We start from the raw sequence: 72,089 nt of genomic DNA on the forward strand, positions 1-72,089 counted from the left end.
AAGATGAAATAGACTCATTACTGCTTTCACCGAACAGCACTGACCACTGTAGAAAGTAATGGAGTACAATAGTATACCATTTGTTTGAAATTGGGTCTCTAGTTGGCAGAGGAATGCCCCCTGTCCAAGAAGGGACCACAATCATAGTCAGGATAACTCAAATACACAACCTAAATTAACCTGTGCTCACCCTCCGATAGCTTGGCACAGAGCAGCTAAGCTTAATTTAAGAGGCAAAAGTATTTGTTCTACACTTAAATTACAATAACACAGTGAAAACACCACATAAATCTTCTACAACAGTGTAAACAATAGAGAAGATTTATATGATTTAAAGAAGACCAAAACAACAAAAATATCACCTTTGCTCCTATCAGGCTCTTTACAGTAAATATTCAGTGCAAAAACAATGATGCAGGTGCTCCCTGTAAGGGAATTACAGTGATATCTCACTGGGGACTGCTTGACGAGCACTAGAGTCTGCGTTTTGGTGCAGTCTTCCATCCGATCAGTGAGTACCAACACAGCTGGGCAAATAAAAAAGGCAGACCAGAGCGGCCACATGACATGGGACTTTGCCGGGCCCAATCACACACAGCTGAGTAATACACAAAAGGTGACCCAGAGATGATGGGCAGGGCCTCACCAGTACCTCTCCCTGAGTGACAGTACCTGTCCTGGCTGGTGTCTCGAGGGGCCATGCTGACTTGTCGTCAGTCCCTTGCCATTGAGCAGTGCAGAGCAATGTTTCTTCTGGCTGCCTGGCCCCACTTACAACTACCATCGATGAAGTTCTCTCATTGATAGGCAACCCTCTGGCTTCTCAAGTCAGCGCATCCTCGGTGCTGGGGCTTTGCTGTCAGGGGGAGACACAGAAGCACTCCACAAGCACTGAAGTACAAAAGTGCTCAACACTCACTGGTCATGGGGGAATACAAAGCGCTCAACACACACTGCAGAAACACAAACTTCCCCACATATGCTGGCCTTTGCAAATATGGAATATGAAGTGCTTCACACTTGCTTATCTTGGCAATAATCAGAATGCACTGCTGCCAGACTCACGACTGGCAGAGTCCAACATCTTTGATGTCCCAGAGACCTCTAGAGAAGTGGGGGCAAGATAAAAAGCCCTTGGAATTTCCTTGAGAGTGTAGAAAATGCAGAAGGGAGTCTTTATTTTCCCCCTCACTGCAGAGGCAGCAGACCAATACAGCAGTGCAAGTTGCAAAGTGGTAGTCCTTCCTAGTAGCACAGCGTTCCGCAGGCAGCAGGCCAACACAACAAAGCAAACAGCAAAGTGGCAGTACATCCTGATAGAACAGCTCCTCTCAGTTGCAGAGTTTCCTCAAGACCCCAAAGGAAACTACTCCGGTGGAGTTTTAGGGTCCAGTACTTACACCCAAAAAGGTCTTTGATGTGTGGGAGACTTCAAAGGAGTCTACTGAAGTGCAAAAGGGTTCGTTTCATCCTAGTCTTGTCTGTTATGCTATCTGTTGGGGTAATCAGTCCTCTGTCTGGAGACTGTATACTGACTATTGAAGTGTAAGTGTCAAGCCCTCCCCTGCCCTCTGCCCAGAAAGACCCATTGTATGCTGATGAATGCAAATGCAGCTGGGTGTCCTATGTTTCTGGCTGTCTAGAGGGATTTCACAAAGAGTAACTGTCACCCAGTGCAACTCAGATATGTATTCAGAGAAAAGCACAGGCAAAGAATGGTTAAAGTAAGAAAATGCCAACTTTCTAAAAATGGCATTTCCAGACATACAATTTACAATTTGACTTCACCATAAGTTCTGATATTAAATTATGAGTCAAGGGACACCAAACTCTATAGGTCTATCTCTTCCCAATTGGAAATTACACTTAAAATATGTTTTAAGGTAATTCCAATGCTGTCCTATTGCAGAAATAGTCATTGCAGTAGTGAAACACACATTTAAGAGTTTTTTAGTACTTGGGCATGTTAACTAAAAGGTAGATGTTTAACTTTTTAAATACATTTCATTCTGCCCTTGGGGCTAACCAGGGCCTACCTTAGGAGTGGCTTATATGTAATAAAAAGGAAGGTTTGGGCTTGGCAAGTGGGTTCACTTGCCAGATTGAAATGGCAGTTTACAACTGCACACACAGAGACTCTACAGTGGCAGAACTGAGACATGTTTGGAGGACTATGTTAGTGGGGGCCACAACCAGTGCTACAGGCCCACTAGTAGTATTCAATTTACATGCCCTGGGCACATCTAGTGCACTTTACCAGGGACGTACAAGCATATTAAAAATCCCAATTGTGGATAAGCCAATGTTGCCATGTTTAAGAGTTCAGAGCACCTGCACATCAGTAGTGGTAAAGTACACAGAATTCTAAAAGCCAACAAAAATGAGCCTGAAAACCTAGGAGGGGTTAGGCAGAAAGTCTGGGGATGGCCCTACAGAAAGTGCCATGCCTAATACAAAAACCCCAGCCTAAAGCCAGGGTCGACTAATCAATACCTTGATGGGCTTCCCTGCATATGGTGATGGAACATGGACAATAGCCCACTATTGCAGGGGCACGTCTCAGTTCTATGCCTGTGTGAATCCAGTTGGATACATCTGTACTCTCGAGGCCCACTGAACTGACCCATGGGAACCCTTCTCCTCATCAGTGGACCCCATCTTTGCAGCACCCAACTTTAATCTGCTGAATGATGCATCCCAGTAGGGAGACAGTACCAACAATGCCAACAGAGTGGTGTGGCACATTCCACCCCTCGGGTCTGACTTTTGTCTCCAACCCAAGGAGAACTCTGTTCACAAGGACAGCAGCCAACAAAGGCCACTGACAGCTGTCAGTGTCAAGAGCTAGGTCACAGGCTAACCAGGGTTCTCGGATCTGGGATGTTCTTCAGAGTGGGGGGCAGTAACTTGCATCCTGTAGGAGGCAGGCCCTCTATGAAGTGTGAAAAACTAGGCATACTGTGCAGATGGTCGGGCATTGGTTTACAGAGGTAAAAACGAGATCACCTAATGCTCTGATTTTTAAGGTAGCTTGGTCGAGCACTTAGGCTAATCTTGGATAAGTTCAAACCATATGTTGTACTCACAGTATCAATAAATCAGACCACACACTCAAAAGAATAACTCAAGATCAATTTACAAAAATACTTCAGATTTTTAAATTAATTTTGAGACCTAGGTCATCAAAAACAGGTAAGTAATTTTTAGTTATGAATTTTTTATTTTTTTAATAAAAATAGTTTTTTGTGCATAGTTATGCGCCATAGAAATCAATGGGGAAAATACTTTGAAAATGACCATAAAACGAGGCACTGCATTTACCTATGTCTCCTTTTGCTGGTATGTGGAGTTCTGCAGCAGGCATTATGGACCAGCTGGAGAAGTTTGGGCAGCTCCCAGTTTCGGCGGGAACAGCTGTAGAAAGTAATTGGAGCTGGTGCCAGGCCACTGCAGGGGACCACTTGGAAAAGCACTCGACTCATGGACTTAAAGGTATGTCCGGTGGACCCCCTTGGAGATTCGAGGACGCCAGGGGTGGGAGACCCTAAGAGCACAGCTTCATCTTCAGTGCAGGGCACTGGTCAGCTGGGTGTAGAGCAAATTGGTGAGCCAGGAGCTGTGCGTGAAAGGTGCCCTTGGAAGCAAGAGGTAGGTCTTGATGAGGGTCGCTTGCAGGTCAGCAGTGGGCACCCTAGTAGGAGTGGTTTCTGAAGACCCTCAACTAGGGTTTCCTCCTGGTCCTTTTACAGTCCAGAATGGACTGTCCTTCTGGGTGCCCAATGTGAGTTGACCAGTACCTGAGGCTATTACACAGTCTGTTCACTGGAAGGTGCAGTGCCACCAAACTTGGCACACTCTCAGAGAATGTCATCACTGTCTGAAAGGTGAAGTTTGGTCCAGCTGCAGTGTCTGGTTCCTTGGTAATCAGCCAGTCAGTGAAGTGACCTTCACTGGGTCTTTGGTTCCTTGGTGTTATAGAGCAATTCCTTCACTCTGAGAGAGATCATTGGGAATTTCCGAAGAGTGGAGATCCTCTCTGAGTTTGTAGAGTCTGTCCAAGCAACCCTTCAGAAGCAATTGTCAAATCCTGGGAGCAACAGACAGAGTTTGGTGCCTTTTCTTGGTGCAGCAAGAGTTCAGTTCTTGAGCTTTGGGTCTTCTTTGTTGCTGGTCTTCTTTTGTTCTTGGAATCTGATTTCTTGGTCTAGGGATTCCCACTAAAAACTGTATTTAATAGGTGTTTTTTAGGGGGTTCCTTGTAGTGACCAATGGGTTATCTACCTTAGGGTGACTACACCCACTAAGTGACCGCTTCCTGTGGGTGGAGGTCACTTATCTACACCTGATTAGCTATTTTCCTTCCATGCAAGATGGAGGGAAATGAAATGGAGGGGTCATCTTGCATGCAACCCCTTGGGGGGTGGTGCAAGCCAGGACTTACCACTACTCTTGTCCTTTGTCTGGTTTCCCTCGCTGCTCCTGTCAGGAGTGGGGTTTGCGACAGGGGCAACCATCTGCTGCTAGCAGCAGGCCTGGGGGTTGAGGTTTAAGGGAGGTAAGCCCTTTGAAGCTTGCTAGCAGGGTAGTGCACATTCCTGAGGGAAGGGGTATTAGCACCTCCACCCAGCAAGGGCTTTGTTCTGAGTTTCAGAGAGCAGGATATCTCACCCCAGGGGCTCAAAATCTTGTCTGGTGCTGGCAGGCTAGTTGTGACTGGCCAGCAACCATGACAGGGTAGTTAGCATTTGCAGAGGCATCTCCAAGGTGACCCCTGGGTACATTTTGTAATAAATCCAATACTGGTACCACTTTGGATTTATCATTCTGAGTTGGTTGATACCAAACAACCCAGGGTTCAGGGTAAACATCATGTGGCTGTCAAACTCGTACTTGACCAGTGTCCACCACATGCAATTGAAATGACTGCACTACTTACTTACTATGTCCTAGGTTTGACAAGGACAAAGTAGGGGCATATGGCTCATGTATGTATGCCCACACATACAGAATAATGCATCCTGTCTTAGGGCTGAAAGGCCTGCCAGAGAGGTGACATATCTATAGTTCTTTCAGTGAGTAGTGGACAGGGCACAAAGGTTGTGTGTCAAGTCAAGTTTGTCTTTTAGGATTGCATCAGAACACTCAGCCTGCAATGGTAATGATGGGTGCTTCTGGATGCATGGCCCTAGAGGGTGTCACAATCCGTGTTGCTGCCCTCAGGGGCCTACCCTTAGTACCCCCATGCCCTGGGTATCTATATACCATTTACTAGGGACTTACAGTCACAGCTACAGGTGTTATCAATTGTGCCAATGTATCACAGCAGTTTTAGGGAAAGAGATCTGGCCCAGGGCACTCACAACTTGAGACTACATCATATACCAGACAAAAGGTAGGGGCTAACCATCACAAAAGAGGCTGTTATTCACACTACCCCCAAACGAAAGAGGATGAGACTACCCTTTCCCTAGTGAGTCTTCATCATCTAAGTGGAAGAACCTAGAAAGGTCATCTGCATTTGCATGTGCAGTCCCAGGTCCGTGTTCCACTTGAAAGTCTATTCCCTGAAGGGAGATGGACCACCTAAGCAGTTTGGGGTTTTCACCCTTCATTTGTTGAAGCCATCTGAGAGACCTGAGGTCAGTTCAAACTATGGCGTGAGAACCAAACAGATGTATCTTGAGCTTCTTCGGGGCCCAAACTACAGCAAAGGCTTCCCTCTCTATGGCACTACATTTTTGTTCCCTAGGGAGTAGTTTTCTGCTTATAAAAGCAACAGACTGGTCATGCCCATCATCATTTTTGTGGGCTAGTACCGCTCCTACCCCAGTTCAGAGTCATCTGTTTGAACTGCCTGGAGTAAACTGGAGTTGTAGGACTGGAGCAGAGCACATAGCATTATTCAGAGTCAAAGGCCCTTTGACAACTCACTGTCACTGACTGTTAATCTTTTTTTGGCATTTTCTTGGAGGTTAAGTCTGTGAGAGGAAAACAAAGGTGTCATAATCCTTCAAAAATCTCCTATAATACCCAGTCAAATCAAGGAATGCCCTGACCTGTGTCTGAGTTGTAGGAGCTTCACAAGCCAGAATGGTCTGAATCTTGGGTTGGAGGGGCTGCACTTGGCCTCCACCAATCAGGTGGCCCAAGTAAACAACTTTATCCGGTTCTATCTTGCACTTACTGGTCTTGATAGTGAGGCCTGCCTTTAGCAGAGCCTCAAGAACCTTCCCTTGGTGGATCAGATGATCCTGCCAGGTGGATCTATAGACAGCTATGTCATCTAGGCAAGATGCACTAAAGGATTCCAGCCCAGCAAGGATTTGGTTTACCAACCTTTAGAAGGGTGAAGGTGCATTCTTTGATCCATAGGGCATAACTGGGAACTGATAATGCCCACTAGGTGTGGAGAATGCTGACCTCTCTTTTGCTCCTGGGGTCAACCCAATCTGCCAGTACCATGATGTTAAATCAAAAGTACTCAGATATATGGCTGTCCCTAGTCTGTCAATTAGCTCATCAGCTTTTGGAATTGGGTGTGCATCCATGTTTGTTAAAGAATTGAGGCCCCTGTAACCCACACAAAACCTCATTTCCTTCTTCTCTCCTTTTGAGAAAGGTTTGAGGACTGAAACTATTGGGCAAGCCCAGGGACTCTCTGGGGGTTCAATGACACCCAAATCCAACATCGTTTTGACTTCAGCTTGTATGCTTTCCCTTACAAGGCCTGACTGTCTGGCAAGTTGTCAGCAGTGTCCACATCATGGTTACATCAGTCTTCCCAGGGGTCAGGGAGAATAACTCAGCATACGGGTTGAGGACCTGCCTGCAATCAGCCTGCTGTTGTTCTGTGAGGGTGTCTGACAGTACCACTCCATCCACTGCACCAACTTGTGGATTGCTAGAGAGGAGATCAGGGAGAGGTTCACTCTCCTCTTCCTGTCGCTCATCTGTAACCATGAGCCTGGTCACATCAGCTTTATCATAATGGGGTTTTAGGCAGTTGACATGGATGATTCTTCTAGGGTTTGTGCAACTGCCCAAGTCAACCAAGTAGGTGACTTTCCCTTTCTTTTCAAGTATGGGATAGGGCCCAGACCATTTGTCCTGGAGACCCCCACGGGGCAACAGGCTCTAACACCCAAACCCCAGTTTGAACTCAACAATAGCGTATTTTTGGTCATAACAGAGGTTTTGCAGATCCATGTTGGCCTGAAGATTTTTGCTTACTTTCTCCACGTACATTGCCATCTTTGAACATAGGCCAAGTACATAGTCCCCAATGTCTTGTTTGGGCTCTTTGAGATGTTTCTCCCAGCATTCCCTTACAAGATTTAGGCCCTCATCATGAACATGGCACAATCACCGCTCCGCCAGCGGTGGCGATAGTCCTGACCGCCAAATAATAAGGCACATGAGAAACAGTCAGCAGGCTATCCACACACCACCAGCATTGGAGTGCTGACTACGACAGAAGAGACCACCCATAGGCCGACGGAAAGGCCCCACCTGCCCAACAAATAATGAAGCACAAGACCGCCGTCAGTTCCGGGATGGGGCCTTTGCGTGGCAGAAACAAACCAAATAAAAGGGCACACTCATCGTAGGCACACACAACACGTCAAAGCAGACATGGAGAGAGAGTTGCAAATAATGCTGGTCTGGCTCCTTGCAATATACCTCCACAACCATGACCACTGTAGAAGATGATGATGTTAAGTACTGCAACCTAGTAAACAAGGGAAGAAAGGGCACAGTTACACACCCACCCACCCCACACACCCTGCAACGCACTCCCAACCCCTCGCACCATCACAAGCCATACGTACCAGAACAAGGGGTACTTACCAGACACAAGGCAAATAAAACCTGCTCAAAGTACACACATGTGCACACCACACCCCCACAATGAAACAATGAACCACGTCTCCATAGTGTGCCAACAGCACCACTGGGCACACAAACTTTATTACAAAATAAATAAAGGACTGTCGAAATAAGGCTATTGGCCAGTCCATGAGAAACAGCCTGAAGGGCCCAAATGGCCCAAACTTGACTCCCACATGTGCACATGGTACTCCACTGTAAAGGGACATCAATGGGGCAGCCAGGCACCTCAGAGAACAGGGACAGGGGGTGGCGGGGTGGGGACTTACGTGTGAGAGGGGGTGGCTTGGGATTACGTTTGGGAGGTGGAGGGGGTATGGGTTTGGAAGTGGGAGAGCAGGCTTGAACCGGGGGGTGTCAGATGGACCTTGGGCAGCACAGGGCTTCTTCCTCTCTGGGGAAGGGTCACAGGAATGGGAAGGGTGGACTGGGGCGGACTTAGACGAGGAAGGAGTGGACAGGGCGAGGAGATGGGCACGTTGAGGGACGAGACGGGGTAGGCCAGTGGGTTTAGACAGGAAAAGTTTTTTAGGGGCAGTTGGGGTGGACATAGAGGAAAGTGTGGCAGTGGAGGTAGAGGGAGTGCTTGTAACTGGTCTAGGTGTGCTGGATGTGGATGCAGGTGCCTGTACAGTATGCTGAGGTGTGGTGGATGTGTGTTGAGTGGGTGTCTGGGAACGTTTGAGTGTCTTGGGAGGAGGGGGGTGGACACAGTGGGACAAGACAGGCTACCAGTGCAAATGGATGTTGTCTGGGTGTCTGCAGGTCTGGTGAGTGTGCTGCGTGTGTCAGTCAATGTCATGGTGAGTGCAGGTGTGGTGTCTGGGGTGGATGAGTGGATGTCTGATGTTGTGGTGACTGCAAGAGTGGGGCCAGCAACAGTGACTGAGGGTGCAGTGTTAGTGGGTGTGCATGTTGAGGTGACAGACAGGGAGGCGGGATAGGTGGACACACTGGGGGAAGTGGATGTTATCATGTGTGCATTTGGATGTTGGCTGTGTGTATGCCTTTCGTGGGAAGTGTGGTGCTTGTGTTTCTCTGTGTGCTTCTTGTGTCTTGATTTGTGTGTATGGCTGTCTGAATATGTGCTTGGGATGGGTGAGGGGAGTGGGGTGCTGGAAGGGGTAGAGGTGGTTGGAGGGGAGACGCAAAAAAGACCAGGGACACTGGCTGCCATCAAAGAAGAGGCCAGAGCCTGAAAAGATCTCTGTAGGCCGGACATGGCACCGTGAATGCCTTCTAGGTATGCATTGCATTGTGGCATCTGGGATGCTAGCCCCTAGGTGGCATTCACGATGGTTGTCTGCCCTACAAAGATGGTCCTCAGGAGGTCAATAGACTCCTCCGTGAGGGCAGCAGGGCTGACTGGGGCAGGGGATGAGGTGCCTGGGACGAAGGAGATGCCCAACCTTCTGGGTGGCGGGCATGGGCAACTGGGTGGAGAGCAACTGGGAGGGCGGTGATGGTATGGAGGTAGTGAAAGATGACACAGAATGGGAGGGCCCACTAGGGTCCGCCACCACCCGGTAGCTCCCATCGTAGGAGGTATCAGGGTCACTACCTCAGTGGTAGTTGCCTCCCCCCGGTACTCCCCTCACCCTCCAACTCACTGGTCCCCTTGGCATCGGTCGACTCTGACTCCTTGGAACCATGGGCTGCTGCATCCCCACTCGCTGGAGCCACTGCTCCCTCTTCAGATGATGCTGATGTACACAAAGAACACAAGAGCACAGGGGTGGGGAGACAAAACATGAGAGAAATCTGTAAATACCTGAATGGATGTACATACTTGGTGCACACACACTCCCATCCAGCTTACACACCTACATGCAGCACCTACAACTATAGTCATAACTATGCCCCTGACTAGCGGCCACTACCTCAGCATAAAACTAATTTCCCACATGATACATGGACCTGATGTACTGTTAGAAGACACCTGTCAGAGTACCTGGCACTAGACAGCATACATACCACAGCACCCAAAACACATCCATCAAAGTGGTGTGAAACGGTATTGGTACTCACCCACTTGTGGCTGCTGTACTGCCTTCAAGCGCCCATCCAAATCCGGATATGCCACTGCCAGAATGCGGCACATTAGGGGGGTCAGGGTCCGAAGGGTACCCCTTCCTAGTTGGGAGGCCTTCCCCAGCTGGGCCTCGCAGGTCTTCCTGGCCCAGTGCCGCAGGTCCTCCCACTGTGGGTGCTCTGCCAGTTGTAGACCCCCAGGGTCCGCACCTCCCTGGTGATGGCCTGCCAGAGTCCCCTCTTCTGATGGGCGCTGACCTTATGGGACACACCGAAGGAAAACCGACGTCAGGATGTGCCCACTTGATACAGCTGACACATAGGCCCTCATTCTGACCTTGGCGGGCGGCGGAGGCCGCCCGCCAAAGTCCCGCCGTCAGGTTACCGTTCCGCGGTCGAAAGACCGCGGCGGTAATTCTGACTTTCCCGCTGGGCTGGCGGGCGGTCTCCTTCAGACCGCCAGCCAGCCCAGCGGGAAAGAGGCTTCCACGATGAAGCCGGCTCGGAATCGAGCCGGCGGAGTGGAAGCTGTGCGACGGGTGCAGTTGCACCCGTCGCGTATTTCACTGTCTGCGCAGCAGACAGTGAAATACATGTAGGGGCCCTCTTACGGGGGCCCCTGCAATGCCCATGCCAGTGGCATGGGCACTGCAGGGGCCCCCAGGGGCCCCGCGACCCCCCCTACCGCCATCCGGATCTCGGCGGTCCGACCGCCGGGATCTGGATGGCGGTAGTGGGGGTCGGAATCCCCGCGGCGGTGCAGCAAGCTGCGCCGCCGCGGAGGATTCAATGGGGCCGCGGTACACTGGCGAGACCCCGCCAGTGGTGCCGGTCCGACCGCGGCTTTACCGCCGCGGTCGGAATCCCCATTGGAGCACCGCCGGCCTGTCGGCGGTGCTCCCGCGGTCCTCCGCCCTGGCGGTCAAAGACCGCCAGGGTCAGAATGAGGGCCATAGTCCCCTATGGGATGGACACTTCACGGGATCATTTTACTACCTCACTCACAGTACTTGCCACAAAATCTATGCCTGTGCAGTTACAAATCAATCACACATGCATACAGGCATCCACCACCATCCCACCCATCCATGCAAGGCAACCGCCAACTCACCTGCTCTTCTGGTTGCCCATATTACTTGGCATACAGGGGTAGGACCCCATCCACCAGCTTCTCCAGCTCCTCCGTGGTGAAGGCCTGAGCCCTTTGCCCTGTGACTCGTGCCATTGGAGTAACCTGAGTCAGGAAACAGCAGAACACTCAGTGGAGTACTTTCATGCACGGGAACCTGGGAGTCAAGTGAAATTGGGGTGACGACATGGCGTACGCTCCGCGGTGGTGTGCACCGTCACTGCTGGCGGCGATCATGATAGGCTCAAGTTCCGCATTGACAACCATGTAAACCAATGAATGGGTGCACGCCATGGAACACCGCCTTCCGCCATGACAACTACCGCCAGCGGAATTATGTCACTTCCACTCCTTAATATCTGGATGGCAGGAGGCTGCCATTGTGCTAGCACCACGTGCATATTTCCTGGTCATGGGCCCCATTCAGGGCCTTCAGGTCCCAGCCCTTTCTCGCCTGCCCACATGAGTGTCTGTTCCTCACATTGGTCCAGAGGTATCACTGCATACATGTCCCGAAAGTTGTACATCATACATCGCTTGTGTGTGTAACCAACGTCTTGTACAGCAGTTATTCATAGACAACATGTTTTGAATGTGTATGTCTGTCCCTCATATGTTTTCTTTCCTCCTCATAGGTACAGACCCATGTGGTGAGGGAGGGCCCCATCTGAGGACAGACCTCTTGTTCATTTGGAAACCATGGTGGAACATCACATCATTGTCACCTACAGACTCAATAGTACAACAATCCATGGCCTATGTGTTTTACTGAATCCTGTACTGAGACCGGCTAATCAGAATCAGCATGCCTTCCCTACTGAAGTGCAAGTGCTCTCTGTACTCCATTTCTTGGCTACAGGCTCATTTCAGGTGACAGTGGGCATGGGTGCAGGGTTCTCACAGCCAATGTTTAGCCTCGTCCTGTCCAAATTCCTGGATGTATTTGTACAACACCTGCAGACATATGTCAAGTTTCCTCAAAGGCTGAATTCCATGCCATCAAGTCTGAATTATATGCCTTTGCTAACATTCCCCATATGATAGGTGCCATCGATGGCACCCACATAGCTATCATTCTCCCAAGAGTGAATTAACAGGTGTACAGGAACAGGAAGAACTTCCATTCAATGAATATGCAATTGGTGTGTACTGCTGACCAGTACATTTCACATGTAAATGCCATGTTTCCAGGATCAGTTTATGATCCCTTTATCCTGAGGAACAACAGTGTGCCACACATGATGGAACAACTACAAGGGGACAGAGGTTGGCTTATAGGTGAGGCTATCTGCAAGTAATGCCACTTTGTTACAGTCCTGTTTCAACCACTTTTGCAGGTGATTCTGGCTACCCCAACTTGCAATGGCTCCTGACACCTGAGAGAAATTCCAGGACAGATGCAGAGAGGAAATATAATGAGTCCCCTGGATGTACTAGGAGGGTGATTGAGTGCACTATGGGTCTCCTGAAGGCTAGATTTCGTTGCCTCCATCTCTCTGGGGGATCCCTGTGCTATGGCCCTGACAAGGTGTGTAGAATAGTGGTGGCCTGCTGCATGCTGCACAACGTGGCTGTGAGGAGAGCTATCCCCCTACTAGAGGAGGAGGGTGCTATATGTCCAGACCTGCTACCTCTGAGAGGGGATGAGAGTAATGGTGAGGATGAAGAGGGGGAAGCTGTCCACTCCAGGAACCAGCTGATCCAACTATACTTCCAGTGACTATGAGGTACTGTTCACTGATCATGTTGTATGCACTGCATAATGTTTGTCTGACTCATTGTTTGGGGATGTGGTGTCTTTAGCCATTGACAATGTTACCTGAAGAATAAGGTGGCATGTGCCATGAAAACAAACATGGTGTACATTTTGGTTTACTCCAGACGATGTTGTGTTTGGGGTACCATTCCTGCAATAAAGGTATGATTATGGAACTGACTGGCAAATGCATTCAACTTACAATTGAATTTTCATAATGACAGGGGACATACGGATTGGTGTAAATGGGTTTTATTTTGTGTCACAATTTCATTGGTGCGCTGTACGGTGATAGGGAGTGGGCTCATGGTGGATGTCCATACTAGGCATATGGGCTCAGCGATTGGTGGCAGTGGGTATTGGTCCATATGTCCCTTGCAAGTTGTTAAGTTGCTATTGAAGGGTGAGGATGGTAGCACAGTGGCACACTTGGGAGACAGTTCAGGTCAAAGTCACTTCTTATTGGGGGCCTTGGTCTTGGCAGGTGTTCCAGAGCCATATCTGGGTCTGAGGGCCCGTTTGAGTGTCTGGTGCTGGGCTGCATGGGTATGGGTGCTGGTCTCCTGTGTGTCCTCTGCCAGTGCTACAAGTCCAGTTGCTGCTGCTGATGTAGAGGGAAGGTCTGTGCCTGGGCCGTGGTAAGGGCTTCCAGGTTTGTGGGGGTCTCAGGCTGGGTTGGGTAGTGGTGCTGCAGAACCCCTGCAATAGTGGCCATGGCGGCATTGAGCTGTTTCCACTGCTCCATGGTCTCTTGATGTTGGGCTATCTGCAGCCTTTGACTCTGCTCATTGGTGGCCAGGATCTAGCCCATCCTGTCGCCTGTATAGTGATGTGCTCCCAGGACCTCAGAGATCACCTCTTGGGCTGCAGCATCAATCCTTTGGCCTCCCCCCTGGGCCATTGATGACCTCCCACTGGGCCTAGCCCCCTGTGTCTGTGTCCCCTGCACATATCTGGCAGTCCCACTTGCACTGGGGCCATCATCATCCTGCCTGTTAGTTGGTGGTGACTCTGGCCTCTGTACTTGTGGTCTGCCAGTCTGTGGCCTAGAGACACTGGTGTGAGGTCAGTTGGCCAGAGCTGATGTTGGTGGCTGGGTGGTAGGAGTGTCAGTGGTATCCTGAGTGGGGCTGCTGGAGGGTGACACTCCAGGACTGTATGACGAGCCAGGGTAATGCTCACTGTCCATACATCCCTCTCCAGTGTCCTGAATGGGGCCTCTGTCTCCATGTGGGGCGCTGGCACTCATTGGCCTTTCCGTCAGGTTGGCATGGGTGGTGGTCCCTGTGGGGGGAAATGGACATGTATGTTACATGTACTAATTTGAATAAGGATGCACATCTCTGCCCTATTTTGTGCTGTTTATTCCCCTGTTGGGCCATGCAGAGACCTATTGTGAGGTTGTCCTTACATTTTGCATGGGATGAGGAAGTGCATTGTGGGTGCAGTAGTGCCATTGTGATTCCTTGCAGGGGTAGGTGGCTGTGCACAGGGGAGGGATATGGGCGTGTTAGTGGGTTTGTGGGAATGCAGGGTGACTGGATGTAGTGATTGTGGCCTAGGTGGGGTAGTGGTCCTGGTGGTAGTTGGAGGGATGGTACATGCGTCACAGGCATGGTTGATATGAAGTATTTATAGATGACTTACCTAGGTCCAGTCCTCCAGTGAGTCCAGTGAGGCCCTCAGGGTGCAGGATAGCCAGTACCTTCTCCTCCCAGTCGGTGTAGTTGGGGGGTGTAGGTGGGGGCCTTCCCCCAGTCTTCTGGACCGCAATGATGTGCCTGGATGCCATAGACCTCACATTCCTACGCAGGTCATTCCATCTCTTGCGGAAGTCGTTCCTTGTGCATGGATGGTTTCCCACTGCGTTGACCTTGTTTACTATAGTCTGCCATAACTCCATCTTCCTGGCCATGAGTGTGTGCTGGACCTGTGCTCCGAAGATTTGAGCTTGACCTTCAGTATTTCGTCCACCATTGTCCTTAGCTCCCTATATGTGAAGCGAGGGTGCTTAGGGGGTGCCATGGTGTGTGTTGCGGGTGGTGTGTTGTAGGATTATTGGTGAGGGTGCTGTTGTGTGGTTGGGTGTGTGACGTGTGATGTTGCATTCAGTGTCCGCGTGTTGTGTTGTCAATCTCAGTTGTCCTTTTGGCGATGCAAAGGATTGTGGGGTGTGTATGTGAGTGTTTTATAGTGCTGTGGATGTGTGTCAGGTGTCTGGGTTTCAAACTTGCCAATGTGTGCATTTCTGGCTGTTGGGTCCAATTGCTGGCCGTGGCGGTCTGTACTGTCAATGGTCGTTCGACGTCCACTAACCGCCAGGGTGATTTGTGCATCATTATTTGGAGGGCAGAGGATTTGTCTGCTTGACGGTGGCAGGGTGGGGTGTGCAACATTTCGGCCATCAAGAGCCCTGGCGGTAGCTAGAGGTTGCAGAATGGAGGTTTCTGGTTTTGGCATCATTATATGGCAGTGTGCTGTTCACCGCCAATGGCGGTCTTCTGTTCACCGTCACCACGGCGGTTGGCGGTTTTTCCCTCCGTATTCATAATGACCACCTTAGTCCCAGATTTAAGAGGGACGAGTGTCATTCTAATGACACATTAGCATAATTTTTCTTACGCTAATATGGCATTAGATGGCCAAAAACGCTGTGCCATATAACAAAGTAGTGCAATGCATGCATTGCACTACTTTGTAACCCTTTGTGCTACATTATGCCTGCTCCAGGCACAATGTATACAAAGGGGGTGTAACCCATTGGAGGGGGGTCACAAAAATGGTGCAAAGAAATCTAATAGGTTTGATTGCGTCATTTATTTCAGCACTTTTAATGCCTGCTCAAGGCTCCCATTGGTTACAATGGGGCTCTGGGTGCTTTGCAGGATAAGTGTCAACATTTTTTATGCTAATACTACAAAGTGCCGAACTAGCATCAAAAATTCTGATGATAGTTCCCTAACTACCCCCATGGTGCACCATATATTAAATACGGCACACACATGGTGGTATTAGGGAGGCGCTAAGGAATGGAAGAAAAGTGGCTCTGCACTAAGTGCAGCACCACTTTTCAGAAATATGCCTCTTAGTGGTCACCTAACAGTTCACATGGAGAGAATCCTACTCTCTTTTGTGGTACTTCCCTATAGGCAAAAAGCAGACATGGAAGCAAGACATCCCATCTCCATCTGAGTTTTTCAGGGAGTCCTGCAATCATGCCTTTTAGGGTCTGGTTGAACTGTTAAACTAACCCATCTGTTTGAGGATGGTATGGGGTGGTGAACTTATATGTCACACCACATTCATTCCACATGTGTGTAAGGTCTGCAGAAATGAAGTTTGAACCTCGGTCTGATACTTCCTCCTTTGGGGGCCCTACTCTGGTAGAAATACCCAGGAGGGCTTTTGCAACTGCAGGAGCAGTAGTAGTCTTAAGGGTTATAGCCTCAGGATATCTAGTGGCATGGTCCATTACCGCCAGAATTTATCTATGCCCAGATACTGTTAGGGTGGTCAAGGGGGCCAACAATATCAACCCATACCCTCTCAAAGGGAACCCCAACCACAGGTTATGGCATTAAGGCGGGCCTCCGGCCTTTCCACTGTCTTGGCAGGTGGTGTAGGACTGACAAAAGTTCTTTACTTTTTGTGACATTCCTTGCCAGTACAAGTGGTTAACAAACCTACTCGAATATTTATTTGAGCCCAAATGCCCAGCTAGGGGAATGTCATGTGCTAGAGTGGGAAGAAACTTTCTGAACTACTGAGGTACTACCATCTTCCTGGTTGCACCAGGCCTGAGGTCTTTGGCGTCAATGAGCAGAAGTCCATGCTCCCATAAACCCTGTAGGTACCACTGACATTTCCGTGCTTGTCCTGTGCAGCTTGCTGCCTCAGGCCTTCAAGAGTGGGACATGTTCTCTGCCCCTGATACAGACCTTCCCTGGAGGGTCTTCCTGGGCCCAAAAGCTCTGGTTGGTAAGGTCCCAGCTCTGCAGGCTCAGTTCCCTCCAGATGGGATAGTTCTCTTCCTGAGAAGAGGGGTACTGATTTTGGATCTGATTTGAAGCTTGTTACACGTCATCTTGCCCTTTCTCTGGGGAGGCTGGTCCACTATTTCAGGATCAACTTTCCTTTTGCTCTCTGAAGTTTACTTTGTGCTCTAGTCTTGACACAGGCCCATTCTTGGATTGCAAGCATGGCTGCATGGGTCTTAAGTTCTACTTCAGACCAGGGGGAATGCTCCAGGTAATTTCCAAGCAGGCAATCTACTGGGATGGATGAGGACACAATCACTTCTTTTCCCCCTACTACTCCCCCCCAATCAAAGGTTGCCATAGCCATGGGATGAGACTTTGTTTCATTGTCAGCACTGGTAACAGGATCATACTTCCCTACCAGATACTGATTTGAGTGGACCAAGTGCTGAGTTACCGTGGTAACACTAGCTCCTGTGTGCCTTACTGCTTCCACTTTCTCCCCTTTAATCAAAGGGTGCTGCCTGTATTTTTGCATATTACTTGGCCACGCATCACAGGATAATTCTACCCCTCCCTCAGTGACTAATGTTGCCTCTGTGGGATCACTGACAAAGTCAGACCACACCTCTGATCCCATCTGGAGATTAGCAACTGCATTTACTTCAGATTGACTAGTGGCATTCCTTTTGTTTTTACAGCTACGATCTCTAGTTTGGTGCTCTCTGTTTTTTCAATCATTGCACAAAGCTTTGCTGGGATCAAAGTTATTTCCTTTGTACCCACCCCTAGACTGTGAAGAGTCTCTGGGCTCACCATTCTGTGCAGGTTTTTGGTAACCTTGAGAAGACATTTTATTTTTGTTTTGGCTACCATCTTTCCCCTTGGGGGTTCCATTGGCCTCTCATTTGATCTCACCCACCAGTGGAAGTTTTGGTAACCCATATTTTAACCCAGTGATCTGCATTTATCCATAACTCCTGAGGCGAATGTGTCCCTTGGTTTACCAGGTATTAAAGTAGCCTCTCATTGTAATAATTATTCAGCAGATACTCGTTCTTAAGTAGGTTATACAGCCCATCATAATCTTGTATCTTGTTACCAGCTAACCAACCACCTGGCATTTTTACTGAATAGTCTACAAACTCCACCCACGTTTGGCTCTGGTTTTTTTTTAGCTTCCCTGAACTTTATGCAGTACACTTCAGTTGTAAATCCAAAGCCCTTAATCAGGGCACCCTTCATGAGGCCATAGGATTTAGAATCTGCCTCAGTGTCAGGAGCCTATCCCTGCACTTCCCTGAGAATAACTCCAATAACAATGTGCCCCAGTGTTTTTTTTCTAAATTTCCCATCAAATACAGGCTATTTCAAAGGATGAAAACCATTTCACTATATTAACCCCTTCTGTAAAGGTAGGGACAACTCCTTTTAGGAACTTAACAGTGAAAGTTTTCTTTCATTACTTGGATGTTTCCACCAGAGATGGGTCCTAGGTCCAACTCTTTTCTCTGTTTCTCAGTTTCCAAAGGCTTACTCTCTAATGTCAGGCTTTTGATCAGCCTGGCTAAGGCTAGGTCTTCTTCTGTGGGTGCTCTAGTGTTTTAGGTCAAGGAGCTACCCTCATCCCCATTTCCCACAGGGTCTTCTTTTCCTCCAGATACTTCATCTGTGGGGTTATCTTTTTCATGCAGGGCCACAGAAGTCTAGGCTTATCTGCACTGGGGCTTTTTCCAGTATGAATTTGGTATAGTCTGCTGAGCCTCTTTAACTGGTCATAGCTGTATGCCTGGTAAATGACGAGGTCGAGCTCCTGGCTTTGGCTCTCAGCATCAGGCAAGTTTTAAATTACTAAAGCTGGGATCTTTTCACAGATGTAGAACCCCTTTTTGGAATAGTCCATCTAAAGAAAGGACGTTTTGCTATTGTTATAGGGACCTAACCAGGGCCCTAACAATTATTAAAAAAAATTCAAAACAATTCTGGCCAATTGAAAAACAAAAGCAATTAGGCTAAAGACAATTTAGAGAGTTATTTGTGTTTTCCCAAAAATGACAAAGTGGTGTCCACAAATGTAAAGTATTTATCCCACCGCTGATACACCAAATGTAGGAGGCTGACCCTCTATGTAGTGTGCAAAACTAGGCACACTGTGCAGAGGGTCCGGACAACCACACATTGGTTTACAGAGGTAAAAACTAGACCACCTAATGCTCTAATTCTTATGGCAGCTTGGATGAGTAGTTAGGCAAATCTTGGAAAAGTGCAAAGCATTTAAATTACTCACAGTATCAGTAAATGAGACCACACAAAAGAAAAACTCATAGCCGATTTACAAAAATACTTCATATTTTTATATACGTTGTAAGACCAAGATCATCAAAATAGGATAAGTACTTTTTTTGTTATAATTTTTGAAGTTTTCTAAAAAATAGTCTTTTTGTGCATAATTATGAACCATAGAAATCAATGGAGAAAATACTTTATAAAGGCATATAAAAACAGGAGGTGCATCTACCAAAGTCTCCTTTGCAAATATGTCAAGGTCATTGGTGGGCACTATGGACCAGATGGAGAAGTTCAGGTGGCTCCCAGTTTCAGCAGGAGCAGCAGCAGAAAGTCTTTGGAGCTGGTGCCAGGCCACTGCGGGGGAAAACTTGGAAAAGCGCAGTACAGGTGGACTTAAAGAGAAGACCAGTAGGACCCCTTGGAGTGTCGAGGGGGACTGTCAGGGCACAGCTGGATCTTCAGTGCAAGACACAGGGCGGCCGGGTGCAGAGTGAATTGGTGAGCCAGTAGATGAGCACAAAGGTGCTCTTGGAAGCAGGAGGTAGGTCACTTTAAGGGTCACTTGCAGGTCAGCACCGGCACGCTGGTGGGAGGTCCTGGTGGTTTATGAAGTCCCTTGACTGGGGCTTCCTTCTGGTCCTTTTACAGTCCATAATGGACTGTCCTTCTGGGTGTTCTACGTGATGTGACCAGTACATGGGACTAATGCATGGTCTGAACATGGAGGGTGCATGGAGGGTGCACAACTACAAACTTGGCCAACTTGCAGGGTTTGGCCTTACGGTCTGATGAGTGAAATTTGGTCTGGCTATGGTGTCCGGTTCCTTGGTCAGCAGCCGGTAAGTGAACTGGCCTTGACTGGGTCTTTGGTTCCTTGGTGTTGTAGAGTGATGTCTTCAGTCTGGAGGGAGATCTTTGGCAATTTGTGAAGAGTGGAGGTCCTCTGAGGATTTTAGAGCCCATCCAATGTCCAAGCAACCCCTCAATGGCAATTGTCAAGTCCTTGGTGCAGCTGGTAGGGTTTGACGTTTTTTCTTGATGCAGCAGGACTTCAGTTCTTGAAACCTGAGACTTCTTTGTTGCTGGTCTTCTTCTGCCCTTGGAATCTGATTTCTTGGTCTAGGGATGCCCACTAAATATTGTACTTAGTGGGCATTTTAGGGTGTACCTTGTAGTGACCAATGGGTCATCTACCTTAGGGTGGCTACACCCACTAAGTGACCACTTCCTGAGGGCAGAGGTCACTTCCCTACACCTGATTGGCTATTTTACTTCCATGCAAGATGGAGGGAAATGAAATGGAGGAGGCACCTCACATGCAACATCTTGGGGTGGTTCTGACAAGGACTGTCCACTCATCCTGTCCTCTGTCTGGTTTCCCACTGCTGCTCCAACCAAAAGTGGAGTTTGCAACACGGGCGGCCAACTGCTGCTAACAGCAGGCCTGGGGTTTGAGCTTCAAGGGTGATGAGCCCTTTAAAATCTTGTTAGCAAGACAGTGCACATTATTGACAGAGGAGATGCCAGCACCTCAACGCAGGAAGGGCTTTGTTCTGAGCCCCAGAGAGCAGAGATTTCTCACCCCAGGGGCTCAGAATCTTGTCTGGTGGTGGTAGGCTGGTTGACACCAGCCAGCAACCAAGCCAGGGTAGTTAGCTTTTTCCAGGGGCACATTTAAGGTGACCCCTGGGCAAATTTTGTAATAAATCCAATACTATTACCAGTTTGAAATTATCATTCTGAGTTGTTTGATACCAAACAACCCATGGTTCAGAGTAGGCATCATGTAGCTGTGAAACTCATACTTCCCAGTGTTCAGCACATGCATTAAAATGACTATTTTCTATGTCCCAGGTTTGGCAAGAACACTGTAGGGGCATATTGCTCATGCATTTATGCCCACATATACAGTACAGTGCACCCTGCTTTAGCGCTGGAAGGCCTGCCAGAGGGGTGACTTATCTTTAGTGCAGGCAGTGAGTAGTGGACAAGGCACATAGTTGGTAGCGCTGGGTGCTTCTGGATGCATGGCTCTAGAGGGTGGCACAATCTGAGGTGCTGCCCTCAGAGGCCTACCCTTAGTACCCCATGCCCTGGGTACCTAGGTACCAGTTACTAGGGACTTATAGTGGCAGCTAAAGGTTTTGCCATTGTGGCTATCTGTAGGAAGGTAGCCTCTTTGTAGCATTGTTACACCCACTTTTGGCATGTTTGTGAGTATGTCAGTGTGTTTTTTCTGTCTCACTGGGATCCTGCTAGCCAGGACCCCAGTGCTTATAGTGAAAACCCTAGTTGTCAGTGTGTTTTATGTGTCTCTCTGGGACCCTGCTAGCCAGGACCCCAGTGCTCATAGTTTGTGGCCTGTATGTGTATCCCTGTGTAGTGCCTAACTGTCACTGAGGCTCTGCTAACCAGAACCCCTGTGCTTATGCTCTCTCTGCCTTTAAAATTGTCACTATAGGCTAGAGACCATTTTCACCAATTCTAATTGGCACACTGGAACACCCTTATAATTCCCTTGTATATAGTACCTAAGTACCCAGGGTATTGGGGTTCCAGGAGATCCCTATGGGCTGCATCATTTCTTTTGCCACCCATAGGGAGTGTAGGAGGCTGGCCTGGCTTATAGTGGGTACCTGACGGTACTTACACCTTGTGCCAGGTCCAGTTATGCCTTATTAGTAGATTAGTAGTGTTCTAGCAGCTTAGGCTGATAGAGGTAGCTACAGCAGGGCAGCATATGCTGAACTAGGAGACATGCAAAGCTCCTACTATACCACTTATATCATATAGCACTATATCACAAGAATCACAATACTCAGAGTTACTAAAAATAAAGGTACTTTATTTTAGTAACAATGTGTCAGAAATATCTCATAGGATATACTCCCTTAGGAGGTAAGTAAAATACACAAAATATACACAAAAACCAAAATCAGGTAAGTTAACAGTTAGAAAAGTAGTGCAAACACTGTAGAATACAATAGGATGCAATAGGCCGAGGGGCACCACAAACCATATACTAAGAAAGTGAAATGCAAACCACTTAGGGACCCTAGGCCTAGTGTAGTGTGTAGAGGGTCGCTAGGAGTGTAAGAAAACACTAAGGGTGTCCAAGATACCCCACCCCAAGACCCTGAAAAGTAGGAGTAAAATAACCCTCCTTCCCCAGAAACCCACTAAAGTCGTGATAGGAGATTCTGGAAAGACCACAACTGACTGCAAAGCACTGAAGACGGATTCCTGGACCTGAGGACCTGTAAAGGAAGGGGACCAAGTCCAAGAGTCACAAAAGTGTCCAAGGGGGCAGGAGCCCACTACACCCCGGATTAAGGTGCAAAATGGCTGCCTCCAGGTGGAAGAAGCTGAAGATTCTGCAACAACTGAAGATGCCAGGAACTTTTCCTTTGCACAGAAGATGTCCCACAGCATGCTAGAGGATGCAGGGTTGTTTCCACGCAGAAAGACTGCAAACAAGCCTTGCTAGCTGCAAAGGTCATGGTTTAAGAAAATGGATGCTGCCTGGGCCCAGGAAGGACCTGGAGGTCACTCTTTGGAGGAGGAGACAGTGCTGGTGCTCAGCAAGACAAAGAGCCCATGCAAAAACAGGCAGCACCTGCAGAAGTACTTGAACATGGGTTCAAGAATACTGAGCATGGTGGTCATCTCAACACTACAAAAGAGGGTCCCATGAAGCCGGTGGTCAACTCAGCGAGTTGCGCAATGCAAGACAGAGTGCTGAGGACCTGGGCTATGCTGTGCATGAAGGATTCCTTGCAAAAGTGCACAGAAGCCCTAGCAGCTGCATTTCACGCAGTACACAGGATTACTGTCTGGCGTGGGGAGGCAAGGACTTACCTCCACAAAATTTGGACAGATGGACCAATGGACTGTCCGAGTCACTTGGATCCAGCTCCTGTGTTACAGGGACCATGCTCGTCACGATAAGAGAGGACCCAGAGGGCCGGTGAAGCAGAAGTTTGGTGCCTGCGTTAGCAGGGGGAAGATTCCGTCGACCCACTAGAGATTTCTTCTTGGTTTCCAGTGCAGGGTGAAGGCAGACAGCCCCCAGATCATGCACCACCAGGAAACAGTTGAGAAAGCCAGCAGAATTAGGCGCTACAATGTCGCCGGTAGCCTTCTTGCTACTTTGTTGCTGTTTTCGAGCAGTCAGTGGTCGATCCTTGGCAAAAGTCGAAGACGGAGATGCAGAGGAACTCTGGTGAGCTCTTGCATTCGTTATCTGAAGAGAAGCCCACAGGAGAGGCCCTAAATAGCCCTCATAGGAGGATTGGCCACCTAGTCAGGAAAGCACCTATCAGGAGGGGTCTCTGACGTCATCTGCTGGCACTGGCCACTCACAGGTCTCCAGAGGGTCCACACACCTTGAAATCCAAGATGGCTAATGCCAGGGACACTCTGGAGGATCTCTGGGCCCCACTCCTGGGGTGGTGATGGACAGGGGAGTGGTCACTTCCCTTTCCTTTGTCCAGTTTCGCGCCAGAGCAGGGACTGGGGGTCCCTGAACCACTGTAGACTGGATTATGCAAGGAGGGCACTGCTTGTGCCCTTCAAAGCATTTCCAGAGGCTCTAAGCTGCTCAGTCCCCACGAGGGCAGAAACCTGTCTGTGAGGTGGCAGTAGCTGGGACTGCAGTGGAAACCTCAGAGAGCTTGTTTGGCAGTACTGGGGGGTCCATGGTGAAGCCCCCTGGGTACATGGGATTGGCCCCCCAATACCAAATTTGGATTGGGGGACAATTCTATCATCTTAGACACCTCACATGACCATATTCGGAGTTACCATTAGGAAGCTACATATATGTATTGACATATATATAGTGCACGCGTATTATGGTATCCCCGCACTCACGAAGTCCAGGAAATTGGCTCTTGACAATGTGGGGGCATCTTTGCTAGTGCAAGGGTGCCCTCACACACAGTAACTGTGCACCTAGCCTTACGTAAATGAAGGTTAGACATATAGGTGACTTATAAATTACTTAGTGCAGTGTAAAATGGCTGTGAAATACTGTGTGCACTATTTCACTTAGGCTGCAATGGCAGTCCTGATGAAAGCTTTGTATGAGCTCCTTATGGGTGTCAATAGAAATGCTGCAGCCCATAAGGATGTCTTGGAACGCCAATGCCCTGGGTACCTAGGTACCACATACTAGGGACTTACAAGGGGGCCCAATGTGTCAATCAGAATCAGAAAGTATAGTGACAAATTTGGTAAGTAGAGAGAGCATAAGCACTGGAGTTCCGGTTAGCAGAACTTCAGTGACACAGTTAAGCATACTGACAATACACACATAGGCCACAAACTATAAGCACTTCACCCTGCCCTTGGGGCTAATCGGGGCCTTCCTTAGGTGTGGCTTACATGTAATAAAAGGGAAGGTTTGGGCCTGGCAAGCAGGTACACTTGCCAGATAGAATGGCAGTTTAAAACTGCTCACACCGAGGCTCTGCAGTGGCAGAACTGACATGTTGGAGGGCTGTTTTAGTAGGTGGCACAATCAGTGCTGCAGGCCCACTAGTAGCATTTAATTTACATGCCCTGGCACATCTAATACACTGTATTAGGAAGTTACAATCAAATTAAATAGGCCAGTTGTGGATAAGCCAATGTTACCATGTTTTGGCATCTTTTCTAAAGCAGCAGTCTTAATGTATCACTTGTCACACTTTGGCAGGCAAAATCAGAGTGCAACTACTATAACTTAGTGGACGCTTTAGGGTGTGGCAGGTGGAGGGAACTCCGTTAAAATGATGGAGGACATTGCCCCGCTATCGTGAGGGACCTTGGCCCACAAAATATATGGCTGTCCACAAGTCCAGCAGACACCTCTAGACGTTGGCAGGAACCACTCTGATAGTGGTCAATGTTGTAAAAGTTTGACGATCAGCCCCATCAGACATGACGGTCACCCGTCAAAGGTTTATAAAGTTTTTCATTTTTGAAAAACAAACTACCAAAGCAGGTTTTCTTAAAAACAAAAATCCCCCTCCCCCGTGGAAGTTTTCTGCAATGGTGTGAGGGGTTATTATAATTTTTTCTATTCCTCACATAAACAGCAGAAAGAAACACAAAATATGTCAGCCTGTGTTATGTGCTATCCACGGACGGCCTCTACTACGCCAAGCCATCAGAGGAGTATGTCAGTGATGGAGGTGGAGTAAGCTCCATCGTTGACATACTTAAGGTCCACCCGCCTCCAAATCGGGCAGGGGAGGGAGGGTACATTGTTTTAGTAGCAACAGAGTACTCTCTCTGCCAAACTCATAATCAGACCCTGGTGGCCTTCTATTGTTTGGAACATTCTTATAGACAAGAATATTTACGGTAATAACAAACAAGAATTAGCAGCCCTTCCTAGAGAGTCTAAGCATTTTATTGACCGAAGTATGTGTGCTCTATAAAAGAAGGGTCAAATAAAGAAGAAACATTCGCTCTGCTGGGCGCTGTTCCTCATTGCAGGTCTGCCGTGGACTTTTAATGCAGATATAGACTCTGTTTTGTTTGCAGTGTGTCTTATTACAATGGAAGAACAACAACAACGTTTATGGGAGAAATTACACCTAAAGTCTTCAGGTGTTACTATATTTTCCACTGCACAGCTAAGCTCTAATAATGCACTAAGGACCATATTTATACTTTTCGACACACAACTGCGCCAACGCAGTTGTGCGTCAAAAAATCTAACGCCGGCTAACGCCATTCTGAAGCACCATGCGGGCGCCGTATTTATTCAATGACGTTAGCCGCCGTTAGCCGGCGGAGCTGCCTGGTGTGCGTCAAAAAAAATGACGTACACCAGGCAGCGCCGGCGTAGGGGAATATGGAGCTTGGGCGTCAAAAAATGGCGCAAGTCAGGCGGAGGCAAAATTTTCGCCTCAACCCGATTTGCGCCATTTTTTTTTACTCCCAACCCCCATTGAAATGACTCCCGTCTTAGCAAAGACAGGAGTCATGCCCCCTTGCCCAATGGCCATGCCCAGGGGACTTCTGTCCCCTGGGCATGGTCATTGGGCATAGTGGCATGTAGGGGGGCACAAATCAGGCCCCCCTATGCCACAAAAAAAATAAATAATACTTACCTGAACTTACCTTCAGTTCCCTGGGATGGGTCCCTCCATCCTTGGGCGTCCTCCTGGGGTGGGCAAGGGTGACAGGGGGGGTCCCTGGGGGCATGGGAGGGCACCTCTGGGCTCCTTCCGAGCCCACAGGTCCCTTAACGCCTGCCCTGACCAGGCGCTAAAAAACGACGCAAAAGCGGCTGGACGTCATTTTTTTTGACCCGCCCACTCCCGGGCGTCATTTTTGCCCGGGAGTGTAAATACGGCGCACATGCCTCGGAGTCATTTTTTAGACGGGAACACCTACCTTGCATATCATTAACGCAAAGTAGGTGTCCACGCTAAAAAATGACGCAAACTCCATGAACTTTGGCGCTAGACGCGTCTAACGCCAGAGTATAAATATGGAGTTCGTTTTGCGTCGAATTTGCGTCAAACAAAACGACGCAATTCCGGCGCAAACAGAGTATAAATATGCCCCTAAAGGTTTTAGGCCAGAAGGATAACTTATTTCATTTGGAAACCTATTTGGTTCGTTTGTCATTGGAATCATTGCATTTGCCTCGCCAAACCACGCTCCACACTCGCACAGCTGTACCGTATCTCCAATATCCGCTTTCGTCTTTTGTTAATACATATTCTTTCATGAATTCCCTGTAACTTGAAAGAGGCCCATCTACTATACTGGGCGCTTAACAGTGAGCATTGACTAGAAATTGGGCCAACCAATGACACTAATTTCACAGTTCATTGGCTCCTGTGATGTACACTTATTGAAAATGCTAATTATCATAAATGTACAGCATAGCAAGCATAGCAAGAAAAACAGCAACGACTCTAAACTTGGTACTACGTTATAATCTTTTTCACATGCTTGCTTTTTAAATTGTATCTTCCTTTAGAAGCCTGCAGCATGCCTTCTGGCTCATTTCATTGGCCTACTTTGGAAGCCCGAATGTTCTATTAATAAGGAGTTATGGATTATTTATACGCTCTTTTATTTTGAAACATATTTGAAGTGTAAACGTTTGCGCTTACGTTGTGCAAGGCAGAAATAGTGGTCTACATCTCAGTTACTTGTCTGTATCTTAAATTTGCAACCGTGAAGCTGTAATTTCTGCAGGGTAGCACACAAATATTTTTAACTGTTTGTAAACCAATGAAGTGATTCTGAAAACAACACTTGACTAAAAAGAGACTAATGTGATGTACATTTCTCTTTTAAATATTACAAATGCAGGCAGTTCAATTGCTAGTAGGGGTGATTAAGGATTCTCTTTTTCACCCACGTGAGTTTCAGAAAAGGTCAATGCAGGTGCGTGGCGCAAAGATCATTTCTGAGTTATTGTTTTGATCCTGGGATATTCTATTTCCTTCTCCACCTCCCCAAACGAATAGCCAGAAAGTTAACATACCCCATTTGACCATTCCTCTAATTCTCTGACTGTGTGAAGAGAGTGAACCCTGGGGAGTCTGTACGAGTTTCCGGGACGGGTGTTGGTGCTGACTGTGTATTCGGAATTTATTTATCGAATCTGCCAAAAGGTGTATTCTAAGTGGTCCTGAAAGAGCACTCAGAAATAATCCAAAAAATACATTTCTAAGTATGTATTGAAGGTGTTAGGGGTTTCATCATCCTCTTCTCTACCTTTTGTTTTTTCTTCCCTAGTTTTTTCGCCTTTTCTCCCCTATATACCTTTTATTTCATTCTCCCTGCCTCTCTCTCATTCTCCCACGTTCTTTCCTTTCATCCTAGTTTTGATTATTTTTCCTTCCCTGAATCCATGGCTGTACTCCTCTGTCAGCCTTCGACCCCCCCACCTTTTAGATCTGTCATGGCGTTCTAGTGAAATGCTATTTCTGGGTTTCTTCATAAGTAACAGGCTTTAGGTGGGGCCACAATACAGTAATTATGCTTTCACACTAACTAAGCCTCTTGGGCCATCGGGGCAAACGATATACCCCACTGGTAGCTGCGTATGGGGAGATGCTGCCACTCCACCTGTTTGGCGGGCCCTACTTTGCATGTGAAGATCAAAAGGAAATCCTGCTCATTCCGGTGAAGGAAGTGGGGGGGTTCTTACATTTCAATGAAAATCTAAGGGTTCATTCTGTAAACAATCCCCATGTTCCCCAAAACACTATGGCCCGGATTTAAGCAGGCCTAGCTCCATTCTAACAAACAATAGCATCATTTTTTTTACGCTAATGTGGCATTAAATGGTTAAAAACGCAGCACAATATTTGTAAAGTGGGACAATGGATGCATTGTACCACTTTGTAACCCTTTGCATTACATTATGCCTGCACCTGGCATAATGTATGCAAAGGGGGCATTTTCCCATGGGGGGGGGACAGAACAAATGGCACAAAGACATCTAAGAGATTTCTTTACATCATTTTTTTTGACACTTTTAACGTCTGCCTTGAGCAGGCGTTAAAAGGAGGCTCCCATTGGTTACAAAGGGCCTCTGGGTGCTTTGCAGGATTAGCATCTACATTTTTAATGCTAATCCTGCAAAGTGCCGAACTAGCGTAAAAAATTCTGATGCTAGTTCCATAATTAGCGCCGGCCCTATAGGACATATTTACAAGAAAGTGGTGTATCATCCATGATGCAACATTTTTCTTACCCCCCCTGGCGGCATCTAACAACACCATGGTTGAGTCAGATTTGCAAAACGGCGTGTCTTGGCGGTTGTTAGCACAATAGCATCAACATTTTTTATGCTACTGTGGTGCTTTGCTACACTAGTGTCACAAATGTTGAAGCTAGTATAGCAAAGCACAGGGAGGCCCACTGAATATAATGGGTTTGTCATTTTGACACCTGCTCTGAGCAAGCGTTAAAAATGACGGGAATGTGGTGCAGTGAAATGTTGTAAATTTCACTGCACCATTTGTTTGGTCTCCCTCCTCCAGAACGCCCTTCTTGCATACATTATGCCTGATGCAGACATAATGTGGTGCAACGATTTACAAAGTGGCGCAATGCAAGAATTGTGTGACTTTGTAAATATGGTGCAGCAGAAAAGCCACATTAGCGCCACCTTAGCATAAAAAATTATGCTATAGCGGTGCTAAGGTGGCTCAAGGGCCTTGAATATATGCTCCCATTATATAACGAAGGCATTTTATGTGTATTTCCCCGTTGCAGTCTACATTTATTATCATTGTGCCGTATCACATTTGTGATAACCGGTGTCTTTCCAGCACTCCACTTCGATTGCCAGGATACACTCTCAGGTGAGGTGTGCACAATACATATACCATAACATAACTTCCAGTTCTCCTCTGAAAAGGAGGCCAGCATTCTGGTTGCCCTTTTCATTTTTTTTCTTTGTTTCCTTGGGGTCCAAAACACTACGCATTATTGTCCTCACTACCAGGTGCAAGGGTAACTGGGAGGTTAGGGGTTAGAAGCGATGTTCTAATGCCTGCTTTCATTGTATTGGAAGCTGACAGGTGATCTGTTAGGGTTGTCATGGTTGGACAGCTAACGTGTGAGAGGTTACTCAGTAGTGTCGGAGTGCTAGTCTGTGAGTGCTCTCAGTTCCGTATAACCCTCTAATAGGTGAGAGATCTGAGGGTGATTCTGGCGGTTTGTGAACGCTGTCAGAGTACTGTAGTAAAAGACTGCTATCATGCCAGGAGTGACAATTCCTACTGCCAGTGTTACTGCCACTCTTTTAGGGGAGCGAGGGTGCTTCTGAGAATGTGTGACTGCTAGTCTGTGACAAATGTGCGAGTCCAACTCTGTTAGTTTATAGGGAGTTTGCTTTTCCACAATAGGGACGTTAACAGTTCCCTTTTTAGGCGATGGCTGAAGACATACTGGATACTTATTTACTCTTGAAAGAATGCTGCATGAATTGTTCTTCTATGGAAGCCTCTTTCTCTACATGGGAGCCTTGATGGTCTGCTTTAGTAATGAATCTGACCAAGAATTGGACGTGGTATTAATGACCCAGGCTGCCCATCTATTCTCTTCTGACCACTGTCAGATTGCTCTCACCCACCTAACACCAGCATGGGTCACTGACCCCAACAACATGACTACACCTGGGTGTGATTCCTGCTGTCATCAAGCACCAATTACATTAGTGAACAGAGTCCCATCTCCATACCCCGGACACTTTAGTGCTCACAGAGTCGCAACCTTTGTTCTGCAACCCTGTCTCTCGTCTCACATGAACAGCTGTACAGTTCCTAACAGATGACCTCATCAGCTAATGCAGATATCGATGTACAAACCCAGAGCTCACTACAGCGTTATGCGCATGCTCAGGGTGCAGCAAAGTGTGTTTCACAAGCAGGGTACGTGAGGCACAGGAGCTTAAAGGGAGCAGCTGGTTCAGCACTAGACAGCATCAGTACACTGTCCTGAAGAACTAGTGTTTTCACAGAATCGATCCACATTTTTCTGTTATGGATGAGAGGGGCAACTCTGCAAAAAACACATCAGCTGCCAAACAATACATAACACAGTCAATGCTGGGATGAAGGGGAGAGCACAACCCTATTTGGGACATGTATTTATTTATTTCATCATGAACCAATAAGTAGTCCAATCCATATGCCAGTGGGTCGTTATGTTGAATGCGGCAGCCATGTTAGAAAGTAAGAAATCTGCACAGCATTCCAAATTGTTGTTGTCCTGCTGCTCCCCGTATTTACTACATTACGGCTGTTGCTGTTTTTTCTGTAGTGACCAGCATTGTAGCTGATGGAGCTTATGGTGTAGCAGCAGGTGGTGCTGGGGGAGATGGACAGTAACAGGGAGGATTTCTCAAGGGGTGTCTGACAATAGAAACATACTGCCATTGCAGATGGCCATATTAATGGAAAAAGTGGCGCAACATTAATGATGCACCACTTTTCTAGCGCCTCATTGTGTCCCCCTAAAGACACCATGTGTGTGCTGTATATTTAATGCGCGCACCAAGGCAGTCGTGTCCACATTAGTGTCATAATTAATGCCCTAATGTGGTGCTTTGCTGGATGGGCGCCAAAAATTATGGCACTAATGCAGCAAAGCACAGGGAGGCCTATTGTTTTCAATGGGAGCGTCTTCTTACCACCTGTCTTAGGTAGGCTTTAATAATGACAATACAAATGGCGCAGTGAAATCTATTAAATTTTACTGCGCCATTTTTCTGGACTTTCCCTACGTGGGAACACCCATCTTGCATTTATTATGCTTGGCACAGGCATAATGTGGCACAGGCATTTCCCAAGTGGCACAATGCTTGCATTGTACCACTTTGAAACTATGGTGCATGGGAAATGCCACCTTAATGCCACATGTGTGTTAAAAAAATGACAAAAAAGTTGCACAGGGTGGCACCAGGGGCATCATAAATAAGCCCCTAAGTTTGAATGCTGAGTGTTTTATGGAGTTCCAGAGCACTCAGGGGATACTGGACTCCAAATATGACAAATTGAGGACCAGATTTACAAGGCCCTTGTGCTCCTTAGCACCACATTTGCGGCAACATTTTTGCCCCAAATGTGACGCTAATGGGCCACTATCATAGCACCATATTTACAAGGTAGTGCAAACTAAGTTGCCCTTATCATGCGCCCTAGTGCTCCATGTTGTAAATATGGCACTACCATGGTGGCATTAGGGAACGCAAGGGGGCTTCAAGAAATTGTAAATATGCCCCCAAGTCTTTTGACTCTGGTGTACTGGGATAGCCTTACAATTGAACCCAAACTGAGCTGCAGATACACCCCGTTAGCACTTGAGAGAGTGAGTTCAAGTCATTCCTGAATTGCTGACTGAAAAACACCTGACACGAAAGAACGGGCACTCTACAGAACCAGACAATTATTATTGTTCTAAACAAAATGTACTAGTCAACGTAGTTTTCAATATAGTCAAAAATATGTAGCTCACATTTTGTATCAGTATTAATTACTAATGCAGTATTCAGGAAATGCATTGTGCCTAACTCTTCTCAGTTTTAAAATAAAACTTTGGCTATTAAAACTGTGATGTTTGTGGAGGTATCATGCCCGTGAACAAAGGAACAGCAAGCAACGAACTGCACTTTTAATGTTATAGACAATCTCCCCTCCTAGCTCAGATAGAATCAGATCTTGTAGCAAAAAGCAGCATCTTTGTCAAATGTTCTGCTTCGCACAGCCCCATCATATTTTGAGGGACACTTGCGGGTCAGGAGTGCTGGTGATTTCCAGAGGGTGAAACTGGTATTGATTGCTTGTATTCCAGGTCTGGGAGGATCTGGACTGGCATTTGAGGCCGGACTGCTCCTATTGAAGCAGGGTCAATTTTGTATTTGCATATGTCTGGTTCCAAAATGAGGAGGCATAGTACGCGAAATAACAATCAACTGGAATTCGACCCAGGTAATTACCAGTACCAGAGATTAATTAAACCATTCCACCAATCACCTTTTTATATACTTCAGAGTGATGCCCTATAAGCTGCTGGTATGCCCAAATGTGGATCCTGTGCTCACCATGTCATAGGAACCAAGCTACACCTGACTTAAGAGCACCAGTCAGTGAGAAACCAGTATTAGGTTGCTTGTGTTCAGGAGGACTTAGCTTGGCAGTTTTGGCTGGACTGTTTCTATTAGAACAGAGTCATGACTAGTTGGAACATGGCTCAGTCCAAACTATGGGGGCACAGTATGCAAAATAATGAAGAACTAGGATGCACCCCCGAGTGGCTATCAGCGGCTGAGATTAATTCACAAATTCCACCCGTCACTTTTTGGCATACCTCAGTCCTGACTTCCACTTGGTCAGTATAACAAACCGTAGTAACATTTTCAAGTCTACAAAAGGGTGAAAATTAAGTGTAAAGCGTAAGCAGGTGAAATAATATATTACAAGAAATATGATAATGTGAATAATCACGATTAACAGAAGATTACAACAATGTTGCAGAGCTGGACTTAGCGTATCCCATCATCTGTCCTCTCTGAAGTATTTGGTGACGACTGCAAAATATGTGTTAACTCTGTCCAGATGCTTGCTTTGAAGCTACCATGAAGGTGTCTCAAATGCAGGTTCTGATGCTGCAAGAAGATTTACTTAAACTCTAACTGATCTACTTGGACCAAAGTTTTGTGGTCATCCATGTATGCACCACTGATAGGGACATCAACCATCATGTCTCCTCAACTGCCTTAGTACTTTCACAACAAAAGGAGCAGAAGAAATCCTGAATAGGGTAATCCTTCTGGGGATCTAATATGTCATGCACTAATATCTCAGCCATACCTGGAACTAAAATGATATGAGGAATAAGGATCGACTCACTGAATACACAGTGTGCACATGTGTTACACTGCTGGTTAACTCACACATCCTTCACCTTTGTCATGGCATTCCTTTACAGTGGTATTTATGTGTATTTGGCAGCAGACAGGTAGATGCTTTAGTGCACCCCATGTTTTCAGTGCATTGGCCGAGTGGCAGTCCATTACTATAGCTGCTAGAGTGGAGGGTTCATGAAACTACTGCAAGAAAACAGGTAAGTAGGTTCTTCCTAGGAATATGGAACATTGCAACGATTCCTTATGTGCTAGAAAACACTGGATGTGAAAACTCAGTGATATCTCATGCAGAATATAGACAAAATATGTCCAGAAAGCCAAGATGGGCTACATAATGTCATGGCAACTGGATGTGCTGTGAGCTCTAATGCCATCTGCCAACAGGATCTTGGAGCTTCATTTAGCCCAGAGTTGATATTACTAAGCAACTGGATAGGCTACCACCACCTTACACTCATAATACCTGGCATTGACTTGATCAATTAAAGGTGGACTGTTAGATATGACAGAGTTGACTACTCTTCATTTTGCAATGGACTCTCGTTTTGTTTTATGTTGTGTTCAATGAGTTTGGGAAACCATATCGCATCTATTCAGCAGCTAGGGTTTCTCATGCACAGCTGTGAAAATCCTAAAGCTAAAACATTCAGATAGGTTTCTTGGTTGGGGCCCGGCAGAATGGTTCAGTGAGTATAATATTCACTGCTGATAAAGTGAATATCCAGAGGAAATACATTCAAGTTATTCGTTTTTGCGGTGATCAGTGTCACTAAGGATATTCAGATACTGGCATAACAAAGGCCCCCGCAGGGCCCGCAGTGTGAGGGGGCCGCAAGCTCCAAGGGGCCCCTCAACACAGTACCCGGGTCTGAGAGATTCTGCGTGAGCCTGGAGAGGGGTGGGGGCTCCTTGTGCTGTACAAGGGGGGCCCTAAAGTTATGTTATGCCACTGTATTCAGAGAATGACATTCATCGTAAAAAACGCTTTGTGGTCCTGTCTTTGCATCATTTGCGAAGAAGTGTGCACCTATTGTTTTGGGAGAGTGGATGCTGGTGATAATTCAGGGCTCCAGACAGGGGAGACTTGGGTGAAGGTATTTAAAGGGTTGCGTGAGCTGAATGCTATACACAGTGTGCCACTGAAATTTTCAAAGGAAGTAGAATGAAGAGGTGGTTCCAGGATGCTACATATTTGGTTAGAGGATGAAGGCATTGCTCTAGCCGGAAGATCTCATTTGTGATAACGGTGTTTTTGAAGGGAAAGGATTAGCAAGGATGGCGACTGACAGCATGGTCTGAGGCAGAATGATGGAAATGGGCTGTGTCTTTCAGTAGATGTTTAGTAGTGGAATTTCTAAGAGAACTGGTAAGAGAACTGGTAGAATAGGATTGATTCCAAGTTATTGCTTAGGTCAAGAATGAAAGGTCTAAGTGTGATCAGAGGGCTGTTGACAGGAGAGCTTATTAATGGTGTTTAGATCTTCAAAGAAGAGCCAAAGGCTCAAGTGGGAAGTAGATAATGATAATGATGTGAACATGCAACCCGGCAATCAGAGCAATAAAGTTGTGGTTTAAAAGTGGAAAGAGAGGGGTCAAATGGTGGTATAGAACTTATATGAAGCCTAGACTTGTGCCTCGTTGGGTGCTGCAAGTTTTAGGAAAGAACATGGTTCACATTACTGTATCTGTGAAATGTAATGCAAATGTGATGAGAGCTAAAGTAGTTGGTGACCTAAGTAGTTGTATTGTAAATTGAATGGGCATTCTGTAAACAGAACGAAATGAGGAAGTGCTCAAGAATGTTTTCGTACTCTCAGGCTTGCTTACCTTTGACTCAAGAATGGAATATGGGTGGTAGTGGGTTCACTTAATCTAAGACAACGTATGATGGAGGTGGTAGGCAAGGGAGATGGCAGACGTGTGGTGATTATGAGGAGAGAGTAGCAATAACATCCTTAGGCAGAGGGAGAGATAGGAAGAGGAGGAGGCAGTTCGTGAAGGAGTACAGCTGTATATTACACAAATATCTTACAAATACCTGAAAGTATTCAAAAAGATGCATATTCATAATGTATGTGAACTTTGAATTGCATATGCAGGCAGAAAAGGTATGCAGATCAGTAGTACAGCTGGTAACAAATTCACCAATGGAAGATAATTCGCAAGTAGGAACAGTGTCGCATCTGGAAGCAAATTCACCAATGGGAGTTAATTCATAGAGTGGAGAAAACTAAAGAGGGTTTTTCTCTATCAAAGCTGTATGAATGATGGTTGGTACTTTCAATATTAATTTAGGCCTGACTGGCAAGCAATGAAAAAGTGCTATGCCCGGGAAGACCCAGGTTTATATGCTTCTGCATTCTCTAATGAATGGGCACACTGTACTCTCCATAAAACAGCTCAGTACTTGGTATTCCTGTGAAGTAGTGCAATTTAGACTCCGTATTTTAGACATTGTCATAGCACAATTATGCATTTATTTTTGACATTAAATAAGAATGTGCACAAATGTTTATTTAAATTGTTTTCATGTGTTCACTGTTTACATTTTACATTTATACTTTAAGTTGTATTTCCAGAAGTAAAACGTCTTCTCTTATTCATGTTTTGCATCTATTTTGAAAGTCATATGTATGCATGTATAACAGTGATTTCAAAATGCACATTTAAGCCAGATTTACTAAAACGTGGTGCAGCGCGGTGCTGCACCAAAATTTCGTCGGGATGCTGCATCACTTTAGAAACTTAGGGATGTTCTGCATTTACTAAATTACGGTGCACCCCTGTGCTTCCCCCTGTGCCAGCGCTAGATTTAGCTGCCAGCGCCAATGCAGGCACCCTTGCACTATGGTGCAAGGGTGCCTACATTGAGAGGATTCTTTGTTTATGTGCAGGGAGGTGTCCCTTCTTGCACATAAACAATCTACAATGGCGATTTGGCACTTCTAAGTGTGCTGCAGAATGAAGCACACATAGAAGTAGACACTCGTCATGGCCTTCTGCTTTTCGAATGGTGCTGCAGAATGCAACACACATGAAAAAAGCAAAACCGAGGAGGAATAAAAGTATTCCTCCTCATTGTGCCATGGTAACACCAATCCTGGATCTGCCACAGATTTCACCTTTTTGTAAATCTGGGGCAGAGTCAAAAGCAATGGGTGTTGCTTTGGAACACCCACAGCAACACCCATTGCATGCCCCTCTGACGCAGAAAACTGCCTCGGATAGGCCCATATTTACAAGCTGGTATAAGCCACAAAAAGTGGCTAAGCAACGGTTTGTAAATATGGCGCACTGCAAAGTGTCCCCTGAGTGTCACAAAAAGTGATGTTCCGCTGGCTCTAGGGCCTTGTAAATCTGGCCCTTAATGTTTAGTTAAAGTTAGTTTGACTCCAGGCCTTGATTCAGAATTGGGTTTTTGCTTGACCAGCATGTTCTTTCTTTTGCAGGTGCGTTCTCATGATTTCATTAGCTAGAGAAAAGGAGTATTTTTTTTTCATTAGCTTACTCATAGTAAGACCTGAGGAGTGAAATCTTGGCATGAAATGTGGAGACCTACTGAGTAGAAAAAGCCTTCTATTCATCATGGATCAGGAACAAGAGATGCTCAAGGTTGCAGCTGCTGTACAAGTTCTGTAGGATGGGAAATTCAGATGTAGTTGCAAATGCGTATGATGAGAAGGGAGATGATTGCGTCCTGGTGTGGTAGGAAGAGATATGATTGTTTTTGAAGATTTCACTTGTTTTAATTAATGCTATTCTGTTAGAAGTTATGGCAGATTTCCTTGGCTTTTTAAGGGGTACAGACCTCTCTGCTTCTTTTAGCTTTGCAAGTGTGAAGATTTATGCTAAACACTTAAGGCCTTAATTACGAAATTCTGGATTTGCAATTTCCAAATTACAAATCCATAGAAATCGCTATTTTATAAATCACAAAATGGTATGTACGTACCAGACGATTCCCCTAAAAGTAGTTTCTATGGATTCACATTCAGAATTAGGAAATCACAATTTTGGAAATCGCAAAACTGCGATTTCCTAACTGGAAATCACAAATTAGGAAAAGTTGCATTTTTGATGCTGAAAGATGATGTAAGACCAGGACGTTTACAAATACAGGGTGTAGCCACAACCCAGAAGCCTAGCAAGCAGATGGGAGTGCAGAGTGCACCTGGCTTGCCACCTGCAATAGTTTGGGCAATTCCAGGCTAACTGTATGTCAAAAGAAGATTGGGACAAGTATTTAGGGAGCAGGAAGAAAAAAGTTAAATTCTTAATGCATGCATTTCTCCACTTTGTAACCCCTTGCGCCATCACCAGGCATAATGTATGCAGGGAGGAAGTTCCCCCACTAGAGGGACCACAAAAATGGTGCAGTGGAATCTAAGAAATTCCACTGTGCCATTTTTAGTGGCTATTTTTCATGCTTGCAAAGAGCAGATATGAAAAGGGGTCAAATCATTGTTTTCAGTGGGACCCTATGTACTCTGCAGGATTAGCGCCAAAATGTTGGTGCTAATCCTACACAGTACATCAATTGCGTAAACATTTTTTACACTATTGCTCCTACCATGCACCATGGTGCGCCATCTATTAAATAAGGCATGCACATAGTAGCAGTAGGGGGTGCTAAGGGGCGCAAGAAAAGTGGCGCCTAGATGTAGCTTGTGCTTGGCTAAGGAGGGCCTGTAGTTGTCAAGTTGTTCCTTCTTTGTGTAAATAGTTGCTATCTTTGTCTCCCAGACGATGTTGACAGACTATTGGGCTCACTTTATCCTGTGTACCATGCAGAGCCTCCCATCGGCATCAATCAGCATGTGCTAGGAGGAGGGTAAGGTTTTTTTGGGCAAGGTCATCATTATTTTCTGTCACTTTTTTCTCTCTTCTCTTTTTACTTCCATTGTGGTTTTAAATTGATGCATTGTTGATGTTGTGGTGCTGATAAACTATTGCAACTATATTTCATTTTGAACTGCTATGTCTCGTAAAATGATTTAATGTGCGCATGAAGAAGTCGCTATCTTTCACAAATCGTTTTTCCATATTTGCTATTCTGCTGCAAAAAGAAAGATTCACAATGTTTTGAATTAGCCATTGCACTTTTTTCAGGTTGTGACCCTTCATATGTGCTACTTTATGTATTGTGAAAAGTCTGTATGATGCATCTCTGTCTAAGTTGAGTTTGTAGCTAACAGTTATTTCCGGCATATTCCAATGTACAAATTTACCCACAATCAGAGTTGAATTTAGGATTATTTAAAACACAAGAAAGTTAGAACTCTACCAGTCTCTTAAAAGCAGTTCCCAACCAATCATGGTGTCTCTGTTATGCCACATACAAACCAGATCAAACATACAGGCTAAAATACCTCATACATTATAGCGTGAATGCCACTCACATACTAAGGAACACACGCCCCTGGCCAGAGGGATGAACCTTTGACACCAACATAAAGAACACACAATAACACACATTCTCACCACATTTGTAGGGCAAAAAAGGCTAAAACGGAGGAATTGTTAGAACTATGGGCCATATTTGAGTTGGCCCAACCGGTAACCACCCAGAACCCGCAAGCAAGGTTTCTGCACCTCCCCTACATACTTTAGTATGGAGGTGCTCTCTCTGATGCCAGCCATCACAGGCGTTTCTGCACTAGGTTGCACCAATCCACTGGTTAGGAGGCCAATAAGGCCCCCTGCCGGGCAGGAAGCTCCTAGTTCCAGGCCTGGGTGGTCACCAGACCGGTAGGCCCAGATGATTCCAGCCCCATCCCAGGTTGGTGCTAGTGTTCCTCCAAGCTAGTTCCCCCATTCATTGCAGTCAGTTATTCGAACCCAAGCAGGGTGGGGATCATATACTAAAGCTGTAGGAAAGTACCATCTTCCTTGGCATGTTACCCCCATTTTTACCTATATGTCAGTATGTTTTTGCCTGTCTCACTGGGATCCTGCTGGTCAGGACCCCAGTGCTCATAATTTGTGGTCTAATGTGTGTGCTGTCAGTAATGCTTAACGGTGTCACTGAGGCTCTGCTAACCAGAACCTCAGTGTTTATGCTCTCTCTGCTTTTAAATTTGTCACTGTAGGCTAGTGACTTCATTTACCAATTTCAATTGGCACACTGGACCCCCCCCCCCTTATAAGTCCCTAGTATAAGGTACCTAGGTACCCAGGGCATTGGGGTTCCAGGAGATCCTTATGGGCTGCTGCATTTCTTTTGCCACCCATAAGGAGCTCAGACAAACCCTTTCACAGGACTGCCACTGCAGCCTGCATGAAATAACGCACACGTTATTTCACAGCCATTTTCTGTGCACTTAAGTAACTTATAAGTCATCTATATGTCTAACCTTCACTTGCTGAAGGTTGAGTGCAATGTTACTAAGTGTGAGGGCACCCTTACACTAGCAAAGGTGCCACCACATAGTTCAGGGCCATTTCCCTTGAATTTGTGAGTGCGGGGACACCATTACACACGTGCACTACATGTAGGTCGATACCTATATGTAGCTTCACAATGGTAACTCCGAATATGGCCATGTAACATGTCTAAGATCATGGAATTGTCCCCCCATTCCAAATCTGGTATTGGGGAGCCAATTCCATGAATCCTGGGGGCTCCACCATTAACCCCCAGTACCGCCAAACCAACTCTCTGAGGCTTGCACTGCAGCTACAGCTGCTGCCACTGCACAGACAGGGTTCTGCCCTCCTGAGGTCTCAGCAGCTCAGTCCCAGGAAGGCAGAACAAAGCATTTCCTCTGAGAGCAGGGTGTTACACCCTCTCCCTTTGGAAATAGGTGTCAAAGGCTTGGGCGGGGTAGCCTTCCCCAGCCTCTGGAAATGCTTTGAAGGGCTCTTGCATAAGCCAGTCTACACCGCTTCAGGGACCTTTTCCCCTGCTCTGGCGCGATACTGGACAAAGGAAGGGGGAGTGACCACTCCCCTGTCCATCACTACCCTAGGGGTGGTGCCCAGAGCTCCTCCAGTGTATCCCAGACTTCAGCCATCTTGCTTTGGAAGGTGTGGGGGCAGTCTGGAGGGCTCTGAGTGGCCAGTGCCAGCAGGTGATGTCAGAGACTCCTCCTGATAGTTCCTTACCTGATAAGGTAGCCAATCCCCCTCTCAGGACTATATAGGGTCTCTCCTGTGGGTTCTCTTCAGATTCTGCTTGCAAGTTTCCTTCAGGAATCCTCTGCAACTGATACTTCATCCTCTTACCTCGGATCAACCGTAGCCTGCTCCAGGAACCGCTGTAACAGAAACAAAGTATCCACAAGGGACACTTTTCCTCTGCAACTTCAGCTCCAGCCAGCAACTGCAACAGTTTCCATGGTGTGCACACTCGGAGGACTCCCTGTCTTCATCCTGCACCAGAAGGACCAAAGAAATCTCCCGTGGGGTTACAGAGTCACTCCCCTGCTCATGCAGGCATCTTCTACGATGACGACTGGTACCTTTGGACTCCTCTCACAGCAATGAGCGTGCTCCTAAGGACACAGAGGGTGGGCCTCTTCGACATAGACTGTCCTGAGGTTCTGCTGACGCAATTTGGAGGAGGTAAGACCTTGCCTTCCCTGAGAGCGATGGTACTCCTGTGTACTGCATCTTCTTCACCTTCTGAGGCCTCTGTGCACTATTTTCAAAATTCCTTCATGCACAGCCTGGCCCAGGTCCCCAGCACTCCATCCTGTGACGCTCAACTCACTGAGTTGTTTTCCGGCGGCGTGGGACCTTCCTTTGTTGTGCTGCACCAACTGCATTTTGCACCTCCTTTGTCCACATGTCCCGGGACTCCCGTGGGAGCTGCCTGGCATCCTGAGGGCTCTCTATAGTGCTGAGTGCCTCCTCTTCCTCCTCACACAGGGTTGAGGTCCCCAGGTCCCTCCTGGGTCCAGCCAGTGCCATTTTGATGCAAAATGCATATTTGTTGTAACCAAGGTTTGTTGGTGACTTCCAACACAAAATCACGTCTGTATCCATCTTCACGCCGTGGGACGTCCGTTGCATTTTGCGGAAACCAGTTGGCATCTTTTTAGGGTGCATTCCTGCAGTCTTTGTCCAACTGGGGACTCTTCTTTGGCACCCTCTTCTGAGTTTATGGGTTGGCAGGGGCTCCTGCCCTTCCTGGAAGTTCTTTCGACTTCTGGACTTGGTTCCCTTCTTTTGCAGGTCTTCAGGTCCAGGAATCCAGCAATTGTTGTTTGCAGACTTGGTTGGTTACTGCAAAATTATAATCACGGCTTGTAGTGTGTCCTAAGGAAACTTTAAGTACTTTACTCCTGCTTTTCTGGGCTCTGGGGTGGGGTTATTTACTTACCTTTACTGTATTCTTACTCTCCTAGTGATTCTGCACACACTACACTTGTCTAGGGGGGAATTTGTGATTCGCATTCCACTTTCTTAGTATATGGTTTGTGTTGCCCCTAGACCTATTTTATCCCATTGCATTATATAGCATTTCCTATTGTTTGCACTATCCTATGTCTAATTACTTACCTTATTTTGGTGTCTACTATATATATTGTGCATATTACTTACTTCCAGAAGAAGTATTCCCTCTGAGATATTTTTGGTACTTTGTCACCCAAATAAACTACCTTTATTTTTGGTGACACTGAGTATTGTCTTTACATGTGTATAAGTACTGTGTAACTATAAGCGGTATTGCATGAGCTTTGCATGTCTCCTACTTCAGCCTAAGCTGCTCTGCTATAGCTATCAGCCTAAGCTGCTAGAACACTACTACTTCACTAATAAGGGATAACTGACCTTGTATAAGGTGTAGGTACCCAAGGTACCCACTACAAACCAGGCCAGCCTCCCACAAAAGCCCATCCAGTAGATCACTCTCAGGTGACTGGGAGGTTCACAGAAGTCCTGGACAGTGACTCCACTTGTGAAGACAGGAAAGGGGCTTCCAAACTTCTGAGATCTAATGGCAAGGTTGGCTGCTGCCAGACGCAAGCACCTGGTGACTACCAACTGACGATGGGAGAGATATTAGCGGAGACGATGGGAAAGCCTTTGCCCATCCATTTTGCAACCTTCTAGCAGATTGGATTAAGGAGGGGAACCGGTTTAGTTGGTCCTGGTCTGGGTGGGGTCCTTTGAGCCAGAGGACATAGCAATGGCAGAGGATTGCATTAGATATGGGAGAGGGAATCCCGATAAGGATTTCCCCCTACATGCAGCAATGATTCGTAAGGTGGGAGAGGAGACAAGTCGAGGGAAGAAGGGAAGTGAGAGTAAGTAGGAAGAAGCCTAAACAGGACCAAGATTCAGCTGCAGAATTCCTGAACAGGGAGCAGGCATCCAACGAGGGTTCCTCCACAAATGTTAGGGAAGGATTTCACATGTAGTGACAGGATTTGAGGAAGTTACACAGAGTACCCCAAAGGCCAGGACATGAGTTGCATTCCACTCTCCGCTCACAGAACTATATAAGCAGCTGGGCTGACACGAGTCAACCCAATGCCTGATGGGTGCGAGCCCCACCCCCACACCCCTATGGTCACATGTCCTGTACTATCTGTAACCCGAAGATTCGATGAGGAGCCCACCATAACATTATTGATAAATAACATACCCTACAGCTTCCTAATGAACACAAGGGCAACACATTCTTCCTGCTTAAACAAAGGGTTTGTGCCCCTGGACTCCATGGACACACAGGGGTTCTCAGGCACGGTCATGAGGATTCCCTTTATGAAACCCCTAGATTTGGACATGGGAGGCAGCAGCGTGAAGGGAAAATTGCTATATCACCCCTTATCCCTGACTAATCTTCTAGGAAGAGACTTGATGACCAAACTAAACATGACCATTCATTTCGCAGAGGATGGGACAACGGCGTGCTGGACCTCGGGGTCACCCGGCAAGACTCATGTCTTGATTCACCCAAATTGCACAGACAGACCAGCAAGTGTGACACCCGTCTGTTAGACCTGACAACCTTAGGGTGGTCATCCCCAATTGTTTGCCTGCCTCCCTCCACTTTTTGATGCTGGTTTTAGGACTCTGCGCACTTTTACCACTGCCAACCAGTGCTAAAGTGCATATGTTCTCTCCTTAAAACATGGTGACATTGGCTCACACCCAATTGGCTTATTTAATTTACTTGTAAGTCCCAACTCAAGTACACTACATGTGCCAAGGCCTGTAAATTAAATGCTACTAGTGGGCTGCAGCACTGGTTGTGCCACCCACATAAGTAGCCCTCTAACGATGTCTCAGGCCTGCCATTGCAGGGCATGTGTGCGAGTTTCACTGCCAATTTGACTTGGAAACAAAAAAGTACTTGCCAAGCCTTAAACTCCCCTTTTCCTATATATAAGTCACCCCTTAGGTAGGCCCTAGGTAGCCCATAGGGTAGGGTGCTATGTAAGTAAAAGGCAGGCCATGAACATGTGTGTATTCTATATGTCTTGGTAGTGTAAAACTACTACATTAATTTTATACTGCTGTGAGACCTGCTCCTTTCATAGGCTAGCATTGGGGATACCCTCAAATACTGTTTGAGTGGTAGATTCTGAACTGAAAGGAATAGTAGTAAGTTCATATTTATTGTGGCCAGAATGGTAATACAAAATCCTGCTGACTGTTGAAGTTGGATTTAATATTACTATTTTAGAAATGCCACTTTTAGAAAATGAGCATTTCTTCTGCACTTAAATCCTTCTGTGCCTTTCAATCCACGTCTGGCTGGGTTAGTTGACAGCTCCCTTGTGCATTTCACTCAGACAACCCCAAACACAGGATGCTCAGTCACACCTGTGCATATCTGCAAACTGAATGGGTCTTCCTGGGCTGGGAGGGTGGAGGGCCTGACTCTTATTTGTCAAACGACAATGGCCTGCCCTCACACAATGGACTGCCAAACCCCCTACTGGGACCCTGGCAGACAGGATGGAACTGAAAGGGGACCTTGTGCACTTCTAAGCCACTCTTTGAAGTCTACCCCACTTCAAAGGCACATTTGAGTATTTAAGCAGGGTCCCTGACCCCACCAACTCAGACACTTCTTGACAAGATACCTACTGGGAAAGGAACTCTGAACCAGAACCTACAGCCTGCTAAGAGAAGCTGACTGGCTGCCCAAAGGACTCACCTGACGGCTTTGCTGAAAAGGACTGCTGCTTTGCTGTTGCCCTGCTGCCTTGATGCCCTCTGGTTCTGCTGAGAAGTGCTTTCCAAGGGCTTGGATTGAGCTTGCCTCCTGTTCTTCTGAAGTCTCAGGGCCAAAAAGACTTCATCTCTGCAAAGAATTCCTTGTGTGGCAAAAATGTACGCACAGCCGGCTGAACCGGAACAATGCAGCCCGGCTCCCTGAGTGGAGATCGACGCAGCACCAGAATTTCTCCACATCACCCCGAGGTGTCGAAATACCCTGCAACCCGAAGAGGTTCCAAGCCTGCGTGCCAGAAATCGACGCAAAGTCCTTGCTGCATGGAAAAACATGGATGCATCGTCTGTGTGCCCCCGAAGAAACCAATATATACCTCCCCATTTTCCACTCATCTCCTCCTCTGCAGTCCTGTGCTGATAATTTAGACGCAAACCAGGTACTTTGTGCTTGCAAGAGACAAATTGCTTTTTAAGAACTAAAGACTTTATTGATCTTTTTAAAAGCGATATTTCAACTTGTGTTTATCAAAACTTGATAGTTTTGATCTTACTTTAACCAGATAAATATTTATATTTTTCTAAACCTGTGTGATGTCATTTTGTGGTGTTTATACTGCGTTATTGCCTGATTTATTGCACATATACTTTACACATAGCCTTCTAAGTTAAGCCTGACTGTTCAGTGTCAAGCTACCAGAGGGTGGGCACAGGATAATTTAGATTGTGTGTGACATACCCTGACTAGAGTGAGGATCCTTGCTTGGACAGGGGATAACCTGACTCCCAACCATAGACCCAATTTCTAACACCGTCAATCTACCAGCCTTCACTAATTCCGTCCTCACTCTCATTGTTAAAACACAAGAGCTGTCAGGCAGGAAGCTGCAATTGCCCCATGAATTTGTGCTCCACTGGGAAGGTCATCACGATGTGGGGCCACAAGGGGAAGCACTGCTATTCCTGGAGGCTGTCGAAATATGGCCTAGATATGGGATCATGAGGGCAACCGACCAAGTGGATGCAATGTTGGCATGTGCCATCTTCGTCCCATCTGGCCTCAGCATACTGGAGATAACTTATGACCAGTAGTTCAGTATGTGCCCGTTAGCCTCAGAAATTATCTTCGCCGATTTCATCCTGGTTAGGGTGGGGTTACGGAATGGGGCTCCATCACCTATGGCAGGAACAAGGTTTGGCCACAATTCCACCTACGATGTAGGGCTCATCAACCCTGCCGAACCCATAAGGATAACACTGCGAGAAGGGGCTATCCTATCTCGGTTGAGCCTGTACCCACTCCCTAAGTATGTGGATTAAGGTACAGCACCCACAATCCAAGCACTAATTGATCTAGAGACCCTCGACATGGGGGTCTCTCCCTGCAATACGCCGAGCTTCCTGATCAAAAAGAGTAACAGAGGGACCTGGCACCTGGTGCATGATCTGTACCCTCCTCAATTACACTGGCATCTCAAAGTTCCCTGTAGTACCAGACCCATCTGTCATACTAACTAGCATACCCAGAGATGCCTGCTATTTTTCAAGTATAGACATAAAAAAGCATTTTTTTACATTTCACTGCACCCCGACAGTCAGTATCTCACTGCCTTCACCTTCCAAGGGGCACAGCTGCTATACTGGAGACTGCCTCAGGGGTACTGTGAATCCTCCAGTATTTTCAACAGAATACTCAGAAAAGACCTAGCCAACTTTCAATCCAGCAGTACCCTTATACAGTATGCTGATGGCATCTTGATATGCAGTCCTTCTGAGGACCTGTGTCGCAAAGACACGATAGCCCTTCTTACCGCATTTGCCACAAGAGGGTACAAAGTGGAAAAGTGGAAGGTGCAGTATGCATAACCAGATGTTAGCTATCTAGGCCAACTAATCTCAGTGACCAGCCGGCAGATCACACCGGAACGCGCAGAATCTATCAGGGCTATGCCACTCAAAAAAACAAAAAAACGTTTGCAACTATGTCCAACAGTGGGTCTTTGACTACAGAACACTCATTTCCCTCTCATGTGGGGCTATGAAGAAGGCGAGGGTGTGCCATAAGGAACTAGCATGGATGCCTGAAATGCACAAGACCTTTGAAAAACTGAAAACAGAGATATCACACTCCCCCATGCGAGGAGACACTGGCAGACGCATACTTTGTCGTCGACAAAAGCCCCTCCATCATGATGCGGGTACAGCTAATACTGTATTCAGAGAATTGAGGCCCAAATATAAGAAGAGCCTAGTACCACTTAGTGCCACATTAGCATCATTTTTTTATGCTAATGTGGCATTAGGTTGCCAAAAATGCTGCACCAAATTTATAAAGTGGTGCAATGCACGCATTGCACCACTTTGTAAACCCTTGCGCCACATTTGCCAGGAGTAATGTATGCAAAGGTGGCCTTCCTCCATTAGGAGGCTCAGAAAATGGTGCAGTGGAATCTTTGAGATTCCACTGCACCATTGTTCTTGTCATTTCTAATGTCTGCTCATTGCAGACAGTAAATTGAATCACACTATTGTTTATAATGGGCCTCTATGTACTTTGCAGGATTAATGCCACAATTGTTGGCGTTAATCCTGCAAAGTACCACAATAGCATCAGAAATTATGATGCTGTTTTTCCTAACGTGCGCCATGGTGAGCTGTATCATTAATACGACGCACATATGGTGGCATTAGGGGGGCGCAGTGGGGCGCAAGAAAATTGGTGCTTCATGTAATGAAGGGACACTTTTCTTAAATCTGGGTCTCAGTGTTTGCAGTCATGCAGAAAAGCAAGAGCACACTGACTACCCAACGGGTATTGGGATACGAACTAATGCTCTCCAGGCCATTCTGAAAAATAGTATGGTTCCATCTAGTGAATCCAGCCACATTACTAGTGCATGAAGTCAAGAAGGGAGAAGAGACCCACGGCTGTGCAACCTAAGCCCCAGAAGGGATCAGTCAGGTAGAGGAGGAGACAATCTTAGGTAGTGAAGTATTTTTTATCGACAGATCCTCCATAATAGGCCAAAAAATGGGTGTAAGGCCACACAGACTCAGAGACATTGCATGTCACTGCACAACTGACTCTCCTCCCCCACTTGTCAGCACAGGTGGCAGAGCTGACAGCCTTAACTGAACCCTTCACCCTAAGCTTGAGGAAAATGGTAACCATCTACTCTGACTTTGCTTATGTCAAGATCACAGTGCTCTCTAGCATAAACAGGTGGAGAAGACAAGAGTTTTTAAATTCAGATGGCACCCCGTCACACACAGAGAACTCCTAGAATGACTAATAAATGCACTAATTTTACATAATTGTGTGGCTGTGGTAAAGCGTGTTGCTCTTACCAGGGGCAGAACCTTTACATATCAGGGAATGCGCTTGCTGACCAGATTGCAAAAAAGGTGGCCTATGGAATAGTCAAACATACACACATGTTCCCCTCACTGCAAACTACGGAGACAGGACCATCGCACGACAAGCCATATACTAAGACAACAAGATAATACCTGAAGGAATTGCAGGAAACAGGACTTCCCAATGAAAAAGGGTGATGGTTAGCCAGGGGTTGCACACAAACTGCACACAACCTTCTATACCAAGAGGTACTAACAGGGAAACCCATCATGCTGCAGAGCCTCATCAACGTAGTCTTACCCCAGTTTTATTTACCGGCACACATGGCAAAAGATAACGATAGCTGAGCTCCAGAGCGACTGGTTTATTTCCAACCTTACCGAGTGGTAACCATGTATTTAAATGGGTGTACCATTTGCCAGCTATACTTACCCAAACCTACCCTGATGGTCATGTCATTGGTTATGCCGACCAACAGGACGATTCACAGCACTACACATCGATTTTATCAATATGGTTGAGTGGTGTGCTCACTATTGATACCTGATAGTAGTGGTCTTCCCATGCTCCAGGTGGATCGAAGCCAGCCCTTGCATGCACTGCGATGCCAAGGCAGTGGCCACGTTCCTTGTCAGGGATGTAATACCAGAGGGTGGGGTACCAGATGTCATCCCATCAGACAACAGTAGGCACTTTGTCAACTCCATGTTGTACCATATCTGCACCCTTTTAGGTATCATGCACAAAGTGATGGTGTCATTGAGAGATTCAATGGCCTGTTAATAAACAAATCAAGCAAAATTTGCACCTGCCTTAACAAAATGTGACTACACTGTCTGCCCCTGGTCTTGTTTGCGCAAATAAACACACCTACCAGAGAGCATTACCTTACACTACACTGGATTGTAACGGGCAGACTGATGGGAACACCAATCCAAAAGACATGGATTAAATTAAGCACTGATGCAAGCTCTCAGGCAGTGTGAGGCGAATTGCATGTATACCTCTCTGAGTTAACCGAAACCACCAAGAGCTACATGTACGAAAGATTTGATTTGCAACTCGCAAATTGTGAGTCAGAGCGACTCACAATCTGCGAGTCGTGAATCCTTATGTTGAACATTGTCAATGACTCTTTTTGCGAATCGCAAGGGGGTCGCAAATGCCCTACCTCATGAATATTAATGAGGTTAGTCGTAATTTGCGACCCACTTGGGAATGGGTGCCTCACAGGGAGACAGCAGACCGCCATGTCTGAGACTGCTTTTCAGTAAAGCAGTTTTTTTTTTTTTTAACTGCAGCCTGTTTTCCTTAAAGGAAAACAAGATGCATTTAAAAAACTAAAAATTAAAAGTTTTCTTTTGGACCACTGCCTGCTCTGAAAAAATGTTTTTACTGCTATTCACAAAGGGGAAGGGGTCCCATAGGGACCCCTTCTCGTTTGCGAATGGGTTAGCACCAGTGTGACACTGGTGCTAACTGCGATTGTTTTGTGACCACATTCACGGTCAAAAAACAATCATACATGGAACTGCGACTCGCAATTAAGAAGGGAACACCCTTTCCTAATTGCGACTCGCAATCCCTTTTTGCGATTCGGTAAATAGTTTACCGTATTGCAAAAATGGGTCTGAACATACCAAAGTGCATTTTGCATGTTGCAAACTGCTCGATTCGCTGTTTGCGATGTCCAAAGTGCTACGTACATATGGCTCCAAGTTCCTTTCTAAACAGCCATCAGAACTCTAAGTGCACCACCAACAATCTACCCTACCAAACACTTTAGCTTGGGCAGGTAGTTTGCATCAGCAATTCCTGAGGAAATGGAAAGAGGCCAAGTTAAAAGAGACCTTACAGAGTAATCCGTGCAACACACTTAAGGTGGAACGTAGAAAGGCCTGGGTCTACCTCTCTGCTGTGTGACTAAAACCCTCACCACCAAATCCTCCATGAACTGTGACACAGACTGTTTTTATGGACATTCTCCTACAAACTCTTCACAAAAGCAAAGTCACCCCGGTTACGGCAGCACTTTTGCCAAGAACAGAGATACCCCGATTGTTAGAAGACCACAATTGTTTCCCCAGGAAGCCTTCTCGAAACCTGCACTATTTCAAACGTTATGTATTTTTGCACTACTGTGTACTGTAGGAGACTGCCCTGGCTTATAGTGGGTACCTTGTGGTACTTACACCTTGTGCCAGGTCCAGTTATCCCTTATTAGTATATTAGAGGTGTTCTAGCAGCTTAGGCTGATAGAGGTAGCTATAGCAGAGCAGATTAGGCTAAACTAGGAAACATGCAAAGCTCCTACTACACCACTTATATCACTTAGTACTATATCATAAGGAAACACAATACTCAGAGTTACTAAAAATAAAGGTACTTTATTTTAGTGTCAATATGCCAAAAGTATCTGAGAGGGTATACTCTCTTGGGAGGTGAGTAAAATACACAAAATATACACACACAAACCAAAATCAGGAAAGTAACAGTTAGAAAAGTATTGCAAACAGTGTAGAACACAATAGAATGCAATAGGGAAAAATAGGCCTAGGAGCAACACAAACCATATACTCCAAAAGTGGAATGCGAACCACGAATTGACCCCAGGCCTAGTGTAGTGGGTAGAGGGTCGCTGGGAGTGTAAGAAAATACTAAGGGTGTCCAAGATACCCCACCCCAAGACCCTGCAAAGTAAGAGTAAAGTTACCCTACTACTCCAGAAAGACAGTAAAGTCGAGATAGGGGATTCTGCAAGGGCAACAACTGACTGCAAAACACTGAAGACGGATTCCTGGACCTGAGGACCTGTAAAGGAAGGGGAACAAGTCCAAGAGTCACGCAAGTGTCCGGGGTGGCAGGAGCCCACTTAACCCCGGATGAAGGTGCAAAAGGGCTGCCTCCGGGTGGAAGAAGCCAAAGATTCTGCAACATCGGAAGGTGCCAGGAACTTCTCCTTTGGTCAGAAAATGTCCAACGGTGTGCTAGAGGATGCAGAGTTGTTTCCACGCAGAAAGACCACAAACAAGCCTTGCTAGCTGCAAGAGTTGTGGTTTTTGGGTGCTGCCAGGGCCCAGGAAGTACCAGGAGGTCGCCCCTTGGAGGAGGAGACAGAGGAGGCGCTCTGCAATACAGAGAGCCCATGCAGAAACAGGCAGCACCTGAACAGGTGCTCAGAAGATCTGAGGACGATGGTCGACTCAGAACAACAAAGGAGGATCCCACGACGTCGGGGTCCAACTCAGCGAGTTGGGTAATGCAGGACGGAGTACTGAGGACCTGGGTTAGGCTGTGCACAAAGGAAGCCTTGCAAAAGTGCACAGAAGCCCAAGCAGCTGCAGTTCACGCAGTACACAGGATTACTGTCTGGCATGGGGAAGCAAGGACTTACCTCCACCAAATAGAAGGGCCACTGGACTGTCGAAGACACTTGGACTCAGCTCCTGTGTTCCAGGGACCACGCTCGTCAGGATGAGATGGGACCCAGAGGACCGGTGATGCAGAAGTTTGGTGCCTACGTTGGCAGGGGGAAGATTCCGTCGACCCACAGGAGATTTCTTCTTTGCTTCCAGTGCAGGGTGTAGGCAGACAGCCCTCAGAGCATGCACCACCAGGAAACAGTCGAGAAAACTGGCAGGATGAGGCATTACAATGTTGCTGGTAGTCTTCTTGCTACTTTGTTGCGGTTTTGCAGGCATCCTGGAGCAGTCAGCGGTCGATCCTTGGCAGAAGTCAAAGAGGGAAGTGCAGAGGAACTCTGGTGAGCTCTTGCATTCGTTATCTGGTGAGATACCCGCAGGAGAGACCCTAAATAGCCCACAGAGGAGGATTGGCTACAGAGAAAGGTAAGCACCTATCAGGAGTGGTCTCTGACATCACCTCCTGGTACTGGCCACTCAGAGCTGTCCATTGTGCCCTCACACCTCTGCATCCAAGATGGCAGAGGTCTGGGACACACTGGAGGAGCTCTGGGCACCTCCCCTGGGAGGTGCTGGTCAGGGGAGTGGTCACTTCCCTTTCCTTTGTCCAGGTTTGCGCCAGAGCAGGGGTGGGGGGATCCCTGAACCAGTATAGACTGGCTTATGCAAGGAGGGCACCATCTCTGCCCTTCAAAGCATTTCCAGAGTCCAGGAGAGGCTACTCCTCCCGGGCCCTTCACACCTATTTCCAAAGGGAGAGGGTGTAATACCCTCTCTCAGATGAAATCCTTTGTTCTGCCTTCCTGGGACTGGGCTGCCCAGGCCCCAGGGGGGCAGAAACCTGTCTGAGGGTTGGCAGCAGCGGTAGCTGCAGAGAAAACCCCGGGAAGTTAGTTTGGCGGTACTTGGGCTCTATGCTGGAGATCTGGGGATACATGGAATTGTCCCCCCAATACCAGAATGGTATTGGGGTGACAATTCCATGATCCTAGACGTGGTACATGGCCATGTTCGGAGTTACCATTGTGACGCTACATATAGGTATTGACCTATATGTAGTGCCCTGTGTATTGGTGTCCCCGCACTCACAAAGTCCGGGGAAATTGCCCTGAACAATGTGGGGGCACCTTGGCTAGTGCCAGGGTGTCCACACACTAAGGGGCATATTTATACTCTGTTTGCGCCGGAATTGCGTCGTTTTTTTTTTACGCAAATCCGACCCAAAGCTAACTCCATATTTATACTTTGGCGTTAGACCCGTCTAGCGCCAAAGATCTTGGAGTTTGCGTCATTTTTTAGCGTGGACACCTACCTTGCATTAATTATATGCTAGGTAGGCGTTCCCGTCTAAAAAATGACTCCAAGGCATGTGCGCCTTATTTAAACTCCCGTGCAAAAATGACGCACGGGAGTGGGCGGGTCAAAAAAATGACGTCCAGCCGCTTTTGCGTCATTTTTTAACGCCTGGTCAGGGCAGGCGTTAAGGGACCTGTGGGCTCGGAAGGAGCCCAGAGGTGCCCTCCCATGCCCCCAGGGACACCCCCTGCCACCCTTGCCCACCCCAGGAGGACGCCCAAGGATGGAGGGACCCATCCCAGGGAACTTAAGGTAAGTTCAGGTAAGTATTTTTTTTTTTTTTTTTTTGTGGCATAGGGGGGCCTGATTTGTGCCCCCCTACATGCCACTATGCCCAATGACCATGCCCAGGGGACATAAGTCCCCTGGGCATGGCCATTGGGCAAGGGGGCATGACTCCTGTCTGTGCTAAGACAGGAGTCATTTCAATGGGGGTTGGGAGTCAAAAAACATGGCGCAAATCGGGTTGAGGCCAATATTTTGCCTCAGACCTGACTTGCCCCATTTTTGGACGCCCAAGCTCCATTTTCCCCTACGCCAGCGCTGCCTGATGTGGGTCATTTTTTTTGACGCACACTAGTCAGCTGCGCCGGCTAACGTCATTCCATAAATAAGGCGCCCGCATGGCGCTTTGGAATGGCGTTAGCCGGCGTTAAAATTTTTGACGCACAACTGCGTTGGCGCAGTTGTGTGTCAAAAAGTATAAATATGGCCTAAGTAACTTTGCACCTAACCTTCACTAAGTGAGGGTTAGACATATAGGTGACTTATAAGTTACTTAAGTGCATTGTAAAATGGCTGTGAAATAACGTGGATAATATTTCACTCAGGCTGCAGTGGCAGTCCTGTGTAAGAATTGTCTGAGCTCCCTATGGGTGGCAAAATAAATGCTGTATCCCATAGGGATCTCCTGGAACCCCAATACCCTGGGTACCTAGGTACCATATACTAGGGAATTATAAGGGTGTTTCAGTGTGCCAATGAGAATTGGGAAAATTAGACACTAGCCTGCAGTGACAATTTTAAAAGCAGAGAGCATAAACACTGAGGTTCTGGTTAGCAGAGCCTCAGTGATGCAGTTAGGCACCACACAGGGAACACATACAGGACATACTTTATGAGCACTGGGGCCCTGGCTAGCAGGATCCCAGTGACACAGGCAAAAACAAACATACATGCAGTAAAAATGGGGGTAACATGCCAGGCAAGATGGTACTTTCCTACATATACCCTGTGTTTGCTGTTGTGCTCACATTCATCCATAGCCAGAAATCGGCCTAGTCACGTTGAGCCTACCTTGACATTTCCACAGTGCTTGCAGAGGGTCCTTTCCCACATCACTTACAATTACACTGAACCTAATGTTAGCATCCCACATGCAGCACACAGCATATTCTTACCAACACATGGTATCAACACATGACTGCTGTAGGCACCCAGACATCAGCCAGACCATGCTACATCTCTTCACTGATATCACACACCATACACACAGATAGGCTTTATTTATCCCAGGAGATAGCCCCCAAGAGATCAACCTCCTCCATCTGTACGAATGTAGGATTAGGGCCAAGTTACAATGCAGTAGAGTGGAACCCCATAGGGTGGTAGTAAACATCACTTGATATGAGACCATTCCCACTGCACTGTACCTTTACAACAAGCCTAGCAATATTTCAACCGAGCTAGACAGAAAACGCTGTGAGGCACTGTAGGGGAAGACACTGTTTGCCCCAAGACTTTCCAGAAAATAGGTTCTTGGAGGTAGCAAAACCACTGCCCCAGTGAACAACTGTGTCTACTCTTGCCTCTCTCTGTGGTCCCAAGATGGCCCTTACCATTTTTGGGGCAGTCTTCTTAAATAACATATGGACTCAAGACAAGAAGTTCATGTGTAGAGCCATCCACCTCAATGATAGTAGGGGAAATTAGTCTCATGGGGGGGATTGAATACAAGCATAGATAACCCATTTCAGGAAATCTGGAATGCTGAGACAGTTAGGTACATGTAGCTAGAAGGGAAGGGGCAACCTGTGAGGATACTTACACTGTATTCCTTTTGTTTCAGAGACATAGGGATGATCCAGTGCAGCACAAATGATAATTGTGAAACAATACTGCACGTGCTAGACATGCACTTGGATACCTCCAGGCTGATAGATTTCTTCTGGTACTGTTGAGAATATGGCTATGCTTGGCTCGTCCTTAGATGGTGGGGCCTCTGCTCCACCACGACCATACACACCCTAACCCTGATCATCTCTGGAGAAGACCTGTCTTAGTTGTTCCAACATCCGCTACAAAAGAAAACAACTTTGTTGCACCAGGCTCGACAGAAAAGTACTGTTGATTAATTTGGCTGGGTTCAGTACAAGGGCATTCAGAAGAATTTAGACTATTCACTGATGCTCAAGTAAATGCAGAATGGTCCATACCCTTCTTCACCCTACAGACAAAAGCAAACACCCACTGGTTGCAAATAACAAGCTGGAAAATGCTGAAAATGGTCAACAACACTGAGCTCAGCCTAAATGCTATTAAGGAAGTATTAAGAGCCATCTACCTCATGGTGATGCAACATCGATGTGTGTTGGACTTAATGACTGCAGTGGAGGGTGAGTGTGTGCCAAGATCGGTGCCTCCTGTAATACATTTATCCCTAGTGACAACCAGAACAATGGGACACTTCCATTTGCCATCCAAGCACTGCATCATCTACAGACTGACATGAGGAAAGAGGGTGGTACACCTGAGCAGGACTGGTTATTCGATTGATTTTTCTGGCTCCACCAGTGGGTGACCAGATTGTGCATGTCATTGCTGCTGATCCTCATACTTGTGCTGTTTTTGTGTTGTTTTCTACACATGGGGGTTTACTGCTGTAAAAATGCAGTTCTATACTTAGGTAGAAATCAGGTAACTAGGGAAGTTGTAATAGACACAACAGAAACATGCCAAAACCCACATAATAGGACTGTCATAAAGTATGGGGTAGATAATGTAGTTGATAATTCACCTAGAGGGGGGAAATGTTAATAGTGATAAAATAATTAATTGTACACCATGATATATGTACACACAGCAATGAACTTGCATCACTGTTGTCTAATTCACATGATGTGACCTCCTCATCAACCCAAAGTCAGAAATACATGGTCAGGCAAGCCCTGCAACCTAAGCCTGAAGCAACTGATTGACTAATTTTAGATAGGGTGACACATAGCCTGTAAATAAACATGCAAACAGGAAAAACCCACATCAGTCCCTCTGATAGGTAGTGACACCCCAATGGTCCTGGAAGATTGACCCTCAATAAAGCATATTTGCCGGAGGGCACTCATTTCCAAAACACCATAGAAGTTAGATGCTATGAGGAACATTCAACCAATCGAACACAACACGCAGTGATTACTCATTCCCCATGCCGGACATCTGGACATGTTACCTACTGGCCTGCATTATTTCCACACAAGGTTGAGACCTAACTGCACACTTAGTCAGATGGACAGATTTATGACTCTGCAATTAGGCTCGGATTCCCTTCTCCAAAGAATGCTTAGAGTTCTTTTAAGACACTTCTAAAATAGTATATAATGGAGCTCAGAACCAATGTCCCCCAGGCAGTCATCAGACCCCAACTCTGTGCTCCTCTCCTGGCTGCTGCGTTTAATTAAACCAACTGTTCCTGTTTTGCCAAACGTCTCTTGATTTTCATATATTTAAGGTAAATCCACATTCAGCTATATGCAATTTGATGAGATGTGAGAATATCTTTTTGAGAGGGGGAAGAAGCAGCACTAGAAGACACACCAGAGCATTATATGGCTAAAAATGTGGGGCTTTACAAATGTATTTGGCTGAATCAATGGCATAGGATCACAGAGAAAAAGGAGCATTGATGACCCCACGTTATGGCATATTTAATTTGAGAATCATTGAGAACTTGAGAAGGGTAGTGTATGAAATGAAGCCACCTCCAAAACCTGCACAGTTTGAAGCACTTAAGGAAATATTTAAAAGAAAGTGGTGCAGCCACTTTTCTTGCATCGCTCCTGCCTCTCCTACCTACACCATGGTTGCATAGTATTTACAATGCAGCACACCATGGCAGTTGTTACAATAGTGTCAACATTATTTATGCTATTGTGGTGCTTTGCTCTGAGCAGGTGTTAAAATGAAGAAAAAAATTGCCCAGTAAAATGTTCTAAATTTAACTACGCGATTTCTTTGGGCCTCCCGGCATTGGAGCACCCCGGTTGCAAACATTATGCCTGGTGCAGGCATAATGTGAACATGGGTTTACAAAGTGGCGTACTGCAAGCATTGCCGTACTTTGTAAATACGACGCGGCAGAAAGGCATCCTTAACGCTGCCTTAGCATAAAAAAAAATTATGCTAGGGGCTTGTAAACATGCCCTGAAATGCTTTCGAGTGTGCAGCTTATTTTATGGAAAGGGAAAAATATCTGGGAAAAGTCCAAAAGGCAATGCCTAGCTGTGCTGATGCTAGATGGGATGCAGAACAAAAGAAATGGAGGACTATTATGATGGTACCCTGCATTAACGAGTGACAAATCTGATAAAAAAAGGAAGAGAAGAAAGGAAAGAAGAAGAAGGAAAAGAGAGAAAACCCAGAGAATTCAGGCAAAGACAGTGATAGTGAGTCGAGCAATGATCTCCTGGATGAGTTGTTATCCATCTTCATATCAAATAGCCCAAACCAAAGGATTAAATGGTACAGTTGCTGATGAAAACTCTGGAATAGCCACTGCACCAGGAAATACAAGTCAGAACCTGATGGGAGAGAGTTCAGAGACTGGTGCCCCTGTTAACGCCACTGTTCCCAATGTCCTAGATGCAATCACTGTTGGTCACTATTGGTCCCGCATTTTCTTTGTTGAAATCCAAGTCAGCAGGAACCACACCCCATACTTTGATAGTTCCTCCTGGAGCAAAATATCAAATAATGTGTCTGTGGTTCCAGGAATGGTAGGAACTTTTTTAGTCCTGACTCAGGTGAATACACCCAATGTTGCATCTGCAGCAGCAACAATGAATCAGACAGTTTACTCCTTTAGGAAAGTCCACTAAAAGATCACAAAATTCTAATGTGTCCATTTGGAATTCACCTCAGAGTGTCATTAACTGTAGTCCCAGAGAAGGGATAGTATCCTATACTGATGCAGTACAAAATGGTACAAATTCCAGACAAATAGATGATTTGATTTGATTTTTAATGGGTTCCCGGGAGTAAGGAATGGTTCAGGATCAAGCAGAGAAATGATTCAGTCCCCAGTGAGGGACACACAGTGGATGCAGTCAAAATTAACTTGGAACGGGAAAAGATGATAAGAGTAGTCCTTGATATTTCCCGATTAAATACCTACCAAGAGAATGGACTTGTATTCATGTATAAAGAGATTAGTAAGCATGCAGGATAAGCTCATGATAAATTGCCTGAATTAGCTCAAATTTATGATGTAAATTTAAGCCAAATCAAGTCTTCAGAAAAGCTATTGCATATGTTTGATGAGAATGATATTTGCAGTACAAGAACATCAGGAATGAAGATTCAGATTACAGAATTAATTGGAAGTATCTGAAAATGGAGAGAGCTAGATAAGTGGGAAGCAGATGGGACTCGGAGAAAGATCAAGAGAAATAAAAGGGAAAGCCACCTCCATCTTTAATAGATTGAGAGGGCGCTTCATATTTTCCATTGAGGAAAGTGCCTGGTCAAAATAATATCCATGTGCCGTGGAGCAGGAGTGATCATGCATCATTTACAAATGATTGCTCCAAATTGAGAGAGAAGCTACAAGAATGATATACACAGGCTGAGTGATTTGTGACTATTCCACTAGTCTTGTAGGTGGATTTGATTGAATACCTTCATCAACATTGTAGTACCAAGTGATTTGTGGGCAGAATGTAAAGTGGCTGGAGAGTGGCTGAAGAAGGAATCTCAGAGAAATCCAATATCACATGCCCTGTCACAGTTGATGATGAAAAAGTATCAACAAGCAATTACCTTTTTGAAAGGAAAGATACTAGCTAAAGTCATTGATTGGCTTAAGATTAACAGGATGACTCAAGAGCCAAGAGAATCAGTGGATTCCTATAATGAGAGATTATTGCAGGTGTTTAAACAGCACAGGGGAATGGAGACTGTTGAAACTAAAGACATGGGGAATGTTGTGTCCCAGTTTGTGACAGGATGGAGACATGAAATTAGCTTGATGATTCAGCAGCATTTAATCTGTTGCCAGAATAAATCGGTTGATGAGATCTTGAGATATGCGAAAAATTGTAATGATTAATTGAAAAGAAAACAGAAGCAATTAAAGGAGAAACTGATGGTGGTGCAGATGAAAGCAACAAAGAGAGGATGTCAGAGTCAACCTTTTGTAGGGAATTTTGGTTCTGTGCAAGGAGTGTATCAGCAGGGAACTACTATGATGCAAAGTGGAAATAGGTTCCTGTATCAAGGAAGAGGTGGTGGTGTTGCAATGGACCCGAGTACTGGGATTGCTGACTTTGAAGAGATTGAATCCTTGTCATTATTGCAAAACGTTAGGGCTCTGGAAGCAGGAATGTAGTCTTAACCCCAACAGAGTGATGAATGAGAACCAGGTTCTGAATTCAGGGTTTATACATCCCCATAGTAATAACCTGTGCAGTCACAGAATGCACTGAGACTGAGAATACAAAATTTCGATGAGCCCCAGAGAAGCAGGTTCTACAAACCCCGATGCTGGCACAAAAGGCAAATCATCCCCAATTTAATTCAAATAAAGTCCCAAATTCAAACCAGAATCCTTTCCAAAATCAGAACGCATTTCAGCAGTCCCCTATGTTTGATGCATTTGAGGGCAATGGATCTGATCAGTCACAATGATGTTGTCTGAAGGGGGAGGAAGATTGCATATTTGTAGATTACGGTGGTACATTTGTAGAATGTGAAGTGAATGGCCACCCAGTATCACTCTTCATTGACATTAGTGCTTCCTGCTCTACGTTTAGAACAGTGGAAGTTCTAACCTACCCTTCTCACAAAAAAGAATCCTAGTTTGGTGGGTTCCAAATAAGCAAATGACAAACCCTGTAACAAAAGAGGTACCTGGTAAAATAGGGTCCTTTGAGGAGAATCACCATTGTGTGGTGTGTTATTCGTGTCTTGTGAGCTTACTAGGATGTGATTTGTTGTGCAAATTAAGCTGCAATATCCATTGTACAAAGAAAGGCATAGAATTTCTGGACCATGATGAAGATGTAGGCTTTAAACTGGTGAGTCAAAGACAGCGGTTGAATTGTATCCAGTGACTACATATGCAGACTTACCACTGGATCTTAAAGATAGAGTAAAACATGAGGTCTGGGACTTTTCAGGAACATATATTTGCTTCACAAAGGGAGTTTAGCCTATTCATTTAAAAGTAAAGCCCAATGTTGAGTACCCAAGAACCCCACAGTATAATCTGACCCCTGAAATAATTGCTGTGATTACTCCAGTTATTGAGTCAATGATACAACAAGGCATTTTGAAGACAATAATGGGGAGTACATGTAATTCACCTATGAAGGGCTTGCAAAGGTCTAGTGGTAAATACTGCATAGTGCAGGACCTCAGAAACATTAATAGCATTGATGTTCCTTGTCCCATGGTACCGAATACAGTTGTGATTTTCTTTCAAATTCCATGTGAGGCTGAGTGGTTCACATAATTGATTTGTTTCAGGCATTTTTCTCTGTTCCATTGCCGGAGGACAGTCACTACCTCTTTGCCTTCTGGTCCAGAACAGTTTTTGGGCATAGTGCTGAGTCCCACATGGGGTATACAGAGAGTCCCTCAGGCCCATATTTATACTTTTTGACGCTAAACTGCGCTAACGCAGTTTAGCGTCAAAAAGTTTTGCGCCGGCTAACGCCATTCTGAAGCGCCATGCGGGCGCCGTATTTATTGAATGGCGTTAGCCGGCGCAAGCAGACCGGCGCTGCCTGGTGTGCGCGAGAAAAACCACGTACACCAGGCAGCGCCGGCGTAGGGGGAAAATGGCGCATGGGTGTCTTAAAATGGGGCAAGTCAGGTTACGTCGAAAAAATAGTCGTAACCCGACTTGCGCCATTTATTTTCGACGCCCATCCCCCATCAACATGACTCCTATCATTGTAAAGATAGGAGTCATGCCCCCTTGCCCAATGGCCATGCCCAGGGGACTTCTGTCCCCTGGGCATGGCCATTGGGCATTGTGGCATGTAGGGGGGCACAAATCAGGCCCCCCTATGCCAAAAAAAATTATTAAAAAAAAATAAAAAAATACTTACCTGAATGTCCCTGGGGTGGGTCCCTCCAGCCTTGGGTGTCCTCCTGGGGTGGCCAAGGGTGGCAGGGGGGGTCCCTGGGAGCAGGGGAGGGCACTCTGGGCTCATTTTGAGCCCACTTGTCCCTTAACGCCATGCCTGACCCAGGCGTTAAAAAGCGGCGCAAATGCGCCGTTTTTAGCCACGCCCACTCCCGGGCGTCTCTTTTGCCCGGGAGTATAAATACCACGTAAAGGCCTGGGAGTCATTTTTTAGACGGGAACGCCTCCCTTGCATATCATTAACGCAAGGAAGGGGTTCACGCTAAAAAATGACGCACATTCCGGGAACTTTGGCGCTATTCGCCTCTAACGCCATAGTATAATCACTCGGGCACTCCCAACATTTCTAGGTGTGACCTAAGCTCCACTTCCTTCCAGGCAGTGCGCTCGAGGTCATTCCTTAGCAAACAGTTCACAAGCATGGCAGGGCTTACAGCTACGTGCAGAAGACCTGAGACGACCCCCCACACTCAAAATTGAAAGTGTCACTGGGTAGTGACCCTCACATTTGTCTGCTAGCAAAACCTGGTGAAATCCTGTGGGTAACATCTGCTCTGGAGGCACCAGATGACTCCTTACTATTGTCATACTGGCACCAGTGCCCCTCAAAGCCTCAACAACCTGCCCATTGATGGTAACCCACTGCCTATACTTTGTAGTATTCGGTGGCACATGGGTGTTTGGGACCATCACCACATCAACCCGGGACACTAGGGTAATCCCAATAAAATTCCCCCACTACACTTGCCACCCCAATATCTTACCTCCGCTTGGAGGCAGTGCCCTCTTGGTACGCTTGGGATCCCCATTGTAGTGTCCATACTTGTAGCTCTCATAGCGCTTAGGCTACTTGTTCTGACTCTTGTTAGGGAAAGTGTAGGAGGCTGGCCTGGTTTGTAGTGGGTACCTTAGGTACTTACACCATATACCAGGTTCAGTTATCCCTTATTAGTGAAATATAGTAGTGTTCTAGCAGCTTAGGCTAATAGAGGTAGCTATAGCAGAGCAGCTTAGGCTGAACTAGGAGACATGCAAAGCTCATGCAATACCACTTATAGTTACACAGTACTTATACACTTGTAAAGACAATACTCAGTATTACCAAAAATAAAGGTAGTTTATTTGGGTGACACAGTACCAAACAAATCTTAGAGGCAATACTCCTTCTGGAGGTAAGTATTATACACAATATTAACACTACACACCAAAATAAGGCAAGTAATTAGACAGAGGATAGACAAAACAATAGGAAATGCTATAGAATGCAATGGGAGAAAATAGGTCTGGGAAACATAAACTATATACTAAGAAAGTGGAATGTGAATTATCAATTCCCACCTAGACAAGTGTAGTGTGTGCAGAATCACTGGGAGAGTAAGAATACAGTAAAGGTAAGTAAATTACCCCACCCCAGAGCACGGAAAAGCAGGAGTAAAGTACTGCAAGTTTCCTTTAAACACACTACACCTCGTGATTGGAATTATTGCAAGAACCAACCAAGTCTGCAAACAACAAACAGTGGATTCCTGGACCTGAAGACCTGCAAAGGAAGGAGACCAAGTCCAGAAGTCAAAAGAAGTTGCAGGAAGGACAGGAGCCCCTGCCAACCCAGAAGAGGGTGCAAAAGAAGAGTCCCCGGTTGGACGAAGACTGAAAAAATGCACCCTAAGAAGATGCCAGCGGGTTCCTGTATGATGCAAAGCATGTCCCACATCATGAAGTTGGATGCAGGTGAGTTTTGTCACTGGATTCCTCCAACAAGCCTTGGTTCTGGCAAAGTTGCGTTTTGCATCAACTAGGCACTATCTGGAACCAGGAGGGACCTGGGGGCCTCAACTCTGTGTGAGGAGGAAGTGGGGGCTCTCCGCACTTCAGAGAACCCTCAGAGCACCAGATAGCACCCACAGGAGTCCCAGGACACAGGGACAAAGGAGGTGCAAATTGCTGTTGGTGCAGCACTACAAAGGAAGGTCCCAGACCACTGGAGAACTCAGCGAGTTGAGCATCACAGGATAGAGTGGTGGGGACCTGGGCCAGGATGCGCATGAAGAAATACTGCAAATGGTGCACAGCGGCCTCGGGGGTGAAGAAGACGTGGTGCACAGGGGTACTGTCGTTCAGGGGAAGGCAAGGGCTTACCTCCTCCAAATTGTGACAGCAGGACCTCAGGACAGTCTGTGTCGATGGGGTCCACCCTCTGTGTTCCAAGGAGCACGCTCGTCGCCAGGAGAGGAGTCCAAGAGAACCGATCGTCGACTTAGAAGGTGTCTGCGTGAGATTTCTTTGGTCCTTCTGGTGCAGGGTGAAGACAGGGAGTCCTAGAAGCATGCACACCATGCAGTTGCTAGCTGGAGCTGAAGTTGCAGAAGAAAAGTATCCCTTGTGGATACTTTCTTGCTGTTGCGGTGGTTCCTGGAGCAGGCTGCGGTTGATCTGATGTCAGAGGATGAAATAGTAGTTGCCGAGGATTCCTGCTGGAAACTTGCAGGTAGAATCTCAAGATAAACTGTAAAACTGTCAACTTCGCACTTGCATAGCGCACTACTCACCCGTTAGGGTCTCAAGGCGCTGTACGCATACCGCTGTGGAACTCCTCCTGGCTTTTCTCTGTGAGGCACCCACTCTTGGACAACCCCAGGGTGAAGCCAGGACCACTCCCCTGTCCATCACCACCCCTGGGCTGGTTCCCAAAGCTCCTCCAGCGTGTCCCAGACCCCTGCCATCTTGAATGCTGAAGTGTGAGTGCACAATGGAGTCCTCTGAGTGGCCAGTGCCAGCAGGTGACGTCAGAGACCCCTCCTGATAGGCTCTTACCTGGTTAGGTAGCCAATCCTCCTCTTAGGGCTATTTAGGGTCTCTCCTGTGGGTTTCTCTTCAGATAATGATTGCAAGAGCTCACCAGAGTTCCTCTGCACTTCTCTCTTTGACTTCTGCCAAGGATCGACCGCTGACTGCTCCAGGACGCCTGCAAAACCGCAACAAAGTAGCAAGAAGACTACCAGCAAATTGTAGCGCCTAATCCTGCCGGCTTTCTCAACTGTTTCCTGGTGGTGCATGCTCTGACGGCTGTCTGCCTTCACCCTGCACTGGAAGCCAAGAAGAAATCTCCTGTGGGTCGACGGAATCTTCCCCCTGCTAACGCAGGCACCAAATCTCTGCATCACCGGTCCTCTGGGTCCCCTCTCATCCTGACAAGCGTGGTCCCTGGTACACAGGAGCCAGATCCAAGTGACCCCGACAGTCCAGTGGTCCGTCTGTCCAAATTTGGTGGAGGTAAGTTCTTGCCTGCCCAAGCCAGACAGTAATCCTGTGTACTGCGCGATCTGCAGCTGACAGGTCTTCTGTACACTTTTGCAAGGACTCCTTTAGGCACAGCACAGCCCAGGTCCCCAGCACTCTGTCTTGCATTGCTCAACTCGCTGAGCTGACCACCGTCTTCATGGGACCTTCCTTTGTTGTGTTGAGACGACCACCATGCTCAGATTTCTTGAACACCTGCTCAAGTGCTTCTGCGGGTGCTGCCTGCTTCTGCGTGGGTTATCTGTGTTGCTGAGCGCCCCCTCTGTCTCCTCCTCCAAGGAGCAACCTCCTGGTCCTTCCTGGGCCCTGGCAGCACTCATTATCTTCAACTGCAAATCTTGCAGCTAGCAAGGCTCGTTTGTGGTTTTTCTGCATGGGAAAAACTCTGCATCCTCCAGAACGCCATGTGACATCTTCGGAGCAAAGGAGAAGTTCCTGGCACCTTCCGTTGTTGCAGAATCTCCAGCTTCTTCCACCCAGAGGCAGCCCTTTTGCATCTTCATCTTGGGTTTAGTGGGCTCCTGCCCCCCCTGGACACCAGTGTGACTCTTGGACTAGGTCACCTTCCTTTGCAGGTCTTCAGGTCCAGGAATCTGTCTTTAGTGCTTTGCAGTCAGTTGTTGTCTTTGCAGAATCCCCTATCTCGACTTTACTTTCTTTCTGGGGCAGTAGGGTAACTTTACTCCTACTTTTCAGGGTCTTGGGGTGGGGTATCTTGGACACCCTTAGTGTTTTCTTACACTCCCAGCGACACTCTACACACTACACTAGGCCTAGGGTCCTTTCGTGGTTCGCATTCCACTTTTGGAGTATATGGTTTGTGTTGCCCCTAGGCCTATCGTCTCCTATTGCATTCTATTCTGTTCTACAGTGTTTGCACTACTTTTCTAAGTGTTTACTTACCTGATTTTGGTTTGTGTGTGTTTTTTATGCATTTTACCTACCTCGTAAGGGAGTATATCCTCTGAGATGCTTTTGGCATATTGTCACTAAAATAAAGTACCTTTATTTTTAGTAATTCTGAGTATTATGATTCTTGTGATATAGTGCTGTATGATATAAGTGGTCTAGTAGGAGCTATGCATGTCTCCTAGTTCAGCCTAAGCTCCTCTGCTATAGCTACTTCTATCAGCCTAAGCTCCTAGAACACTATTAATCTACTAATAAGGGATAACTGGACCTGGCACAAGGTGTAAGTACCGTCAGGTACCCACTATTAGCCCGGCCAGCCTCCTATACTGACCAGCAGGATCCCAGTGAGACAGGCAAAAACATACTGACATACAGGTAAAAATGGGGGTAACATGGCAAGAAAGATAGTCCTTTCCTACAGAAAGCTCTTTTTCTGGTTGCCAGATTGGGTATAGGACCCTTTCCCCTGAAAACTGCTTTGGAGTTTTTAAAGCTCACGCTCACAAAGCACTGCACAGCACCGGACCAGAATACCTCAAGAGATGACTCTCCTTCTACACCCCGCCTGGCATCTCCACTCCGCCGACCTCGCCCTCGCAACCGTTCCACACGTTCGCAACTACAATCATTCTTTCACCTCGCAGCCAAAATGTGGAACAATCTTCCCACCCACCTGCGCCAGACCAAAGACCTTCTTACCTTCAGGAAACTTCTCAAGACCTGGCTGTTCAGTCAGTAGCAGCACCCCTACACCCCTCCTCTCCCCCCTCCCCTTCTCAGCAACTTGAGACCCTCACGGGTTAGTAGTGTGCTTTACAAATCCCTGAGGACTTGAGAGCACTCCTTTTTGTCTCCCCCTCCCTTTTCTGTTGGGAACCGTAACAACCCTTTAGGGAGTCCTCCAGATGCTTTTGTGGACTCTGTGATGCTGACCCAGAGGTTTGCCTCTTCCACTTGCCATCCACTAGGTCCTGAGTAGCTGTGGAAAACAAACTTCAAACATGTGCTCCCTCATAATCAGGTTGTACAGCTCATCAAAGTCATCTACCTTTCTGCCCCTCACCCAGCCCTTTGCTGCCTTGCTGGAATAATCAATGAAATCCACTCAGGTTTGTGTGGGTAGTTTGTGACTCTTCCTAAACCTCTGGCAGTACTTCTCTGGAGTTAACCCACACTTGCTAATGAGTATAGCTTTCATAGGAGTGCACTGTGCCTGCCTCACTTTTTAGTGTTAAGCATGTGTCCCCCACCGTCATTGGCATATATACCTCCACCAGCTACCCGCAATACTCTTCAGAAACCTTGTTCATTCTAAGAGCCAACTCACAGGCTGGGAACCACATCTCAATGTCATCCCTCACCACAAAGCTGGATACCAAATCCTTTGGGATGCGGACCCTCACCTCATCAGCAGAAACTGTAGGTATGCTACCACTATCACTGCTGGACTCAGCCTGCCTGACCTTAATGTCAGGCAGGCTGACATTAAGGCTCAGCTCATGAACCACCATGAGCTTCCTTTCTTCCATGGCCAATTTATTTTTCTTCTCCTCTTCTTCCATGGCCAGTCTTTTCTCCTCTAGAGCCCTCTCTTTCTCCAGTTGGAACTTAGCCAATTCCGATTTTAATTCTCTCTCCTCCCTCCAGTTGCTTTGAGGATTTGGGGACAGGCCTCTTGATGAGATGCTGCTTCCTGGCCTGGGAGGAATCACTGTTTCTTGCAATGTATTACCCCACTGTCTCACAGGCAGTCCCAGATTCTCCAATGAATCCTGGTCCTTCTCCTCATCATACTCAATTTCCACATCCTCCTCCACAGGGGTCTCCCGGGTTGCATTCCTAGCTTCTTTCCAGGCCCTCAGCACCTTTTGAATCTCTGCATTCTTGTTGAAGCCTTTAGTCGAAACCTCAAATGCCTTGCAAAAATCCTTGAGCTTTTTCACTTTATACTTTTGCAGCTTGGCAACTCAAAATCAAGGTTTGCTTGTGCAAGTGCAGGTGCAGTTATGGGACCTCCAATCAAAGGCATGGATTTATAGATAAATAGATATGCCAATCAGGGAAAATTGAAAACATGCAAAACAGATAAGGTATCTTTGCATGATTTGAATTGGCCTTAGATTTGTGTACTAGTTTTGACAAATTATCATAAGACACTGCACAAACACAAGTCCTATCCTCATTGCTGATCACCAATGTTAGCAATTGGGTCTCTAGCTGGCAGAGGTATGCACCCTGTCCAAGTATGGAATACAGTCCTAGTCAGGGTAAGTCAATAACACTCTCTAAGTTAATCTGTGCTCAACCTCTGGGAGCTTGGCTCAGAGCAGTCAGGCTTAGCTTAAGAGGCAATATGTAAAATCTTTGTGCAACACGTAAATTACAGTAACACAGTGAAAACACCACAAAAAAGGACTCAACACCAGCTTAGTAAAATAAGACCAAAATGACAAAAGTCCAATATGTAGAACTCAAGATATGATTTTTTAAAGAATAAACTGCAATGTAGTGCTTAAAAATCAATAGCGCTAAAAGGTTAATTGAGGTTGTGCTAGACCGAAGTAAATTCAAAGTTCAAGCTGACTACGATCAAGGGGAGGATGGCTACAGGACCCAGGCAGGGCCCACTGTTGGGGGCTGGCCCTCTATGTAGTGTACAAAATGGAGTACACTATGCAGAGGGTTCGGGCAACCATACGTTGGTTTCCAGAGGTAAAAATTAGACCACCTAATGCTCCAATTTTTAAGGTAGCTGGTCGAGCAGTTAGGCTAATCCAGGAGTATTTGCTGTACTCACAAGTCCAACCATGTACCACACACACTCAATTAATAATTTGCAAACCAGAATTTATAAACTTCTTCAGACTTTTATATACATTTCAAGACCAAGATCTTTAAAATACGGTATGTACTTTTTGAGGTATAGCTTTTCAAAGTTTTGGCAAAGTTAGTCTTTCTGTGCGTAATTATGCACCATTGGAATCAGTGCACAGTCATTTTATAAATGCATTAAAAACTGTACAGTTGAGTTACCAGTCTCTTCTTTTGCAGGATGGTCGCAGCAGTCAGTGGGCACCTTATGCCAGCTGGAGAGTATAGGTTGGCTCCCGGTTCCGGCGGGAACAGCGTTGGAGAGGATCTTGGCACAGGGCCACCTGGAGGGGAACTTGGAAAAGGAGCTGGTTTGCAGGTTTAAAGATGGTGCCTTGGGGTCCTGTGTGAGTCACAAGGGGTTGGGGACCTGGGGCACACAGCAGATTCCGCAATAAAAGGTTCAGGGCGGCCAGGTGGAGAGCGAGTTGGAGATCCAGGAGCTGTGCGCAACAGAGTCCTTTGGAGCTGGATGTGAGTCTCTTTGAGGGCTGCTTACAAGACAACGGGGGTACTCTGGTCAGAGGTCCTAGGTGTTCCTGAAGTCCCTCAACTGGGGCTTCCTCCTGATCTGTTTTTATCTTTGGGGGAGCTTGTTTTCTGGTTGTCAGACGTCGGATGACCAGCACCGAGGGTATTGGCGTAACTCGTCCACTGGAGGACTCAGTGCCACCAAACTTTGTACATTTGTAGACTTGTGGGCGGTTATTGGTGTGTCGACGGGTATGGCTACAAGTTCCGTTCGCAGAGATGTGAAGTGACCCTCACCAGTTTTTTAGTTCCTGCTTGGTTTTTGGGTGATGCCTCCACTTCGAAGGGAAATCTGGGGTGATTCTTGAAGCCTGGAGGTCCCCTGGGTTTCTTGGGGTTGGTTCAGTGTCCAGCTCTTCTTCAGCGGCAAATTTCGGGTCCTGGGTGCAGCAGCCAGGGTTTAGCGCCTTTTCATGTGCAGCAGGTCCACAGTTCTCTTGCCTTGGATCTTCTTTGGTGCTGATCTTCTTTGTCTCTTCCAGACTGATTTCTTGGTCTAGGGTTGCCAACTAAATACTGAATTTAGTGGGCCTTTTAGGGGGAACCTCATAGTGTCCAATGAGACACTTACCCTTGGGTGGCTACACCCACTACAGTGACCACTTCCTGTGGGAAGGGTCACTTCCCTAACCCTAATTGGCTATTTTCCTGATGCAACCTGGAGGAAAGCTCTTAGGGGCGGTGCATGCTCAGTGAGATCACTCCTCCTACCCTTTGTGTGGTTTCCTGCCTTTGCTCCCCCCAGAATTGGAGGTTTTAAAAGGGGGAGGTATCTGCTGCCAGTAGCAGGCCTGGGGATCCATATTCAAGGGTGGTAGCCCTTTGAAGCTTACTGCCAGGATAGTGCACATTCCTGAGGGAGGGGTTGTTATGTCCTGCACCCAGGAAGGGTATTGTTTCACAAACCAGAGAGACAGGGCTCTCCTCCAGGGTTTGTGTACTGGCTGTCTGGATTTTGCAGGCTTGCTGAAACCAGTCAGCAACCATGCTAGGATAGTTGGTTTTTGCAGGGGGCACCTCTAAGGTGACCCCTGGGTACATTTTATAATTAATACAGTACTGGTACCAGTTTGGATTTGTCTTTCTGAGTTGTTTGATACCAAACAACCCAAGGTTCAGAGTAACCATTATGTAGCTGGGAAACTCGTATTGACCAGTGTACAGCACATATATTAAAATAGCTGCTCTGTTTGGTCACTATGTCCCAGGTTTGGCAAGGACACAGTGGGGGCATATTGATTATGCAATTATGCCCTCACATATAGTATGGTGCACCCTGCCTTAGGGCTGGAAGGCTTGCTAGAGGGGTGACTTACCCATAACATATGCAGTGTAGGGTGGACAGGGAACACAGGGAGTGTGCCATGTCGAGTTTGTATTTTAGGTTTGCCCCAGGACTCTCAGCCTGCTATGACAGTGCTGGGTGAACCTGGATTCATTACTCTTGAGGGTGGCACAATCAGTGCTGCTGCCCTCATGGGCTTACCCATAGTACCCCATGCCCTGGGTACCAAGGTACCTTTACTAGGGACTTATAGTGATAGCTAAAGGTGTATCAAATTACTTTTACCATGTTTTTAGGTAAAAAAACACTGGCACTGGGAACCTGAATGTAGGAGGCTGGCCTGGCTTATAGTGGGTACCTGATGGTACTTACACCTTGTGCTAGGTCCAGTTATCTCTTATTAGTAGATTAGTAGTGTTGTAGCAGCTTAGGCTGATAGAGGTAGCTATAGCAGAGCAGCTTAGGCTGAACTAGGAGACATGCAAAGCTCCTACTATGCCACTGATATCATATAGCACTGTATCATAATAATCACAATACTCAGAGTTACTAAAACTAAAGGTACTTTATTTTAGTGACAAAGTGTCAGAAATATCTCAGAGGATATACTCCCTTACGAGGTAAGTAAAATATACAAAATATACACAAAAACCAAAATCAGGTAAGTAAACAGTTAGAAAAGTAGTGCAAACACTGTAGAATACAATAGGTCTAGGGGCAACACAAACCGCATACTAAGAAAGTGGTTTGCGAACCACTTAGGGACCCCTGGCCTAGTGTGGTGTGTAGAGGGTCACTGGGAGTGTAAGAAAACACTAAGGGTGTCTGAGATACCCCACCTCAAGACCCTGAAAAGTAGGAGTAAAGTTACCCTACTGCCCCAGAAAGAAAGTAAAGTCGAGATAGGGGATTCTGCAAAGACAACAACCTACTTCCCCAGAGACACACTAAAGTCGTGATTGGAGATTCTGCAAAGACCATAACAGACTGCACAGCACAGAAGACGGATTCCTGGACCTGAGGACCTGTAAAGGAAGGGGACCAAGTCCAAGAGTCACGAAAGTGTCCAGGGGGGAAGAGCCCTCTAAACCCCAGATGAAGGTGCAAAATGGCTGCCTCCGGGTGGAAGAAGCTGAAGATTCTGCAACAACGGAAGATGCCAGGAACTTCTCCTTTGCACAAAAGATGTCAAAATGAATGCAGGAGGATGCAGAGTTGCTTCTATGCAGAAAGACCGCAAACAAGCCTTGATATCTGCAAAGGTCGCGGTTGAAGAAAATGGGTGCTGCCCGGGCCCAGGAAGGACCAGGCGGTCGCCACTTGGAAGAGAAGACGGATGGGACCCCCAGCAACACAGAGTGCCCACGCAGAAGAAGGCAGCACCTGCAGAAGTACTTGAACACGGGTTCAAGAAAACTGAGCACGGCAGTCGTCTCAACACTACAAAGGAGGGTCCCACGAAGCCAGTGGTTAACTCAGTGAGTTAAGCAATGCAGGACAGAATGCTGGGGACCTGGCTGTGCTGTGCATGAAGGATTCCTTGCAAAATTGCACAGAAACCCTAGCAGCTGCAGTTCACACAGTACACAGGATTACTGTCTAATGAGGGAAGGCAAGGACGTACCTCTGCCAAATTTGGACAGATGGACCACCTGACTGTCGGGGCCACTTGGATCCAGCACCTATGTTCCAGGCACCATGCTCGTCATGATGAGAGGGGACCTAGAGGACCAGTGAAGCAGAAGTTTGGTGCCTGCGGTAGCAGGGGGAAGATTCCATCGACCCACAGAAGATTTCTTCTTGGCTTCTAGTGCAGGGAGAAGGCAGACAGCCCCCAGAGCATGCACCACCAGGAAACAGTCGAGAAAGCCAGCAGGATTAGGCGCTACAATATCACTGGTAGTCTTCTTGCTACTTTGTTGCAGTTTTGCAGGTGTCATGAAGCAGTCAGCGGTTGATCCTTGGCAGAAGTCGAAGAGGGAGATGCAGAGGAACTCTGGTGAGCTCTTGCATTCTTTATCTGAGGAAAAGCCTACAGATAGATCCTAAATAGCCCTAAGAGGAGGATTGGCCACCTAGTCAGGTAAGCACCTATCAGGAG

This window comes from Pleurodeles waltl, chromosome 1_1 (assembly GCF_031143425.1).
Source record: "Pleurodeles waltl isolate 20211129_DDA chromosome 1_1, aPleWal1.hap1.20221129, whole genome shotgun sequence".
NCBI lineage: Eukaryota > Metazoa > Chordata > Amphibia > Caudata > Salamandridae > Pleurodeles > Pleurodeles waltl.